Source organism: Henckelia pumila, chromosome 2, assembly GCF_033568475.1.
Source record: "Henckelia pumila isolate YLH828 chromosome 2, ASM3356847v2, whole genome shotgun sequence".
NCBI classification, from domain to species: domain Eukaryota; kingdom Viridiplantae; phylum Streptophyta; class Magnoliopsida; order Lamiales; family Gesneriaceae; genus Henckelia; species Henckelia pumila.
Genome location: NC_133121.1, coordinates 109,295,935 through 109,362,342, shown reverse-complemented (window position 1 = coordinate 109,362,342; position 66,408 = coordinate 109,295,935). Strand labels below are relative to the sequence as shown.

The following is a 66,408-nucleotide window of genomic DNA, read 5'->3' as shown; positions in this document are numbered from 1 at the left end:
ACTTGGAGTATAGAGCAGATACCCCAGGAAGAAAATAGGGAAGTAGACGCCTTGGCTAAAAGAGCGGTCACTGGGGAAAATGATGGTAAAGAATCCCTGGTACAGAGGGAAATGGTGGCTGCCATAGAAGCCCGGGAGCCGGTCCTCCGAGAAGATACATGGATGGCCCCGATGGTCAAGTACCTTACCCATGGGGATCTCCCGGAAGACAGAGGACAAGCCCGGTTCATACGAAGACAGGTAGCCAGATTTGCTATTTTAGGAGGAAGGCTTTATAGGCGTTCCTATCAGGGCCCTTTGCTCAAATGCTTGGGGGAAGGGGAAACAGAATATGTCTTGTGGGAAGTGCACGAGGGATGTTGTGGAAACCATGGAGGGTCTATGAGTCTGGTCTGAAGGGTATTGTTGTCCGGATACTGGTGGCCCACTTTGCAGGTTGATGCATCTAAAATTGCCCGGTCTTGTGAAGGATTTCAGAGGTTCGACAATATACAGCATAGCCCGGCAAGTAGCTTGAATCCCGTATGGGCATCGTGCCCCTTTGACCAATGGGGTCTGGACATAGTAGGACCTTTTTCACAAGCCCGGGCACAGAAGAAGTTCTTGCTGGTAGCCGTTGACTATTTTTTCAAGTGGGTGGAGGCAGAGCCTTTGGCAAAAATAACAGAAGCCGAAGTGATGAAGTTTTTGTGGAAGAACATAGTGTGCCGGTTTGGGATCCCAAGAAAGTTGGTTTCGGATAATGGTAGGCAGTTTTAGGGGCAGAAATTGGCAGATTGGTGTGCCGAGATGAGCATTAAGCAGGCCTTCACCTCGGTCGCCTATCCTCAAAGTAATGGTCAAACAGAAGTGACCAACCGTACTATTGTTCGATCTTTACAGGCTCGGTTGCATAGAATGGGGAAAGACTGGGTTGAGGAGATCCCAAGTGTGTTGTGGGCCTATCGAACCACTCCTCATACGGCTACACAGGAATCACCTTTTAGCCTGGTATATGGTTCGGAGGCTATTCTGCCAGTAGAGATTGGACAACCTTCAGCTCGGATTAGGGCATATAAGGATACGGAAGAAGGAGCCCGGGCACAAGAATTGGATCTCATTGAAGAGCGAAGGGAGAAAGCAGCTCGCAGAATGGAAGCCTATAGAGCTCAGGTGATGAGAGCCTATAATCGAAAAGTCAAACCTCGAGAATTACAGGAAGGAGAGTTGGTATTGAAGAGAGTTAATCCAGTGGGGGAAGTGGGGAAGCTAGATGCCCGATGGGAGGGGCCATACAAGCTTATCAGAAAGGTCGGTGCTAATACTTGGTACCTACAGGATAGTCAGGGACGCCCCCTCAAACGACCATGGAATGCTTTATATTTGAAGAAATATTTTATGTAGTGTTTTGTATTTGATGTTTATTAATGAAGAAGTTTATTCATTAAAGAAGGTTTTCTATTATCTAAATCCGGGAGGTTCCAGGCCCCGGCATCCATCTTAAGCCCAAAGCATATATAAGGCCTTGGCATTATATAAGCCCGGGAGGTTCCAGGCCCCGTCACCCATCTTAAGCCCAAGTCATATATAAGCCCTTGGCATTATATAAGCCCGAGAGTTTCCAGGCCCCGGCACCCATCTTAAGCCCAAGGCGTATATAAGCCCTTGGCATTATATAAGCCCGGGAGGTTCCAGACCCCGGCACCCATCTTAAAGTCCAAGGCATAAATAATACCTTGGCATTATCTAAGCCCGGGAGGTTCCAGACCCCGACACCCATCTTAAGCCCAAGGCATATATAAGCCCTTGGCATTATATAAGCCCGGCAGGTTCCAGGCCCCGGCACCCATCTTAATCCCAAGGCATATATAAGCCCTTGGCATTATATAAGCCCGGAAGGTTCCAGGCCCCGGCACCCATCTTAAGCCCAAGGCATATATAAGCCCTTGGCATTATATAAGCCTGGGAGGTTCCAGGCCCCGGCACCCATCTTAAGCCCAAGGCATATATAAGCCCTTGGTATTATATAAGCCCGGGAGGTTCCAGGCCCCGGCACCCATCTTAAGCCCAAGACATATATAAGCCCTTGCCATTATATAAGCCCGGGAGGTTCCAGGCCCCGGCACCCATCTTAAGCCCAAGGCATATATAAGCCCTTGACATTATATAAGCCCGGGAAGTTCCAGGCCCCGGCACCCATCCTAAGCCTAAGGCATATATAAGCCCTTGGAATTATATAAGCCCGGGACGTTCCAGGCCCCGGCACCCATCTTAAGCCCAAGGCATATATAAGCCCTTGGCATTATATAAGCCCGAGAGGTTCCAGGCCCCGGCACCCATTTTTAGCCCAAGGAATATATAAGCCTGGGAGGTTCCAGGTCCTGGCACCCAGTGGAACCCAAAGAAAGACAAGCTTTGTTTTGTTATGGTGGGAAAGGATTCAAATATTCAATACATCACACAATGAAGAAGTTGTGAATAACATTAATAATAAAGGATTACAAGAGGTGGGGCTCTTACGGCCTAATTACAAAAAATATTTCAAACTGCGGGGTTATCAAAAGGGCTCCCGTCTTCCGTTGTCAGAGCTCCTTTAGCCGGGGCCGTCTCTGCATCTTCAGCTCCTTTGGCACTAGGAAGAGATTCAATGGCCTTGTCCAAATCTGGGAAATCCCTTTTATCAGAAGGCCACAGGCCGACCTCTTCAAATTGATCTCGGCACTTGTAAAAGCCGGTCTGGAAAAAAGAGTATGACTTGTCCACTATCGCTTCTTGGAATTCGGCAGATGAAAGGAAAGAGGCCTTCAGCTCTTCTTCTGATTTCAGGCGGCTATCCAGCGCGGACACAACCTTCTCAGCCTTGTCCTTCACAAGAGCCGCCTTAGTTTGAGCTTCTGTAGCTTGGCTCTCCGCCAAGATCAGAGCATCTCGGGTTTGCCCCAGATCGGTCTTAGCACGTTCAAGATTCACTTGACAGAGTGAAGAGCTTGTTCAGCCATCCCTAGAGCAGACTGGAGGCTGGACACCACTTGATCATGAGTCTGCCTCATCATCAACAGCTCTTGCTCCAATATTTTATTTTTCTCCGCAGCAGCACGGGACCTCTCAGCCTCCATATGTGCCCGATCTGTTTCGATCCGACCAAATCGGGTTGCATCTTCGTAGCTTTCCATCAGCATATGCAGTCCCTGAAAGCATATGTGTCAGAAAGGAAAAGCGGAATACCATAGAAAACTTACGGATAGAATACGGTTGGTGCCTTCAAAATATTTAGCATTGGGGCCCCGGTGGTAGAGATGGTTTTGCTCCGCAGGAGTCAGGAGGTCTTTTAGTAACCTCACTCCTCGACCAGAGGCGCCGGCCTGGAATATACTTTCCTTGGCACCTGGAGGGCTTGAGCCCGGCGCGGCCTGGTAAAATGGGGCCAAGGGCTGGAAGGAGGGGGAAATGGGAGCCACCTCTTCCGGATCAATGAGAATGATCATTTTTGGCTCCTCTATAGCCTTCCTCTTCCGCGTCAATGGAGAGGAAGGACCCGCAGTAAAAAGGGCCTGATCATTCGCCACCCCGGTCTCCACAGGTGGGACCAGAAAGGGATCAACAAAGGGTGAAGGAGCGGAGGCTACGGGGATGGTAGAAGCAGTAGCAATCTCCTGACCCTGACCTTGCTGGGCCCTGTGTTCCTTCGCCAATTGAAGGACTCTGGCTTTCCTAGCCGCATCCGTAGCTCGGGCCCCTTCTTTCTCTTGGGCAGCTGCCTTCTCGGCTGCCCGTTTTTGAGCGAAAGCCTGCTTCATTAGTCGGGATTTTTTCTTCTTCGGGGCTGGTTCGGCTGTACAAAACATCAAGGGAGAAAGTTGGAATATTAGAAACAGCATGTAAGAAAAGCAAGTACATGATAACGGTAAAGCATACCAGAGACCGGGGCCGAGTCATCATACTCATCAATAATCCGGTCTACCGGATCACCTACCCGGGGACCCAACCCGTAATCATTCAAACTTTTCTCCTCCAGGAGAGGGGCTGAAGGAAACTTTTGGTTTCCAACTAGCTCTTGAGATCGGAGATAGGGTTCTTCCAGTTTATAATTCTTAGGGAGTTCGGGCTGAAGAGGAAGGGCTGTCAAGAATTGGGTAGGTCTGGTTCGGGCGCCAGGAAGCTGAACATAAAAGAACCTTTCTTTCCATCCCTTCCAAGAGGAAGGGGTGTCATCTAGAAAGCGGGCATTTTGCCGGGCATTCAAAGAGAAGGCCATTTCAGTAAAATGACAGACATAATAATAGTGAAAGACGAGAGAGGTGATGGCCAAATTGTTTGCTTTGAAAAGGACGTAAGTGGCAGCCATCATGAGAAAAGCATTTGGATGAAATTGGTTCAGAGGAACCTTGTAAAAAGCAGCAATTTTATAGTAGAAAGGATGAACAGGGAAACGAAGCCCGTTCTTGAGTTGTTCCCTGAAGAAGGTATAAAACCCCTCGGGCGGCTGGTCAGCCCGGCCCAGGGGCCCGGGAATAAGAATAAAATACGCAGGAGGGATGTTACCCATAACTCGAAGCTCCTCTATGGATTCTGGGCGTAGGGTACTGGTAAATTGGGAGAACCAGGGACCTTCAGGGTGTGGTTCGGGTAAAGGAAGAAGAGGGTTAGAAGCAGAAGCTTTAGCTTTGCCTTTATCCTTAGAAGTCCCAGTTTGGGCCTTCTTTGGATGAGAGGAGGAAGGGGTTAATCTCGGTTGGACACCGGAAGTGACAGGGGGTGGAGAATCATGGCGTAGGGCCGCGGACTCTACACTAGCAGAGCCACGAGCATTGGCACCAGATGTAGAAGAGGCAGATTCCGACATTTTTTGGAAAAACGACAAGGTAAAATAAGGGGACACTGAGTATAAGGTAGAGTAAAAACTTACAGAAGAAGGACGGAGCACGAACAAGGGCTGTAAGAAATAAGCTTGAAATACAGAATCGCCGGACCCGAAGTAACTTAGAAGCAGGGAAGGAATGCGTGAACAGAGAAAGTAAAAAATGAAGGAAGGGGTTTAGTATTTATAGGTGAAGAACTTACATCCAGGCCGTAGATTTAAAGATGATCAGAGGGTAAGAATGAGCTTGGGAAGTTGAACCGGGCAGCGTAATGATCATGCGGGCAGTTGAAAGGACAAGTAACGTCCACTGACACCTGCCCGTCATTTCAAATTCTAGGGCTGACGTCAGCCCTACAGCATTTAAAAAAAATTCACAATTTGTTTAAAGCCCCACGGAATGGTGATACCCCGGGAAGTCAGGGGTATCAGGGTTAAGAAGAAGCAGAAGCATCAAGGATGCTAGTCAGGACAGCGAACAGGGTTCTAGCCCGACTATTTTTAGGGAGGAGTGGTGATATCCCGGGAAGTCAGGGGTATCAGGGCTAAGGAGAAGCAGAAGCATCAGGGATGCTCTTCAGGGCAGCGAACATGGTTCTAGCCCGACTATTTTTAGGGAGGAGTGGTGATATCCCGGGAAGTCAGGGGTGTCAGGGCTGTATTAAAGCAATGGTAGCAGGGCTGTTAGTCAGGACAGCGAGTAAGACTCTAGCCCGACTATTTTTGGGAGGAGTAGTGATACCCTGGTAAGCCAGGGGTGGCAGGGCCAGGAAAGGCCAGGGGTGTCAGGGCTGTATTAAAGCAGGCTATGATCTTCAGGATCCCGGAAGACCAGATCTGCATGACTTAGACAAAGCCCATGTCTCAAGGGCATGATCCCCACGACTGCCATAATCCCGAGCCTTTCGGCTCCATCGTGCGTCACAGGTAAACGTGGGTAACTCCTGCACCCACGATCCAGATCGTGGCCACTACCCTGGAAATGCGGAGTGACTCTCTCACTCCAAGGCCTATAAATACCTGGCCTCAAGCATTTGTAGAGGTATGTTCATCTAAAATCCCAAAGCACTATACTTATTTTTCCTAAAAGCCCACTCTATTTCTAAGTCTGACTTAAGCATCGGAGTGGCCCCACCGGAAAACCTTCCGGCACCCCATTAACGTGCTTTCATCTTTTCCCTTGTGTGCAGATCATCCCGATCCAGGAGGGACAAACCACATTTTACACCTACTAGCCCGGTCATCACGTCAGGCCCACTTCACTACCCTGACAACCCGGGCCTCGGTTTGATAAACCATCATCACGAAGCAAAACGAAAAATGTTATGAACAACCAAATTTGATGTTCTTTTAGCATGGTGTGGTTCTTTGACCTGCGCTTCATCCATAAATTTGTGAATTAGTTTTACCCGACTTTTTGGGCTCATTTTATGCTGCATCGGGTGAATTTCACCTGGTGCAGCATCCACCGTTCATGAGCCCGGGCCCCACATAATTTTATGTGTGGGGCCCGAGCCATGGACGGGTCAGATCCACCGGGTGACTCGGTGGAGCCAAGCATCACCCGACTTCTTGAATAATGAATATGCTCGTCAATTCTAGTGACTTCTTGCACGGAGATTAATGAGGGAATTAATAATTATATAGTGATATTGCCTAGGGGTGATCAAGTTTTTTAAAAAACCGCCCGAACCGCCCGCTCCGAACCACCCCAAACCGTCGTATCTCAATTTTCAAAATAACCGCGGTTTAAAAAAAACAAAGAAATTGCACCGCCATGTCGGTTCGGTTATAATATTTTGGTAAAACCGAACCGCACCGAACCGTGGTATATAATTTTATTTATTTAGGGTTCTAATTAGAGTGAGGATTGAGAAATAACTAGCAAATATTTTATATTTACTATAATTAAAAATATAGCAATCAGTATTTGCACACGAAAATCAATAGGTAAAATTTCTTAAATTTATTGTTAATTGGCAATAGAAATTATTGTTTTACTTTAATTATGCTTATATTTTTAGTACTTATACAGTTGGAGGTTTTGATCTTTTCTCCAGCAGATGAAGGAGTTTTAGATCAAGATCACATATCTAGTAATTAAAGTTTGAAAGTAACAAATGGTTGAGATGTTTCGAACTAAATTTATAATTTTTTTTGAAGGAAATGCTATGTTCAATGTTCATTTGTTATGGTTGCATGGTTAAATAAAAAGGCTGGGTCCGAGGCTTAATAAAAAAATCGCAAACCGACCGCAACCGCCAAAAATCGCCAAAACAATTTTACATGTAAAACCGCAAGAAAAAAAGAAAATATAACCGAACCGCAATTGGAAATTCGGTTTTAATTTCTTCTAAAAAACCGCCAAACCGCACCGTGATCACCCCTTATTATTGCCACCTTTTCAATTTTTATCCTACCTCTGATATGAATCTTGATGAGTAAGATTAGCAAACACGATTACAATTTGAATCTCACACTCTAACCAATAAACAAAAGATCCAAAGTTTTGCCCAATCTTTGAAACAAGTAAAATTGATAGAATTTTGGATTTTCATCTTTAATCGACGATACGATTAACAACAGAAACCACAACAATTGAAACCAAAGAAAACCTTCAGATAAACTTGTATCTGACAATCTTCAGTGAGAAACAATCGACAAACGCTTCCAAATAATTAACTGAGAAAGTTTTATTTGAAGAACAAAGCAAAGCTTTGAATAAAATTCTTGAAAGAATTTCAATAATTTTTGTATAAACTGAATCTGAATTATTATTAATGAAATAAACAAAATTATTTATAGTTTACAGTAAAATATAAAAGATAACGCAAAATATAACCCAAAGATATCAAAGATATCATTTAGAAAGTTTTCTAGTATAATTAAAACTCTCAAAAAATAGGAAAAATAACATCAAAATATCAAAAATCCTCAAAAATCCGAAAACACACACTACACGCCATACTGTGTGTAAGTGCGGTCAGCGCGGGTGCGCCCGAATAGTGATTCCCAGGGCGCGGGGGCGCCGCGATGCTTGGCGATGGGCGCGGGTGCACCCTGCTGAACATCAAATTCTTCAATGATTTGATCTTGTAGGACTTCATTAACACCATAACACCCTTCAAAATGATCTTCAAGCATTCTAAATTTATTGCCATGAATTCCAAACCCTTCAAGTCTTGATGGCAAGTTACGGGACAATTCTTGGAAAAATATGAATCTTCGAATGCCTTCTAGATTCATATCAGACTCCCCTTCTTCAAAAAGATTTGTCCTCAAATCTTGCCTCTTACCTTGACATGGATACAACATGTTAAGTCTTTTAGTGTTGTATCTCCTTTGCTTCTTAATCAATACATCTCCAACATCCTGCAAAGAAGAACAAACAATGCTCGGGATTGAACCGGCTAAATCATGACAATGAGATAAAACCTCTTTGTACAAAAGTACTTTAGGGATTTTATTCAATTGAACAAAAATTTCAACTTCACAGTTGTGGACCATATTTATTTCTTTTTTGGTCTCTTTCCACTCATTTTTTTTCCTCACCTTTTTTTTACCTCAAAGGACATCTCACTCTTTTGCGCGCTCTTTCTTTCGGCATGTAAATTTTCTTTTTCTTTTTTCATGGCTATCTCACTTTTTGCATCACTATTTTTTTCAGCCATATCACTCAAATTTTCAATTTCCAATTGATCATCAAAAATTTCTTTTGGACTCAATTGAATATTACAAGACTCATCCAACAAAAAATTACTAGTCCCACTATGAACATCAATATGACTCTTTTCTACCACAAAAATATTAGATGACTGTTCAATACCTACAATGCTATCAACCACACCATGTATAATAGAAGATTTTGCATCAAGCCATTCACCTTCCACCGCACACATTTCAATACTCTCATCATCAATCAAGGAAGTTTCATCCTTAATTTTCTCAACTACTTCTACTTCACATTTAGATTCAACCTTTACATGAGAATCCAAAACTTTCATCATATCCTCCTTAAAACATTGGCTCATATCATGTTTATCTTTTCTATGACACCATAAGCATGAAATATCAAAGGTACTAGAATTTGAAAGTTTAGATGCACCTTGATGTTCACGCTTGAAAACTCTATTTTTCTTCTCATTAGGAGCAAAACGTGTCCGTATAGCTCTCTTCATCTCATCCCATGTAGAAATAGGACTCATTCCATGCCTTTTTCTATTCACCACCACTTTATCCCACCAAGTGTAAGCATAGTCGGCAAACTTTTGTAAGACAAGTTTAACCTTCTTAGCTTCAGAAAAATCACGACCATCTAATATATTCTCTACTCTTTTCTCCCACTTCAAATATGATTCCGAATCCATATTTCCATGGAACGACGAAATTTTATTTTTCTTAATCCTATCCAAATAATATTCAAAATATTTTTCTCCACGACAACCATCATCATCTTTATACACATCAATTTTTCTCTCTCTCCTACTCCCATAATCAAATCTCCTTTCACTCTCCCTATATCATCAAATTTTATTTCAAACATTGTACCTGCAAGAAAAAAAATTAGTAATAAACTTCCTCACACAAATTCTCACAGTTCACTCCAAACGAATCACTCAGTCACTCCTTTTTTTTCACTCAAATTTATGGAGATTCTTTGCTTTGTAGAATAAAATTCAAACCTTCAAGTTTAAAACTTTTAGATGCTTGAAAATTGACCCACAAAGATTGCACAAACACAAGTAGGAAATTTTATGGACAAATTGACTCTGACTCGCTTCAAGGATGAATAAAGACAAAGGAATTGGCCACAAGCTACTTTCTTCACTTTTTTTTTTTTTTTTTTCAGATTTTCGGCCCCACTAATTTATTTATTTTTTTTACCGATTTTTTTTTGAATTTATAACTTGTAGCACAAGACACGAGACTTGGGTAACAAGTTTGAAAGAAACAACACAAAAATTTGATAAAGAATAGACTCAGATGAAGAACAAAGGATGAAGAACGAAGAACACGAAGAACAGAGATAAATAAAGATAGATACTTACTTGATTCAAAACCTTGGATTTGATACCAAATAATATGAATCTTGATGTGTAACATTAGCAAACACGATTACAATGAATCGCATCCTCTAACCAATAAACAAAAGATCCAAAGTTTTGCCCAATCTTTGAAACAAGTAAAATTGATAGAATTTTGGATTTCCACCTTTAATCAACGGTACGATTAACAATAGAAACCACAACAATTGAAACCAAAGAAAACCTTCAGATAAACTTGTATCTGACAATCTTCAGTGAGAAACAATCGACAAACGCTTCCAAGTAATTAACTGAGAAAGTTTGATTTGAAGAACAAAGCAAAACTTTGAATAAAATTCTTGAGAGAATTTCAATAATTTTTGTGTAAGCTGAATCTGAATTATTATTAATGAAATAAACAAAAGTATTTATAGTTTACAGTCAAAAATAAAAGATAACGCAAAATATAACCTAAATATATCAAAGATATCATCTAGAAAGTTTCCTAGTATAATTAAAACTCTCAAAAAATAGGAAAAATAACATCAAAATATCAAAAATCCTCAAAAATCCGAAAACACACACTACACGCCGTACTATGTGTAAGTGCGGTTAGCGCGGGTGCACCATAGAACAACGCGGGTGCGCCCGAATAGTGATTCCCAGGGCGCGGGTGCGCCCTGCTGAACATCAAATTCTTCAATGTTTTGATCTTGTAGGACTTCATTAACACCATAACACCCTTCAAAATGATCTTCAAGCATTCTAACTTTATTGTCATGAATTCCAAACCCTTCAAGTCTTGATGACAAGTTACGGGACAATTCTTGGAAAAATATGAATCTTCGAACTAAAAGTAGTTATTCTAAGGGGTGGAACCATTATAATATAATAAGATAGTAAGATAATAGAATGTTCAAATATATAACACGTGCAATCGGATATAAAAATCTTAGAATAGCGACCTACCAGCACCAAATATTGCGATGGTATGCTATGAGGATTGGCCATGTTGCTCATTTTCTCAGGTTCCTGCCGCTCGTGCACATCCCTCGTTTTAACCCGCATGAGCCAATGAGGCTCTGACTCATATGAGATGGGTCTCTTTCGAGGTCAACCTTTTTTTAAAAATTAAAAACAAAGAGATGTAAAAATAAACACACCATACCTTGCTAGTTTCTTGATTCTTTATGAAATTTGGAATTTTCTAAAATAATCACATTCACCTACTTTGTATATTTCAATTCTCTTATTTATTTCAAAATTTTATTTTTAACGGTTTACTCAAATAAAAGGTCAAATTATTAATTGTAATAATTAATTGTATGAGTATCACAAAGACACAAACTAACAGACCAAATAATTATTCAAGAATAGTTATGGAGGTGACTCAATTAAAGTGGTGGAATTAAAACAATTAATTGCTCAATTTATTTGATCAATATAATAGAAAGTATTTAAGTGGTAGCAAAACAAAAATTTATGAAAACGTGATTTGATTTTCCACGTAAATCATTCTCACTTTAACAAACTACATTTTTAAATAACTTATAATATTATATTATATATATGGATGAAGAGTTTATTTCATCTTTTCATTGTTGGAAAACATTTTTCTTTTGTCTATTATTTTATTAGGTATCACTATTTTATTATCTAACTTCGGTCAACTATTTTTTTTAAATGACATTTTTCAGTGTATTTCAAATACATTTGAAGAGGTTAATTTTTTTAAAAAATATTTGATCGATGCTATTTTCCCAAATATCCCGTGTATTTATCTATTATCGTTTTTCATTCTTCTTAATTTTATTTCTACATTACATTTTGACTCTCTGATTGTTAAACAACTATCGAAACAATACAAACTATTTAGTAATTAATATACTTACACATATTTCTAACTTCATGTTATTTTTCATTAAATTAAATTAATTACATGTGATAAAAAATTATAAAAAACAATCATATATACACTCACTCCGTCCTACTTATTTAAGCTACATTTTTTTTTCATTATTTCTAATTATATATTCCAGTTTTCGAATATAATGTTTTTTTTCTAACTCTTTTACCTGTTTATCTTTATTAAATTAATATAACTAATACATATACATTTTAACCTAATTAAAATCTTCATTAAAAGGGCAAAATAGGAAATTGCTTTATAAAATTTTTATTTCTAAACATTTTTTTAATTTGTGTGAAAACACACACGAGTCTATGAGCTCGTTTAATTTGAGAAGCTAAGAGGATAAAAACATTTTTTTAAAAGCATTTTTCTTAAAATCATTGTATTTGGTTATAAAAGTCATTTTAAAAAAGCACTTAAAATTTTACTTTTTTTAGAAGCTAGAATTTCTAACTTTTTTGTGTTTCTGTTTCTAAACATTTAAAAATTTAAATATAAGCATTTTTTTAACATTTATCCAAACGTCAAAATCACTTATGTTTTTTTTAAATAAAAGCAATTAAAAAGCCGAACTTATTTTAGCGTTTTTTTTTAAACATCCAGCTTCTGTATCCAAACTTACACAAAACTTACACAATATATATATATATATATATATATATATATATATAATTAAACATGAGTATATATATTATTATTCACACAAAGCATATATATATGTTGACGGCTAGTCTATACTGCATTATGTAAGAGAATTCGTTTGCTAAACTTTATAAATTATAAACAAACCGATAATTTGAAAAAAAAAAAACTCAAAAATCTACTCCCTCCGTCCCATATATAATGTCTTCTTTGGATTTTCACACAGATTAAGAAAAATGTATTGGGAAAGAAAATTTTATATAAATTTCCTATTTTATCCCTATTTAATGTATTAAAAAATGATTGCACAATTTTCAAAGTGTAGTTAATAGGAGTATATTAGTAAAAAAGTTTAAAAAAAAATTACTAAATATGGTATATGACTATATATTTGAGACAAATAAAAAAGGAAACATGGACAATATAATTGGGACGAAGAGAGTATTTTTCAATGAAATTAGATTCACTAAAAAATCTAAAAAATTTATTAAAAAGGAAAACATTTTAAATTTCATTTAATTTTTTAACAAGAGTATCTGGTTAACTTAAAAAAATCGATTTGACATACACTCATGATTTGTCATAAAAATCCTCGAATCCCTTTTCTCAGTCAGTCAAAGGTAAATTCTTTCCTTTATCGACTGTTTCCAACAAAACACCATTCGGTGAGAGATTTTATATCAAAAGATTTTCATTTTCCGATGAGTTCCTCAAAAGATTTTGGAGCCAGTATTTAATAATTAATACCTCCACTCTAAAACCAGAAACTGTTCGCCGAGCATTGAATACGTTCCTGAATTTTCTACCACAAACGCGCTGTTCGAAGAATATTCAACTTGTAGAAAGCGTTTCCACGAAGTTTTCAAGAATTTGATGCCGCACCATTCTGCTTCCGCATCATTCTCTTCAGCCCCATGTCTGCAAATTCGTTGTGTTCAAGCGACACCCATTTTAGGCTTGTATAGATAATATCAGCTGGTTTGACTTTACCCCTCTTGCGATCATCTCTGTTTGCGATTTGCAATCTTCTTCAATCCCAAGTCCAGACTATTCGGAGTTCAGAACTTTAGCAAAATCGAGTTGGGTTTTTTTATTGAATACAGCTGCAAGTGAGTTTACCTGCTTTTATGGCAATTTGTTGAATCTTATTGGTTTTGCTTGTTGAGATATGTACAGATATTCGATGTGATGTTTGAAGGTTAGTCAAACGATAAGTAGATTGAGTATGATTTCGGTTTGCGTTCTATATTAATGGGTGCTTTGAAAGATTGGATCTTGGGCGAGAATTTATCGAATAATTCATTTCTTGTACTGCTACGGTTGGTTTTATTAGATTTTATGGTCCGTTTCTTTATCATGGGTACGTCTTAGATGAGTCATAATGTAAATAGCTAAAAGGCACCGATTGCTTCTTTTTATCTTATGTCATAGTATATGATGTGATGATTTGAGAAATTCTCAGACTTTTGGTTTCAAATTTGTGTTTTGTAGTCAAATAGGTTATTTTCTGGTTCATAGATTATGCCCTTTTAGTTTGGACTTGAAAAACTATATTTCGTTTTGTTGTAGTGCACTTGTATGTCCATAATCAATAAAATGAATTTGTTTGTTTTGATCATTAGATATTCCGTGGGACTTTCCCCCTTTTGTTTTGATAGCGAATATGGAGAGGAAAAGTGATATATCTGATTATAGAAGCAATCTGGATAAGACCTTGGCATCTCCTGATTTGACAAATGATGAGACAATTAAGACCCTCGTGAAGAATCAAATTTTAGAGTCATCCACTTTTCAGTTCGAAGGTTTGTTTTTTGATAACTGAATTTTCTGATGCATATATAGCTCTACTATTAATGTGCAAAGTTTATGTTTTATGGAATATTATGGTTTTTGTCACGTTACTTTCAGAATATCTGGATACTGTGGTGGAAAGGAAAAGCAAGGAAGTTTCTGAATTCCTAGAGATGTTGAGGAGTGCGACAAAACCAAGCAGCAAGGATATACATCGTGGTTGGAAAGTATGCTGCCCGTCTTCGCTTTACCAAATCCCTTTTTATCTGCAATCTTTCTAATATGAACTAGATCAATGACGCCTCTCTCTTGTCTTTCTCCTTTTGTTTTTTTCACGTGGAAATTGCTGTTGGTGCGGTTTTTATTGAGGCTTTTGTGACAAATTTCTCACCTTAGGATTCCACATTTGGCGTGTGCAAGCTCTAAAAGATTAAACTTTGACATTTTGGCCTTCCTTTATTTTTGCTTTAGTCCTATCTGGACCGGGAAATTTTATCTAGCTTTTGAAAGCTCCTTTTAACTACTCTGTTAGTTGATTATCCATGATGGCTATACATCTTATCGGGGTTTAGGGTGGCAAATATTTTTAACACTCCTTTTTTTTAGGTAAAAGAAGACACAGAAGAATTTCGAGTTATGTATCGAGAAGGACCAGAGGGCACTCCATTTCATTCACTGCTTGTTGAAGGCTATGTGGATGGACCTCTCGATGTTTGTAAGATAAATTCAAATACTTAGATATTTACTTTTTCTCAAAATGTTATATTAAATGCATTACCACTTTATGGATCACGCAAATTTGTGAAGACATTTCTTTGGCTCTCACAGGTCTATGTATTTCATGGGAGTCCGGCCTCTATCAAAAATGGTACGAGTTAACTTGTATGGCAATGTTTGTTTTCATTCCTGTCCATTCCGAGTTCATGATATATAATAGTTTTTTGGTATCTTAAAATTTTATTTTTTGGGTTTATTATAATATTTGAGTGCTTTTGGGAAATGGAAATTAAATGTAGTGGTCATGTTAGGATATCTGAAAAATGAGATGAAAATAAATGTTTGGAAGATTGTAATGTATATCTGATTTATTGACAGAAGCAAAATGTTGTTCCCCAAAATCCTTTATTTTTTCCGTGTTTGAATATATAATATATAATAATGCTGCCAGCTTTATCCTTCCAGGTGGCCTCAAATTGCAATTCCAACATTCAAAGTCGTCTCATCCCAATGTTTACGAAGAGTTAGAACCGGTGAAAACATATCATTGGTGAGGTATGTGTTGCTACCCATAATTTTGCTGTAGTGATGGATGTGGACCATGGCTATAAAATGCTGATATCTGCCCAATTATTTGGAAGAAAGGATGAAGGTTTCATGGCCACTTTCCAGTAGAGAGGTTCTAATACATGGTTTTGCATTTGAGTATTTCCAGGATGGTCTAATCGTGGTGCTTCTCAACTCGGTAAATTATTATGATTTATCTGTCAGACAAATGGCTCTCTACTTTATTCGAAATATAAATATTGATAAATTTTCAGATCTCTGACTCAGAGGTGATTGATATTCGTACTCATGGGTTCACTCGAGATGGGATACCTAATGCACAGGATGTAGTAAGAGTAGACTTGGTGGGAGGCTTTGCTATACAGAAAGTTACCACAGATAGAAGCTTCTTCAGGTACGACATAAAACTATATTTCATCATCTTAAATTGTGTATATCCAAAAATTTCCATCACTTTTGCCTTAGACCTGGAAGTTTATGTGCATAAAAATATGTATGAAGAAATTTTTCTATACTACTTTCAGAAAATGTGCGAATCAGTTTTGCCTTCAATTCCAACGACAAATTTATAGCTGATGTAAAACAGTTCAGAAATTAGTGTCATTATTTCATTTTCGAATTGATCTTTTCTCAATCACCCCAACTCCGGTCACAGTGTTCCCAATTTTGCAGGACAATTGCGAACATGGATCTGAAGTTGGACTTCGTTCCTCCAGCATTAATCAATTTTATCGCGAGGCAACTTGTAGGTAGTGGTTTTAAGCTCTATAAAAAGGTAAATTTGAAAATTGCTTTGTTAAAGGTGTCTATTGATAGATATGATCATATGATTAATAATGAATGGGAAAATTTTCTTGGTTGGATACACTGTACGTCCCTCTAATAAAATGGACACCAGCATACTATTTTACTAGCAGCCCTCTTATCTTTATTAGTCTTGGGACAACTACAGGAAGTTGCCTCTGTTTCTGAAGGCGATGAAAAATTTGTAGAGGCCTTGAAAGACCCGTTGTACTCTCGTATTCGCGAGGCTCTCTTTATGGGAAATACATTGGTTGAATCCCCTGAACAAGAAAATCTGAAACAAAGCACGTCCATTGAGCTTGAACAACAAGGGACAAAAGAATTTGAACATAATCATTCCGAGTCAAATAATGGTCGCAATGACTCTGTTATTGCCTCAAAGTATGTGGTGAGTGTAGATCGAAATACAAGTGATGAAATTGAGGAGTTTGAGGAAAATGATACTAAAGGAAGCAAATCGTTACTCGAGAATATGCAGAAATCTTGTGATGATTCAAGTAGTGAAATTACAGAAATGGCTGACGAGGAAATTGTTATAGGCCCAGATGTAGAACAAATTTCAGTAACAACCCATGAAGTTGCAGAAACTTTAAAGGCAAAGAATGTGATCGTCAGTTCAGAGGTTGAACAAGCTCTCGGAACATTGGAAAAGATCATTTATATGTATCGGGAGACTAATGGTAACCAGGGAATATTTCATCCCAAAATCCATACAAGAGTGAATTTAGAAAGACGTGATGTGGAAGAATCTCTGTGCTCCGAAGCTGATCGGATGTGCAGAAAAAGCAAGAATTTTGAATCCTCAAGAACAGGATCAACAGAAACGACCTCACAAGAACTCAGAAACAGCTCTGAACATCATGCTTCCAGGTAATAAATAAGGAACATTAATTTGATCGTTAGACAACAAATGTCGGTAAAAATTAATGCTTGCATGCATTTTTGTTCTTGCTGGCTTCTGCCCTTAACCCACATTTCACATTACTTTTTTGGCCTTGGTTCTTTATTGCTTCCATCAAGTACCATAATCGAAGCACCATCTGTTCAGACAAAGAAATGATACTATGATTTAGTTTTCACTTTCTTGAAACAAAATAAATTCCTGTACTCCCAAATATGCAATATCAAGTTGAGCCAAACGTACTCTGCTCTAATTTTTCTCGTGAAAATCTTGCTTCAGGCTTGCAGAGTCCACACCTTACTCTAAGGGAACAAACCAAATCCACAATGCACCGGCTTCACAGGATGAATCCCCCTCTCACACCAAGCATGTTGCTTCAGGCTCCTTTATGGACCAGAGAACTGGATCGCCACTCAGCGAGAAGATGACAGAGAATCACACCATGAATGCTAGTATAAACAAGACGAACGGACATATCGAGACTAAGAGACACAAGAAGAAATATCGGTATTGTTGCTTCCATTACATTTCTGGGAACTAAAGCGCGAAGCAACTCCTGAAATTCATTGGATTCGGAGGGGAGGAGTTTTTTACACGGTTATGCGCTTCAACACATTTTTATGCAGCTCATGTAGCATGGAAGAATGCTCAAGAACTGCTGTTGGTGACTGTCACAAGATCGACTTTTGCTCAAAGCTTGTACTGCTTTGCAGTCATACTAATTATGTGTTGTTTTTTTTCCAAAGTTGTCAAAAATTTAAATTATATACGACTCTAAGAGGACTGTCTGAGAATTTTCACTCAGTATAAACTATAAGGAACTCTAAACATAGAGTGAGTTCCTGATACCGTCGAAATATATTATTTCTGGGGTACAATCTATGCATGATGAAGTGATAATGGCTTGATTAATTAATTATCTCAAAATGAAGCCTTTCATCGGATAGTTTATGTAATCAACACATTATTTGACTCGTTGGATGAGATGATGAAATATGTTGTTACATTGAGATCAATACTCAGTAAAATTTCTAAAATATGACTCAAACATTAGAATAAACAAATATTTATAATCAACTAATGTTTCATCATTCGCAACAAATGGTACTTGAACACTAATATGTAGGGTGCACCACTAATATGTTATTCAATTTGTGAACAAATAATTGTTCAATAAAGTTAGTCAAGTGGCTCACCACTTGTCCCAGATCATTAATACTTTGGAGTTATCAATTTTTCATGAAAGTTTTAAATAATTTAATATAGTTATTCCAAAAAATAAACTATTTCAACACACAGATTAACCCCCATAGGTAATTAATCACGGTTATGGCTATTTTTTAAATATATAGCTATTGGATGTTACATTTCATTAGCCAGCCTAATAAATATGATTAACTATAAATGTGAAAAGAATAATTTATTTTTTCCCCGTTTCCTTTGTGATTATATATTTCTTTTTGTAGAAAAATATACCTAAATATAATAAACAATAAAATTTATGAAGGTGATAATTTCTTTTCCAATCCTAACTCCGCCCCGCCGTTGATATTTAATGACATTTCATTTTGGTCCCATAAACAGTCAAGACTTTGATGATAAAGACGGGCCCGTTTTCATTAATTTTAGGTTAGTCAAGAGTGGCCACCGCACTAAGAATAATTCATGATTTAATACACTAAATTAATTTAATTTGTGTATAATGTTTCCCAATAACATAGTATTAAATTAATATATATATATATATCTTGAAATAGATTGATTTTGATTTTTCATTATATTTTTGGTGGGTGTTGACAATAATAGACATAACATAATACGAAGATAATGAATTCAATTATTGATGATTAGTTGTCGAATGTGGCAAAAGATAACTTTCACTTTTTTCATGTTGTAATGAGTAATATATATGTTTAAATATTTTGGAACTATACAATTCGAATACGATAGTTTTTTTTTTTCTTCTATTATAACAAATTTGATTACAATTCCTTGAAAGAAAAGGAAAATAAAATTTGAATAATGCCATAGATTCGGAAATAAATCATGACCTAGATGTAACAATCGGCCATTATTTCTAAACCTTCGCGTTATTAGAGAATAATATGAGATTATAAAACCTTTATATTTTCGAAGCGAAGAAAGACGTAAGTTCAAATCCACGTAAAAATATCTCCATCTTTTAACTAAACTAGACCAATGAACGAGGATACAAACATAAGATCAATTGTCGTACTCTAGCATTACACGTGTTTTTGTTGATCCAATAAATGCTTTGGAGCGACAATAATTTAGTTATTGGTAATTAAATATATATCTCACAAGCATTTTTACCACATATGTATTTAGGGGTGCCTTACTTGTTCATATAAATACTTTAGAAAATAGAGAAACAGAAACAGCAACCTTCGGCCGTTTACCTAGTATGCATGATTGCATGTTATTGCACATATATATTGAGTTGAGTACTTTGTGTCACGTTCTTCGTTAATATACGAGATTTATTCATATCATTTTATTCCGAGATTCGAATAATATAATATTGGAGCAAGTTAGATGATCATTTCATGGACTCGTTTAAATTAAATTAAAAAGAAATTCCAGCCTTGAGTACAACGTACAAACCCATAAAATCCTGTAATCTCCACAAATAATAATATTGGATGTGGAAAATGAATTGACTTCCAAACAACGGCTGAGATGCGTCGCTTGAGACATCGGGACCGTTCATCTGGCATGTTTGTGCCAACTCAGGATCAACGGTTGGTGGGAACAGGTCAAGCGTGGGGCCAATCACGTTGCTCCATTGGGACACGTCAGCTTATTGCACGACAACTCCCACGACCACAGCCTCTCTATATCGTAGGCCCCCCACGTTCTTCTATTATTATGTTTTATGACTATATTACCCTTCAGCTGTGTTGCGGGAGACCTGACTTTTATGCCCTTGTGTTGAACAAAAATTTAATTGTCATTACTATTTATTACATTTACAATTACAATAATCACATTCAATATTTTAACTATTAATTCGTCTCAATTATATAAATCACATTTTTTGTCTTAAATATATAGATTTGTATTATATTTATTAATATTTTTTTTACTATTTTACTAATATATCTCTGTCAATTACGTTTTGAAAACATATAATTATGTTTGAATTAAATAAGAAATTTATATATAATTTTTTATTCAATGATTTTTTTCTTAATTTGTGTGAAAAGAACATAAATATAAAATTAGAACGATCAAATAAACAATAATTTTTTATTTGAGTTTCGATCGTCAGTTAATTTGATTCAAATTTTTGTATCGAAAATAATAAAAGTTTTTGTTCAAAATGATTAACAACCATATAATCTATTTACGATGTTTTATTTTATAATGAATTTTTCTGTATCATACTTTTGGAAAATCTAAAAAATAAATAACGTAAATTATCTTCCCAATGCATAGGAATTTTTAATTAAAATTCAGATTACTGCAAAATTTTCACATTTGTTTTCTCTTTTTCCTTGGAAGTTGGATGGCAGCCGTTGGGGGTAGTTAGGACAGGGGCAATTTAGTAATTTACAGTGGCCAAGAACCAGCCAATCCATTTATTATTATTGAAATTCTCCATGAATGAAAGAAAGAAAGGAACCAGTCACCTTGTGGAAGGGAACCACATACGATTTCAGCCTTTTATAGAAAGCAACATTCAACTTCGCAACAAATCATTTTCTTGTGTTTCGTTTGCGTGGCGGCGGCGTTGATCCTCCCTCAATCCACAGCCTTAGGTAATGCTACAAGCTAATCGTATAAATGCCCTGTTTCTTGATTTCTGTACTGGTGGATTCTTTTCTGTTATGATCCAATCGTGAGTTTGATCATTTATAGTTGCACTTGCACCCAATGTTCTGAGGATCTCTTGCGGTGGTCTGTTTGATCTTTTGTAAGCTTTTTTTCTGGTTTGAATTCATGGTTTTCGGCTTCGTGTTTCTTGATCATTTTAATCTGTTTGTTTGATGGGCTTCTGTGGAAGTGTACGATGTAAACTGAAAAAAAAGAGTGTTAAATTTACAGATTTTGAATAGTTTCTGCATTTGGATCTCTAAAACATGCAGTTGATTTCTGGGTTTTTGTTTAATCTACCATATTTGCATATTTCATGACTAATTTTTGAGTTGGGAAAATGAAGAAGTATTTAGTCTGCAGTTTCTTGAAGTCTTTGCCTACTTGGGTGTAGGGCTATAATTTACTGGAAATGGAGAACGAATCTGGGGTTCCTTTTGAGGATGAAAAAAAAGTTATCCTTCATGGGGAAGGCTCAAGTTTTGATCTAAACAACGAGATTGCTTGTAGCAGTGAACCAAATGATCAGGTGACTAAAGAGAAACAAAATGGTTGCGTAGCAGAAGTCGAAACGTTGGGTACCAAATCACCAAATAAGATCATAGATTCTAACAAGAATGTCCTCAAAACCAATACATTGGCCAAGAATCTACCGAACCCAAAAGAAACAGCTGTGTTCGGACGAAACACGAAACCAGGTTTGAGTCAAAGCCTGTCATTCCCAGCTAGAGGCCGCCATTCTGATGTTATGAAACGAAGCATTGAGTTGCACCCGGTTAAGACAGATGCAAGGCAGAATCATAAAACTGGTCCAAAAGTCGAGTCCAAATATTCGAAAGTGGGCTCAAGTTCTGGTTCAAGTTTGAACTCATCCGAGAAGGTGTCGTCTCCTAAGGCAGCTGGCAGAAGAACAACTTTACCATCTAGTTCAAGCCTTCGTCAATCTATAGTAAAAAAACCATTTCTACTTCAAATTTCCCATCTTATTAATTCTTGTTTCTTTGCATAGCATATCTTAATGGTTTTTTGAAACTGTTGTATTACATTCAGTCTGTGAAACATGCATCCGCTAATGGTACTGCACCCAACTTAGCACCTGAAGTGTAAGTGTATTATGCTATGCTCAATTCGATTTTGCCAAAGTGCGTGTATTGGCTCATTTTGAGTATTGAAATCAGTAATGGTTGCAGATTGATTGAGAAAAATGCAGAGAGTGGCAACATTGTGTCCTTGCCCGTGAAGGAGGAGGATGCTCAGTCCACCACGTCTTCGTAATGCTCATCGATCATGCCATTTATCTTCATATTTTTCCATGTTTTTTTCTAGTTTTGTGGATTGTATGTTGATGAATTTCATACTTTAAATAGAAGTGCTACTCCTCGGTCACAGCGGAACAACGTCCCCATCTTTAGGTTGGAGGAACGCGCTGAAAAACGAAAAGAGGTAGTTAGTTTAAACATAATAAATTGCTTAGAAATTGAGTTTTTCGTTCATCCAAGCATGATGTAAATATTGGTATTTTGATCTTGCTAACCAGTTTTTATCAAAGATAGAAGAGAAGATACATGCCAGGGAAGTGGAAAGAAGTAACTTGCAAGCACGCTCAAAGGTCTCGATAAAGATTCACTAGAACAGAATAATTTTTTGGTGTACTTTGTAGATTTTGTTTCTTGTCTTAGATGCTTTTAATTGAACTGCTGGTCTTTTTTATCTTCTGGGATTCGAAAATAGGAAAATCAAGAGGCGGAAATAAAGCAACTGAGAAAGAGTTTGACGTTTAAAGCTACGCCGATGCCAAGTTTCTACAAAGAACCCCCTGGAAAAGTCGAGCTCAAGAAGGTAATTAATACTAAAATCAGAGGTGTTTTTTTGACTTTTTTCACATTTGCTATATGGCTATCCAAGTAAATGAAAAACTGATGTTGGATTTCGAACAAGTAGCTTAAACTTCAGTACTATGATGAATCATCACGCAGCGTGTATGTCATACCAAGAACATCAAATGTTCTTTTGGTAATAACTGCAATACAAATTAAGAAGTTATATATGATTAGTTTTGCCATGTGATGATCAGCTGCCGACTACTCGTCCGATATCGCCCAAGCTAGGGAGGAACAAGGGCATTGCCTCCCTGTCTAGCAACACCCAAGACAATGGTGGTTTGCATAGAGTCGATGCCAAGTCACCAAAAGTTCCCCTAAGAAACAGTGAAAAGGGCAACCCTATTTTGAAGAAATCCATCAAGAACTCTATAGCCAAGGCTCAATCTCGTGAATCCTCCTCCACTTCAAGAAAGGTGAAACTTGCTGAGACAGAAGACTTGGAAGAAACTCAAGATCGGCCTCATTGCACTGTAGAATCAATACAAGAAGGGGGTGAAAAAACTTCTACCGACGATCTTGGCTCAAATCTTGCTCTGAAAAATTCAGAAGGGATCCCTACTGAGGTCATTATTGATTGAAGGGTATATATATATATAAGATTAAGATTCTTCAAACGTTAATGTTTTTCATCGCATGGAATCATAAAGCTACATTTTTTGCATGTAACGTTCAAGTTTGATATATATATATATATATATATACACACACACACTGTGTTTCACACCCATACCCATACCCATACCCATACCCATACCATACCATACCATACCATCATTTATTATATTTTATTATATTTATGCATAAGTTACTATAAAGCCTTATTTTCGTAACATTTATGCATAATGAAAAAACATAACATTAAATATAAATGAGTTTTATTATGCTGCCCACCAACCATGCCCAACACTGTGCCCATCATGTACAAGTCAACTCACCTATTATACTGGTCAACTCACCTATTGTACATTGTGGGCACAAAATTGGACATGGTTGATGGACAACATAACAAAACTCAATATAAATTATTCAAATCTTATTATATTTTATATAAATGTATTTTATCCACAAATATAAAACTATATCTTAGATAAAAAAAAAATTTAACTTATATGCACACATCGTAGGCATATATTTACTAGTATATATAATATATATGTGTGTTTCATACCCATACCATATCATATCATACCATACCATCATTTATTATATTTATGCATAAGTTATTATAAAGCTTTATTTTCATAACATTTATGCATATGAAACGCCAAACCCCCGGCCATGAGAATGACCCACAAGACAAGATCTCGCGTTGATGATCCAAATAATTCATTGTTCATGGAAAATACATAGCAACGGACATCAAACAAAAAGGGGTTGAAGTATCGGGAATACTACGTTATTTTTCAAATTGTGGCCCCATAAGCACGGAATCTATGCACATAATGAAAAAGTTTCCAAGAAAACCAACGGAACTAGATATCCATGCAAATATTTCTCGGATTATAGTTTCGATCGAGTAACCACTCGCTGGAAAAGTACGCGCCTAACAGCCAAATCCAACATTCATTGCCAGGAAACAAATATAATTATCCTACATTTGCAATCTCATAAAAATTTACAAAAAAAAAAAAAAAAAAACACACGCACAACGAAAGGACCCCTCTATTTCCACTAATTCAAAATAAAAGACCATTAATTAAATATTAACTTTCAAAGAATCACACATACTGACATACATACCGATTGCAGTTCACGAGACGATACTATTAAGTTAATTATCCAATATTAATTTTGATAGTTCTAATGTGATAAAACATAAAACATCATGTCTACCAGTATGGTAATGCCTTTACGGTTGCTTCAATTCAACCACCGATGATTTGTATACAACAATTATATAAACCGAGAACCAAACAATAAACGGATTCATCGAATGGATGAAATAACCCATAAATGCAACGAGCACAAAGAACAAGCCAAAGACCCAAACGTCAATTCACAATTAAAAACATTGGTTCTTTCAAATATATATATATATAAAGACACACACACACACCCTGCTTGTATAACATATAGCAAACAAAGACACACACACTAAAACGACCATAACTCTCTAAATATAAATAAATATGCGGAATTTTTTTTTTTTTTTACACTTACTAAGTAAAAATATGTACATACATGCCCATACATATATGCACAGAATAAATAGATTTAAAAATAAATAACTTAAATAAAAATGCAACCTTTAATAAATTAAATATATGAGTCAAACATTTAATAAAATACTGAAATAAGCAAAATAAATAAAATTTGCATGCACTGAAAATATTTAAATAAAATGAGTAATAATATCCACCACTGAAAATAAATAAAATGTATGACATGATAAAAATATTCAAAACATGACGTAGACTCAGACAACGGTCACGGGGTTACTGCATATCCGCTCATAGGTCCTCGCCGCCGGTGGGTACTACATCTTTCTCTACGTACTCACCTGCACCATATCAGTGTAGTGAGCCTAGAGGCCCAACATGCTAACATAACAAGGGTTTAAAATAATTTAAATCACTTTAATACTAATACATAATATATACATGAATGAGCATGCTTAAAAATATCATGAACATAACATAAACTTAAATTAAACTTGAATATCATAATAATACATAAACATTGTTGAGCAAAGTATTTTCTAACATCGAAAGGTCGTATCCATAGTGTAACCATACATACATTAAATACTGATCAGCGTGGTAAACCAACGTACGTGGCGGTGACGAATCACCTCTTAAATTGGCAGTAAACTGCCCTTCAATAGTTCACATATGGGGACGAATCCCCCTTAAATTGTCACACTACTTCAACTTCCAACATAAAAATTATTTTTTTTTGCTTAACCTTAAACATTAAATCATGCATAAAAAATTATTTTATGAATGCATGTACTTAAATAAAATGTGTGTCCTTCATATATATTTAATTTAATTTCATACTAACATATAAATATTAAAAATAACTTCCATGCATAAAAATAATTAAATATATATTCAAAACACATGCAATTTCTCATGGGTTGTACTGAACTGCTGACCCTAAACGCTCAAGCCCACTTTCTTAAATCTGGTCCACTAACACTGAGACTGACCCATTAACATACTTAAGCCCATTAACACATTTCTAAGCCCAATAAAAATTTCCTGGCCCAATAACACTCTATTCTGGCCCAATGGGCCCAAAAGCCCAAAGACTGGCCCAATAATTTCCATGGGCTCTAAAGCCCATAAAAATTAGTGGACTAACTTAAATTAATTATTTAAGCCCACTAAGAAAATTAAATATAACCCATTAATTTAATTAAACTAATTAGCCCAATTAAACACTTAAACTTATTAATTAACTTAAAAAAATAAAATACCCGAGCCCAACTAACTTAACCCGGACCCGGACCCAACTAAATTAACCCACTTACTTCCAGACCCGACCCGGACCCATAACTCAACCCGGACCCGCCATGAAAACCCTAAACCCGAAACCCATTCCCCTTACCTCCTTCTCGTTCGGCGGTGGGCAGCAGCTCTTCTAGAGCTGCGGTGGCGGCCGGAGCAGCACTGCCCAGACGTGGCCAACGTCTGGGCGGTCCGAACCACAGTCCAGACCCAACCTCATGCAACCCACAGAACCGAACCCGAGCCCCCTTCCACGAAGCCCTAATCTGCGCACTACAAGAGCCGAACACCCATGGCTGATTTTTGGGCTCGTTTGGCTCGAGCCACTCGAGCCTAGACCCACCTTAGACCTCTTACCAACCATAACCAGCAGCTAGAACAAGCCATGTCAAGGAAAAATCGTGAGATGAATGAACAACCGCATACACAAGCTTCAAACAACAAAAACCGATCCTTAATCTGAAAATTTGAAGAAAAATCGATGCTACACCCAAAATACATGATATAAACTGATTTGCGTGAAAAAGTAGAAGAAAAACATTCCTTTCACCGATGTTTGAAGAGAAAAAAAAAAACGAAGGTGACGATTCCAGGACGACGGGACGATGAACAACTCGAAGTTTCGAAGAAATCTCGGCTATGAAACCCTTGGAGATTGCTATATGATGAAGAAGGCTGAAAAACAAGGAGGTGGCGGCTGAATGCTTTGGGTTGTGGGGTTTGGGGATAGAATTAGGGTGTTTTTAATTAAAATAAAGTTTTGGAATAATTAAAAATATTAATAAGGATTTTAATTATAAAATATATAACTTAAAATCTCTAAATAATAATTAAAATCTGATAACTTTAATAAAATCCCGAAATATATAATTAAGGGAATTTTAAAGATAATAAAAAAATCATTATTTTGGCTTATTTTGAATAAAAACGGACTCCTAAAAATATATAAAATTAAATACTGATAATTTTGAGAAAATAAAACTCAAAATAATATTTTTGGGCTCTAAAAATGCTCATGAAATAAATTGGATAGAAAATTGTCATCTCGTCCGTCCACGATCCCGTCTACGCGATAAAATAATTTAAATACCAAAAATCATAAAAATCTCAAATTATGGATTAAATGCTTGAAAATAAATATTAAAACTTGCACAATTAATCCACATAATAATTTAACCCCTAAATCTAAAATTTTAAATAAATAAATTTCCTAATTATGCATGCGAATTTACGTATTAAAAATACCGGGTGTTACACACACCCTGCTTGTATAACATATAGCAAACAACAGAGATCAACAGAACAATAGCTAACAAGACTTGATGTATTTTTGTCGGGTCTATTCATCGTTATGCTTTGGTTCCTGTGGAGCCAATAATAGTTTGCCTGGAAAGCGAAAGTCCTCCAAGGCTCTATGTGCCTCCGCAACTTGAGAGAAGCTTAAAACACGCCCAATTATTGGCCTCACATATCCAGCTTCTATGATTGGCCAAAGCTTTACCACAGCAGCAGACAGATTGCATTTCAATCTTTCCTCATTACCTAGCAAAAGACCCTCTACATATACCATTAAAAAAGTCATAATAAAATGGAGTAACATAAAAAGATAATATCAACAGAAAACGAAAATAATTAAGCAAAAACTTCATCTAAAAGGCCAAGTAACTACCTACAACACTAATATCTTTCGCCCCGAGGACCGAAATTTCAATATCGAAATCAAACACACCCTTGAATCCTAAATTGACAAGAGACCCGCCTGTGGCCAGACAGTCCACGTTCTGTTGAAAATAATCACCCCCACTTAAATCAACTATAATGTCCACCCCTACAAAGAGACGGCTAAGTTAGATATAAAACTAAACCAATGCTCTCACGAGAGAACAGCAGCATCGGTGATAACCGCCCCCGAGGGGGTAAGCAATAGCCCAGCATGATAAAACCGAAATAAAAACATGCACAGTAAAGAATGATATATGGATGTGTTAGGACTTCAAATAATGGGCTGGATGAATAATGATGTGGTTATTATCATGGGCCTAGAGGAATTCGGCCTATCCACTTATCAAGAGAAATCTAGAACCCGTGACTTGGAGAAGAGGAAATCGATTAGAAATATAGAATAAAATGAGGCAAGATAGAGGGAAATAGGATTCATTCACGTTTATTGTGTTTTGTTCTTAGTAGCTTGTGCGAGGGTTCTTACTAGCTTGTGCCAGGGGCAAGGAGAATGAATGAATTTTTCTTGTAAAAGGATTTGATCCTTGGCTGGAAATTTCTGAGATAATATTTCATATTTCTTATTAGTAAATATGTTTTCCCTTGCTATTAGTTATTATTTGCATAATTGATTGCGTTGGGAGATTTACATCCTAACAATTGGTTATTATTTGCAGAATTGATTGTGTTGGGATATTTAGATCCTAACAATTGGTTTGACCTGCAGGATTCTAATCGAAGAGGCGAGTTCTAGCTGCCAACTGAGTGATAGTCAACAATGTTGCTGTCTGTAGTGAAAAACCTTGAAGAACAGCTTACTGCTTTGGGTTTGGTGTTGTACCATCCTCCATTTTCTGTTGATAAATGCATCTGCCTTCTCGATCGAGTTGAGGATCTTCTGTCAATGGTGGAGCAGTTGCCTACTGAAGCCATGCAAATTGCACTTTCACCACTGATGGATGCCTTTACCTCCGAGGCAGTTTCTGAAGCATTATGTAAGTGAGATCATCAGGATTTTTGCACCCAATGTTCCTTATGCTGATGATAAAATGATAGAAGTTTTTCATTTAATCGTATCCTGTTTTGAAGAATTGGCAGACACATCCAGTAGATATCATTCACAAGGTAACTTTTATTTTGAAAATCATGGCTGAAGTCAGGTCATGTAAAATCATGCTGGACCAAGAATGCAGAGAGTTGATCATTAAGATGTTTCAGCACTTCCTTAGAGCTTTATGCGCACAACACCCAGAATGTGTCCTTAATTCAATTGAGGCAGTCATGTCACTCATTTTAGAGGAGAATGAAGATATGCCACAAGAGTTACTCAAGTCTATATTGATTCAGTTAAAAGGGAATGGTGTGATGCTTCAGAAAATAATCCAAAATGGTAAAGAGGGGCTGAAATTCTTCCTAACACAGGCACTGAAGGCGCTGGAGGCTGCAGATGATGATGCTTGTAAGAGCACCAATATCACAGTTGGTTAATGCAAAACTAAGGCTGTGGAACAAAAGGCAGAGAACATCGTCAAAAACCAGAAGCTGGTCACAGAAGGAATAGTACGGACATCGTTATTTCCGGATGCCCAGAAACAAAGCCAAAAATACATGGGATGAAGTTCGAGGAGCGAGTTCCACGGATTGGATTGTTAGGATTGAGAAATATACCAGGATAACCATGCCCAAGAGCTAATTGCTCGATATAGTGGTCGCAAGGTGGTGAATCCAGGTGACGCCATGTAATGGGTAAGAATTAAGAACAAACTACTGATACCAAGAATGATATTGCGGAAGATTCAAAAATAAGGAATTGATATCAAGGATGATATTGCGGAAGATTCAAAAAGGATTTTATTTAGTTTCCTTATTTAATATTGCATGCATTGTAGCCATGAATAGGGGGATTGCGTCAGATTTTTTGCTAGGGAAATTAATTGTCTTCCTTGTATTTAAACGACTATTGTTGCAAGAAATAAAGGCATCCAGAATTCAAAATCAAATAGTGAATGTGAGATCGCAAGGTTATCTCAAAACGAGCCTCGAAACCCTATCCAAAAATACTTTGATCATCCCATAACATGATCGAAACCCTGGGACCATGACAAGTTGGTACCGAGCCAGTCATCATGGGGGGATTTCAAGCACTACAGCCACAATTTGAAGCTTTCGTGAAGCTGTATCAAGAGGACATGACAGCCAATAAAATAAGGCAGCAAGCTATAATTGATCGATTGGAGGTGATATCCAGATGCTTGCCAACCATGCGATCGGAAGATCGGGGCAAAGACATCATCATTCAGCAGGTTCCTACCGACCAACATTTTGAAGGACGTCAAGACAGTGAGGATGTATCATCAAAAGTACCTCAGAATTTGAAGCTAGATTTTCCCTGGTGCAATAGCCAATCAGACCTGATGAGAGATCTTAGTCATTGTGAAAACTTTTTTCGACACCAACACGGACCGAAGAAATACAAGAAAGAATTGACCTCTTTCCACTTTGAGTGTGATCGTGAGCCATGGTTCCTCAAATGGAGTTGAAGTGGGAAAAATTTAAGAATTACCATCATTTGTGCTTAATCCTTGAAACACTCCTATGACAACAGTTGTTCTTAAAGTGGTGGAGAATTTTTCAAAATAACAAGAGGGCATCAACAATTTGGAAAAAATTGGAATATCCCATTTTCGTGCTTGAGGACAAGCACGATTTCCAAGGGGAGGCGGATGTAATGGGCAAGAATTAAGGACAAACTACTGATATCAAAGATGATATTGCGGAAGATTCAAAAATAAGGAATTGATATCAAGGATGATATTGCGAAAGATTCAAAAATAAAGAATTGATAGAAGGATTTTATTTAGTTTCCTTACTTAATATTTCATGCATTCTAGCCATGAATGGGGGGATTACGTAAGATTTCTTGCTAGGGAAATTAATTGTCTTCCTTGTATTTAAATGACTATTGTTGCAAGGAATAAAGGCATCCAGAATTCTAAATCAAATAGTTAATGTGAGATCGCAAGGTTCTCTCAAAACGAGCCTCGAAGCCCTATCCAAAAATACTTTGATCATCCTATAACATGATCGAAACACTAGGACCATGACAAATTGCCCGGGGTGGTTTTGATAACATTATGGGGCGATCTAAGAGCTGATCATAGTTCATGATGCTTTGAGGCTCGTTGGAGAGAACCTCACGAGCCTCCATTGCAAGGGAGAGTAGTGTCATGAGCCTCCATTGCACCAACATGGAAAAGTTAAAAGTCCAAAGGATTATTCTGTTATAATATTTTGTAGGATTTATTGTTATCTTATCTTTTATTTAAGTTTTAAATAATAGGATTATTTCATAGTTAGAGTGATCTTTTATTTATGTTAGAATATTATTTTATCTAATTGAATCATTGTACTCTATTATAAATAGAGTGTAATTTTATTAATAAAATTTATCAGGAAAATTAATCGCAATATTGAGTTACGAGATTTAAGGTTCTTTCCCAACGAGCCTTTAAACCAAGAGATCATGAGTAGGGGTGGGCAATCGGTTCGGGTAGTTCGGATCCCGACCCGACCCGAACCCGATCGGGTACAAAATTCGGGTAGATCGGGTTTTTAATCGGGTTCGGGTAGTAACCGAACCCGATTAAAATTTATTCGGGTCGGGTTCGGGTAGTGAACGACTACCCGAAACACCCGATCGGGTACCCGACAACCCGAATATTATTAATTTATTTAAAAAATATAAAATTTATTTGGGCTATTGATTTGGACTTTATCGTAAACCCATTTTTTTTTATATAGAAATATGCATGATTTGGTTGCAACAAGGCAGAGCCGTAGCCTCCATTAATTCTTTAGAATTTGAGGCATTAAAACAAATAATTAAAACTGGAGCAGTTTCATGAAACTTTCTAGTTTCTTTCTCCAGTGCCTTTTGATTCTTTGAATGTATCACTTATCCTAAATAAGCTACAGGCCCACAAGGAATTAGTGAGCAAAACTTTCGTTGTGATAATTATTTTTTTTATAAAAAATTTGGATTTGGTTTGAGATGGTAGAATATTATTTTGTAGTTTGCATCAATTTTTTTAAAAAGCGGGTAACCCGAACCCGAACCCGAACCGAACCGACTTAATCGGGTATCCGACAAGTCGGGTACCCGAGGTTATCGGTTCGGTTTCGGGTAGTATAAAACATTACCCGGCTAATCGGGTACCCGACCCGAACTACCCGAAACCCGAAATACCCGACCCATGCCCACCCCTAATCATGAGGTTCTCTCCAATGAGCCTCAAAGCATCATGAACTGAACTATAATCAGCCCTTAGATCGCCCCATAATGTTATCAAAACCCTGGGACCATGACACGTCACCGCCGTGCAAGCTAAGGAGGAATCAAGAGAGGGGCAGAGTTACGATAAGAGGAGGATCTGGAAAGTACTAGGAATGGGTCACGTCATTCATGACCCATTCACAATTATTTGGGGTGGAGTTTGGGCTCAAAGATTGGATAAAGAAGAGATAAGAAATCTAGAGGGTTGCGCAGGGAATTCTAAATCAAATTGGGCCCAAAGACCTATTATGAGCCAACCCTACCAAGATACATCACACGTGAGAAGTCTCCAAAATATGAGGGAAACAGTGATCCCAATTGTTGTGGAAACAATTACCCGATGGAAAGATGGAAAAGTACCACCAACAATCGACGCAGAAGCAAGCGGTGTTGGGTCACCGAAAGAAATTAGTTGTGGGAATGACCGCAGCAAGCCGGGGTTGTGCATGATGGCGGTCGAGTGGTTGCAAGAGTAGGCGTTTGATGAGCTTGAGGTGGGATGGCGTTGGAATTGGGATTATGAATATAAACAATACATGGGATTTTTATTTAGTGGATCTAACAACGAGGAGTCGAGGACAGGAAGATGGCAATAATAGAAGTTGGGGTAGTGATGTCGAGGCATAACAAGAAGGAGATCGTATAACTACGGGACTACAAAACAATGACAGGAATTAGGGAGATTTCAGGGATCAAAACACCCGAAGTTCACTAAGCCTTCGACAATCGATCACGGTGGGTGCTTACCGAATTGTGGTTGGTAATTCTTGGTCCAAACAAGGGTGGGTTGTGCAGGAAACTTCATCAATCTTGGAGGTAGGGGAGAGTTGCCCTCTCAAATCTATGAATTCATAATAGTCATAGGCGGGTTTAACTTTGAGGGATCTAATCTAGATATCAGGAAGGAGGGTGCCAGTAAATGGTTATCAGAAAATACTGCACATGAGATTCAACATGCCATAAGAAAAACCCGACCCATAATTGTGGCTTTCAAGCAGGTTAAAGGTTTTGAGGCACATAGTGGAGGCAATCACATAATGTTAAGGAGATGCTGGACACACAATAGGGATGGGGCTGTCATTGCTTATGACTCCGGAGTCATTGACAATATCTCATTGGAAGGGTCATCTACAGATTTTGGTTTAATAGAAGGGCACCACAATTCAAATTGGGATTTTGTGCAGGTGTAAGACAGCGGAACAACTGGTATATGAAAAGCAGGGATTCAGTCATCCAATCCAGGGTACAAATCAAACAAGAGTCTTTGACGAAGGAGGGTACAGAGCTAGGAAGAATGGAGGATGGTATAATTTAGCTTTGAAAACCATGACACCTTGCATTCTTAATCCCAGCCTTGAGGACAAGGCTGTTTTTCAAGGGAACGGTATTGTTAGGGACTTCAAAAGAATGGGCTGGATGAATAATGATGTGGTTATTATCATGGGCCTAGAGGAATTGGACCTATCTACTTATCAAGAGAAATCTAGAACCGGTGACATAAGAGGAAAGCGATTAGAAGGCAAGAATAAAAATGAGGCAAGATAGAGGGAAATATGATTTATTCACGTTTATTGTGTTTTGATCTTACTAGCTTACAATAGGGGCAAGGAGAGTGAATGCATTCTTCTTGTAAAAGGATTTGATCCTTGGCTGAGAAATTTCTCAGATTATATTTCATATTTCGTATTAGTAAATCTGTTTTCCCTTAATATTAGTTATTATTTGCAGAATTGAGTGTGTTAGGAGATTTAGATCCTAACAGGATGCAATGCATGTTTTAGGGTACGTCCACATGCAAGAACAATTGGATCAATTAATGATATCAGCAGATCAGCTGATACCTGAAATGTGATGCATGCGTGAACTTTGTTTTGAAAGTATAGGATGCTATGTCCTAGTATTGTGGAAGTAGATCAAGATATAATGGTACCGACAAGGAAAACAACTGCCAAAGATTTTTGTAAAACCCTAGGTGGATTAATCAAAAGGAGGGTTCATTTATCTAGAAGAAGAAATTGATTTATCAAACAACATATTTGAATGAGACTCAATGTGGTGGTTGTGGTGAACTTTTAACACCTGGGTCGCTAATTGCTAAAGAATATAACAATAATTTTTCTATGCGAACTGAGACATTAATAGGCAGAATAAAATAAGTAAAAGGTTAAAAAGTTATTCCCAAAGTAGAAGTGAGCAAAATGCGAGAGGTTTTGACACAATTAATATCATTGAGAAATGTTAAGTGGCTACCCTCTGAAGCTACATAAAGCATCTTATTAGAACTTTTTTAAATTTCTAAAATGGTTTCTTATAACCTCACTGTAAGATGGAAAGACCAAGGAGCTTATAAGGTCTATCGGAAAAGTAATATCCAAATTTTTTAAGCTCCATCATATTTAGATAGTATTTGGGAGAACTTCCAGAAAGCACTTATCAGTTTTTTCTTAACAAAATTTTGAAAATTTCGAAATTTTGTTAAGTAAAAGCTGAGAAATGCTTACTAAAAGCTCTCTCAAACACTAGCTTAACGTGCATGCATAACACGTATGTGTTGATTAACATCTTTAAATAAGCTCCTCGATCTATTAATCCAACAAATTGATACCTTATTTTTTAACACTAGATCAAAAATCCAAAAAGTCAAAAAACATATTGGAATTTATATCACGCCTCACTCGGTTGATAGCAGATACAAATCTTGTTGGGTCCAAATGCAAGTGATCATTAATGTCATGCAAAATACTTCAAAAGTTCCCTGTCTCGATAAAATTTTAATTTCCCACAAGTCATTACAAAATTTTCCCCGAGCGATTTTAGACTGCATGCGACCTAAATTTTCGTGCATTTAGTTTTACTATCCCTAAAATAGAAAAAAAAGTTCCTAATCCATATTTAAATTGTTGTATGTATTTGGGTAAAACAATAGTCTAACCCTCTTTCTTCTGCCTATAAAAAGTGAAAATGTTTTTATAACTAATTTTTACCTAAATAATACTATAATAATAATTTTAAAAAAACACGATAATGCGGCATGTACCTTTTCCTCCGGTTTCAGCCCTTACACGTTCAGGAAAATTCTGTTTCTTGTAGTTGATGCAGACGTCTGCTCCCAGCATTTTGCAAAACAAAAACTTTTCTTCCGTTCCTAGAAAAAAGCGTCCATTTAGTAGCATATTATTTGATTAATAATTTCACAAAATATGGTGGGGGTATGGGCATGATGCTGCCTCAATGGGTTCTCACCTGAATTGCGTGGCTCCACAACCAACTTACTACTCGAACATTCCCTTGGGTAATAAATTTGAATAGTAACATCCAAATGCAAAAGAATTACAGAAAAAGTGATTGAGAATTGGAGAGAGGTGTTTCTATGTGGTTTAGGTGATGAAAGTTTAGGTGGTGAACGTTTGAAGAAAGTGCCTATGTGATGGGGGGATGAAGAAGCAGCTGGGTAAACTCAACACAACAATCGGCCATTTGGAATTACTCAACACAATCAATACTTCATGTTTTCGCACGAAGGATTAACAAAGAAGCCTCTATAGTCGTAAATTTTGAGGTCTTTTAAATGTTTCAGTGGCCATTGACTACATGCTAAACCAAAAACATTAGGACAATGAAGTGTGCCGAAGAAAGTCAATCCAATACATCAAAACATAATGTCAGTCCCATTGCGACTCATCACACGAGCATGTGTAGTAGGTCGGTCATCACAAGTGGTTCCGGAGATAGAATTCAATATTCTCTAACTTTCTCAGAAATCAATTAATGTTCCAAATATCAAAAGGTAAGCTCAACAAAAAAGCAGTGACTGCGAATTGGTTATCATACTTACCCAGTATGGCCTTGAGGGAAAAAGCAATCTTGTGATATTACTTTATAAACAAGCATTAATGAGTTTTTTTTTTTTTAGCAAACAGACAATAATAAGTTAAAGCAGTTATTATGATGCTACACATTATCTTCCGTAACCACGAGTACAACTCGAATACAACAAAATCATCCACTTGCATGCATGTTAAAAATCAAATACAAAAGCCCATGAATAGTTAAAATGTAACTGCACTTGCACATAATACATTAAAACAAACTGAAAAAAATAATCAATACTACCTGCTACAGCAAATACTTCGCAACCAAGATACTTAGCATATTGGAGTCAAACCACAGCTTTCATCTGTAGAGTCAAACATATAAAATATTACACAATATCACAACATGAGGACGTTCCCAGTTCACTCAAATATTCAGGTGAGCAGAATCCCCAATAAGAGATGATTTGAAATAATACAAAAAGATAGGGTCAGCCTGAGGCACAAAATCATAAAACTGACATTGTTGCTTCATACATCTAACTTCAAAACAGTAACATCAAAGAAATCAATCCATACAAAATTATGGCAATAAGTAAAGCTAACTAGTAGATGAAAACAGTTTCACTCGTCAGAACCTCCGACCTCTCTTTGTCTACTAAAGCTACAAATTCGCAGTAGATGATGAAGGCTGAGGCACCAAAATTATATTTTTTATGAGGTCTTTGGTTCAAGAACAGATATAATTGTAAATTAATTTAAATTTGCAGAGGCAGGTTTAGGGAATTAGGCAAGGGAGTTGATCATAAATAAAGGGTTGTATTAAACCCTAAAACATACCAAACGCTGACAACCATGATGCATATATATCTTTCATAAATTAAAGACACCAGACATCAATTTTAATAACCCAAAACAAGAACAAATCGATTTAGTCCTTGGCGATGTTTATTGGAAAATCCACACATGAGATGCAGAAGTTCCCAAAAATTAGCAGAAAATTGCAAGCAATCGATCCCAAAACACTACAAAAAAAGCCTTGATTTAGCCACGGTTTAAATAAATCGTTGTTACATTTAGCCACGCTTTTTTAAAAACCGTAGCAAAAATAACCACGCTTTTTTAAAACGTGGCTATTTTAGCCACGCATTTCTATAAACCGTGGTTAAAGGGCCACGGTTTTTTAAAAAACATGGTTAAATTTAGCCACACTTTATAAAACCGTGGTTATTTAACCACGGTTTGTAAAAAGCGTGGCTAATTTAGCCACGGTTTTGAAAAGCGTGGCCAAAATAGCCACGTTTTTTAAAACCGTGGCTAAAATTAACCACGTTTTATTCTGACCGTGGTTAAAGTTAGCCACGGTTTAAAAAAGCGTGGCTAAGAATAGACACGGTTTTTGGCAAAGCGTGGCTGAAATAGCCACAGTTTTAAAAAGCGTGGTTGAATTAGCCACGGTTTTTAATAAAGCGTGGCTAAAATAGCCACGGTGTTAATAAAACGTGGCTAAAGTAGCCACAGTTTTAAAAAGCGTGGCTAAATAACCATTTATACACCCACTTCATCTCTCCCGATCGCTATTCTTTCTTTTTTTTACCTATTCTGACCGCTAAAAAACAGTTTTGACCGTCAATAAAAAATCCGTCGATGATCGAAGTTTAGATCGGAGAGTTGTTCCGAAATCCTCTTGTTTGGGCCTTTCTTTTAGTACCAATTTCTCTTATTTTAGAATTTATTCCGTAGAACCCAATTCCTACAGCCATCGTTCGTCGCCGTGTTAGCTTTCCTTCACTTACAAAATTATTTTCGGCTTCTTAATTCGCTGAAGTAAGTACAACTTTGCATCTTATTTTTTATATTTCTTTCTTGATGAATATGGCTTGTCTCTTGATCGATAGATTTATTATTTACATTGCTTTATTAATGTTGATTAAGGATATTCAAATACATTTTTAAAATATTGTTCAGATAATTATACAATATACGATCTACGTTTTAGTTATCATTATTAATTTTTTATATTTTATTTTGACGGTTATAATATTTGTAATAAAACTTTATTTCAAATTAATTTATGTTTTAAATGTGACGTAAAATTAATTTATTTTATTTTGTTATGTTAATTAATTTAATTATTCTTATGAACATGACATTTTAGTTGGGCAGATTTTCAATTGGTATTATGGTAACAAAAAATATGATTATATTTATATTTGTAAAACATATATTGTTTGGCATGATATATTATATTTTATCAAAGCTATATCGTATAATTTGTTAAACAAGACTATTTGTGAAAATACAGATATGTAGTAGACTATCATGATAATTATTTCTTTTGTAATAATTATTGTATGAGACAGATGCATTTAATTAATTATAAAAATATAATTGTAAGCTAATTAATATGTTACGTATTTTTGCTTCTGTTTACTGTAGGAAAATATGAATCACACTGATAGAGGATGAATGTATCGTAGATTGCAAAATGGCTATATTTCTGACGAGTATATTAATGGTGTAGAGGATTTCATGATCTTTGCTCTTAGTCATGTTGAATGTTTATCAGCGGGTAAAGTACGTTGTCCTTGTAATCACAAAAAGTGTCAGAACAAAGTATTCTTAGATGAAAACACAGTGAAGGAGCACTTAGGTCGATCTGGTTTTGTACCGAACTATTACAATTGGCATCTTCACGGAGAAGAGTATATTCGTCCAAATTTTCCAAATACCAATCCAGATGTGCCGTCGTCTTCACGGTCTCAGAACAGGCGTTGGGAATCCGAAAACATACATGCAGATCACAGTTTTCATAGTCATGATCAAGAGTATTTCCTTACAAATCAAAATCTTGGTCACGAAATACCTGGAGATTATCAGGAAGAAGGTCCGTCGCAATATGTAGACCCCAATATCGATCACGTAGAAAGCCCCAACAATTACATCAAAGGATTATACGAGCTCATAAAATCTGCAGAGAAAGAAATCTGGGATGGAAATCCACACGGTCACTCTTTGTTGTCTGTCCTTGCGAGGTTATTGAAGATGAAACATGAGCACAACATGTCAGAAAGAAACTTCAACGACATGGTCCAGTTAATGTCAGAGTTATGTCCAGCTGATAACCACATGCCTGACAGTTTTTATTCGACAAAGAAGCTTATCAAAGATCTAGGTCTTCCTCGTTACAAACTGTCTCGTCGGCGTGGAATCCAAAATAATAAGAAACAAACGCCGTATAAGAGGATGTATTATTTTCCCATCACTCCTCGTCTCCAGCGGTTATATGCATCCACCGCGACTGCTTCTCATATGCGATGGCATCACGACCACCATTTTGACATGGAGACAATGACACACCCATCTGATTCTCCGGCATGGCGTCATTTTGATGAAACACACCCGTGGTTCGCTGCAGAAATCCGAAATGTCAGGTTAGGACTTTCAACAGATGGGTTCCAACCATTTGGCCAAACGGGACAACAATACTCATCATGGCCCGTCATTTTAACCCCGTACAATTTGCCACCTTGGATGTGTATGAAAGATGAGGTCATGTTCCTCTCTGTGATCGCACCTGGACCGAGTAACCCGAAGGATAAGCTCGATGTTTTCTTGCAACCATTGATTGCCGAGCTTCAAGAACTTTGGTACGATGGTGCTGCCACATACGACATACACTCGCAGACTAACTTCACGATGAGAGCAGCATTGATGTGGACCATAAGTGATTTCCCAGCGTATGCGATGCTTTCCGGTTGGAGCACAGCTGGAAAACAAGCATGCCCTTATTGCATGTCTGATTCGGAAGCGTTCACACTAGCGCACAGTGGTAAGACATCATGGTTCGACAACCACAGGAAGTTTTTGCCCGATGATCATCGACTACGGCGCAAGAAAAACATGTTTGTACGAGGAAGAATTGTTTTGCATCCTGCTCCCGCCATCAGAACAGGAACCGAGCTGCTAAATGATATAGATGCTTATGGTTTTATACCTTCATACAATGTCGACTCAGAGATTCGAAACAGAGAGATATGTCATTTGGCAAGATGTGGTTGGAGAAGACGCAGTATTTTATGGGAGTTACCGTATTGGCGTACTAATCTGATCAGACATAATTTGGATGTGATGCACATCGAGAAGAATGTTTTTGACAATGTTTTCAACACAATCATGAATGTCCCCGGACGTACGAAAGACAATGCAAAATCAAGGGCAGATCTGGTTGAAATGCGTATCAGAACTGAGTTACATCCAGACGTGTCTACAGGTAGACATCCCAAGGCTAGTTACACTTTGGAGCGTAGTGCGAGGGAGGTTCTTTGCAGATGGCTTAAGGATGTCCGTTTCTCGGACGGTTATGCCTCGAACATGTCTAGGTGCGTTAACATGAACAAATTGCGGATGTTTGGTATGAAGAGTCATGATTGCCACGTATTCATGCAACGACTAATACCCGTTGCATTCAAGGAGTTATTACCCAGAGAGGTTTGGGAGGCATTGACCGAGTTAAGTCTATTTTTCGCAGACCTAACTGCTCGTAATATTAAACAGAGTGACATGATGCGCTTGCATGAGCAGATACCGATAATTCTTTGTAAGTTGGAGAAGATATTTCCACCAAGTTTCTTCGATTGTATGGAACACCTTTGCGTCCATCTGCCCCACGAAGCTCGCATTGCTGGTCCAGTAAAATTTAGGTGGATGTATCCTTTCGAAAGATTTTTACGAAGATTGAAGAGCACGGTTCGTAATAAAGCATGCGTGGAGGGATCCATATGCAATGCTTATTTGGTCAGTGAGGCTTCCATTTTTTGCGAGCATTACTTTGGTGACTCGATACAAACAAGACAGCGAAAGACTAGATGCCAACAACAAAACATAGTGAACGAGATTGGGTCAGAGCTTTTTGCAATATTTATGGTACGTGGTAGACATATCGGTAGTAAAAGACCTAGATTGCTGTCAAACGAGGAATATCATGTTGTGGCAACATATGTTTTGTTGAACTGTGTTGAACTGAAGTCCTACGTGAGGTATGCAATGTTATGTTTGCATTTTCAATATTACCGATATGTATACATATTCATAGTATTTCATTCTAACAACCTTTTCATATCTGCACAGCATTTACGAGAACCAAATACGTGCCGAGATTCCTGAGATAAGTAATCAAGATTTAGACTCCAACATACAGGCTAACTACTTCGGTTGGTTCAAATCTTACATAAGAGTAAGATTAAATTGTAATTAATTTAATATTTAACATTTATTACTCTCAGCACCTTCGAGGTGATATTGACAATATTTTATGCTCATCGTAGGCTATAGAGCAACAAGGAGAGTTCGTCTCAGAACTGATTAAACAAGTAGCGCTTGTTCCAATGCGAAAAGTTAATACTTACATAGGTTATTGTATTAACGGTTTTAAATTCTACACTGTTCACGACACAACGTTTAAAGCTACAGATAATTTAGGTGTTCAAGTTCGTGGTCATTCAAGTGATGGTGTTCAAACCGAATATTACGACTTCATCGAAGAGATAATCGAGTTGGAATACCCTGGTCTCCCGTTGAAGCAAACCGTAATATTTAAATGTTGTTGGTACAATCCACATCCTAGATTAGGTACGCGCGTTCACCGTAAGTACAAAATTTTTGAGGTGAACCGGACCAGACATCTTCCCACAAACGAACCCTTCGTCTTCGCTACACAAGCTTCACAGGTCGTGTTCTTGCAATACCCAACTTCAGGTAAGACCCCTTCTGCTTGGCTTTATGTAAGCGGTTTGAGACAGAGGGCTTATGTTGCAGACATTGTAACTGAAAATAATGTACAGACCGATGCGACAAGTGCGTTTCAGAATAATGAAAGTCAAGTTCATGAAGTCGAAACACAATTTCTTTTGAATTCAGAAAACCTTGTCGATGCCACTGTTAACTTCGACGATGAAATTGACGCGTTAAGCACAGACAGTGGAACCGAAGATGTACAAGAAAGTAGCGAAGAAAACTTCGACGTTGAAAGTGATTAAGTAATGTTGTATTTATAAATCTGTGAATGTTTATGTGGTATTACTATCTATCCATTACTATTATTATTTTTTATTTTCATAAATAAGTCGTTCATAAAAAAAATCATTATCGTATTAATTAACATCTAACCATTAGTATTATTATTATTTATTGTTGTCGAGTACTTAATTTATATAATTATTCTCAAAGTTTATTATTATAATTAAGTTGGACAAAAATGCTCGAAATCACCAAAATTAATTATTAGGGGTGACAAAAGTTATTATTAAATTAATAATTTAATTAATGCATATTCATAATTATGTAACTAGAACAAATATTGTTAATGGATATATATTTTTTAAATCAAATTCATGAATTATCAATTATATTCTAAAAAATATATTTGTTGTTAATGTTTGTTCTTGCACTGAACGACGTGAATAATTTATAAAATGATGAAATGATCATTATTAAAATAAAAGATAATTAAACAAGTTTATTTAATTTTGATTAATCTTAAATAGGTGTACTCAATTTTTTAATTAGACTTATTTGTGTTTGTCCATATAACTGAGGGGTCTTCACCGGTTCCATATATATTTTAAATAAAATTCAAGAATTATCAATTATATTTTAACAAATATAATTGTTGTTATTGTTTGTTTTTGCACTCAACGACGTGAATATTTAAAATAAATATATTATTAAATATGTTTATTGTTGGATATAAAATAAATTAATAATTCATGTGCAAAAAAAAATTATTAATATCTTATAATTATGTCGATTATTAATTTTAAGTACATATATTATTAAATATGTTATTATAGATATTATAAGGATATTATAATAACATATTTTGTTGTTTCAAAAAAATAATACTAATAATAATTTTTTAATACATAAATACAAACAGAGATGCATATACGTGTCTAATGGCCCTAATCTCTATCATTCCCACGACCTTCTCTATCCTTTCCAATCCATTCACGCGTCGTTCCCCTCCTTTAACCTAGCAGCTCCCATGGATTCGCCGTCCTAATCCAGCGGAAAGCAACTTGGCAGCCTCCAAAGATCCGCCTCAGTTAATTCCTCATCGTCATCTTTGATTCTCGGCCAGGTGCATTCCCGATCTTCTTTTTTCTTACTTCTTCAAAAATTTCCCGTTAATTCAAATCGCCGAAATTTTTCGGCTAGTGATCAATCTTCAAATACGAGCATAGTTTTGGAATTTTGGTGGAATATATCTATGTAATGTGATACCCATTTTGCAAGGTTTCCTCTAAACCGGTTCGAACCAGTTTTTGGCAGCCCAGCGTATCGCCGCCCTTTCGCCGGCTCCGACAGCTTTCGATTCTATGGGAAGGTTTTTATGTCGTTTGGAAAATTTTTCCAAGCTTTTGAGGTATAATTTCAAACTTAGGGTTTCGAAAATTAAGACATTTCGTGTAAATTTAATTCCAATGATTCACATTTGATTTACTCATGGTTGTAGGAACTATATTGAAGCAGATTAAAGCTGGTATCGGTTAGTTTTCAAAAATTATTTGAAAATTTGAAATTCCAGATTTTATTAAGTTGGGTTGTTCGACTTTGATGGGTGTTTAAAGCTATTTTCTGAAATTTTATATATGTGCCACTCGATGTGTTTTTGTATTACTTTGATGGGTGTTTAAAGCTATTTTAAAGCTATTTTCTGAAATATTACTTAATAATATTCATATTTGTGCCACTCGATATGTTTTTGTATTACTTTGATGGGTGTTTAAAGCTATTTTAAAGCTATTTTCTGAAATATTACTTATATAATATTCATATTTGTGCCACTCGATGTGTTTTTGTATTTCACTACTATATTTTTAAAGGTACAACGTTTGTTTTCACTACTGTATTTCATAGTTAGTATGTTTTTGTGAACCATCCAATATCTTATTGTTACAAGTAATATTTGGCCTCTTTGTAGATATTATATATTAACACATGGCGAAACCATTTTCCGAGGACGAGAGTGACCAAGATCCACGAGAGTTCATATGGTTGGAATATGATAAGTAAGTTTCAAATGTTTATCATGTAATCATCAGTGCATAATAAATATGATTGATATCAAATGTATGTTTATATTTTATATTTCTCGTTTAAGGTTTGCCCCAGAAAATCATAAAGTCTCTTCGTACATAACTTCTTTATTCTACACACAAACTTGCGAGGAAGGATACTCTTGGAAGTTCGTGACAGAGGACCAACGACAATGTATTGGGATGAGTTCGTGGTAAGAATATATTCATAGTAATTGACAATAACATGCCTTGTTAATATTTTACACATTCAACTACTGAATAATTTTTTAAATTATTGATCAGAAGAGGTACAGATGGGTATTAGCCATTGACTTAGATATCAAGAGGGTTTGGTACATCAACACTAAAGAACTGTACCGTCAGACTATCCACCGATGGCGTTCGCAGGGGAAACATCCTGAAACAATCACTGAAGAGACGTGGTCCAAGTGGACAGCGGTGTGGGCTTCTCAAGATTGGCTGGACACGGCCAAAATATACAAGGCAAACAAGCACTCCGAGCCTGCAGGTCCTGGGACAGGCCAAACGAAGCATACTGGTGGATCCAAGTCTTATGCAATGCATGTTGTCGACATGGTATTTCTCTTTTGCAGTAATAAATATGCTTTGATACTTATACTTTGTATTTTTTTTATTTCATTTCGCTACAGATTATTACTTCAATACATTTGTAAACTAATGTTTTTTAATAATATATATACTTATTAGAAGAAAATCAAAGAGAATCTACTATTACATGTATCACGTATGGAAACTTCAAGAGCAAATCTGGTAATATTTTCAGAAAATAATTAACTTTGTTTTATTATGTAATAGTCAATAGACATTGCAATTTTATTTGATCTGGAATTGTAATGACATACGATATAATGTATTGTTATAGCGTAAGAAGAACAAGCACGAGCCGAATGCGTGGGAGGTATTTTTGCAAATGCATAGGACGTCGGACGGGAAATTTGTGGATGAGCGTTCTAAAAATCTTAATGTATGCGTCATGACTTTATAATTGAATAAATATTTTGTAGGAACTTATATAATTTTAAATAACTAACATATTTTGTTTATTTTGTACAGGAAAAAATGGAAGCGTACATGTTGGAGGCCATGACTCCATTGGAGGATGGGACTATACATCCCGAGCTTACAAACAACGACATTAATGAACATTTTAAGCTCATCTGCGGTGGACGGAAAAATGGTAGGATGTATGGCTTGTCGACCTTGGCAAATACGATGTATCCAGCGGTCATGGCTCCACGTCAGAGAGGCTTTGCTGGCGGAGGAGAAAATTTCGAAGCTTTTCATGACGAGGCACGAGCTGCAACGCAAAGGGCCAATGAGGCAGACCAGAGGGCCCTCGAAGCAACCAGGGAGTGCGAGGCAATACCCCTCAGGGTCGAGGAGCATCACATGGTGGTCGTGGAACCCCAACACATACACGCAGGTCATCGCAAGGGAGCAGAGATGGGAGTCGAGGTTCACCAGCACTTAGGGGCTCACCAGCAAGCAGAGGGACACCAACGGAGAGGGGTTCCATTCATCGATTATCATCACAAAGACGTACTTCATCTTTCCAGTTGGACGCAAACCTTGCTACAAACAATGATGAGTACGATGACGATGAGACTCAACCATGAGTAGGTAAGTCATTTCGTGTCTTATTTTCACATAAATTGTCAAACATTGAATATTTTTCTTGGGTACTTTATCTCTCAGGTTGACTGTTGGGTACCTATCGCTTGGATTGTTGAAGTTCAAACATCGTATTTGTGTCGTAGTATATTCGTGAGCCATCGACGGATTTGTGATATTATCGGTGTACATCGTATTTTGCGTCGTAGTATATTCATGAGTCGTCGACGAATTTGTTATATTATCAGTGTTTGTTTGATATTTGAATGTATTTTCCTCGGAATAGTTGGTTTGTCGACGGATTTGTGATATTATCGGTGTACATTGTATTTTGCGTCGTAGTATATCGTGAGTCGTCGACGAATGTGTTATATTACCAGTGTTTGTTTGATATTTGAATGTATTTGCCTCGGAATAGTTGGTTTGTAAACTAAATCTGTATGACGAAATTGGTTTTTATGTAAATTATCCATCTAGTTAATTTTGCGGTTGTATTGTGTATACGGTTCATCTTATTTTGTTATATTGCAAACTTTAGTTTTTTAATCACGTATTTTTTTAGGAAATGTGGCTAGTTACCATGATTATTTAAAAACCTGTGGCTAAACTAGCCACGTTTTTTTAAAAACCGTGCTATTTTAACCACGTTTATTTAAAAAATCGTGGCTAATTTAACCACGGTTTACTAAAAAACCGTGGCTAATTAACCACGTTTTTTTATAGAAAACGTGGTTAACCTTAACCACGTTTTATAAAAAACGTGGTTAAGCTTAACAACGTTTTTTTAAAAACCGTGGCTAAATTAGCCACGGTTTTTAAAATGCGTGGTAAACTTAACCACGGTTTTTATGAAAAACGTGGGTAAATTTAACCACGGTTTTTTACAAAAACGTGGTTAAAGTTAACCACGATTTGTAATAAACCGTGGTTAACTTAGCCACAGTTTTTAAAAAAACCGTGGTTAAAAGTTAACCACGGTTTTTAACCGTGGATGATCTTAACCACGGCGCATTTAGACACGGTTTGAAAAAGCGTGGCTAAAACCGTGGATAATTTTTTTAGCCACGGTTTTAACCACGGTTTTTCCCGTGGCAAAAACGAAAAATTTTTTGTAGTGAAATATCATAATTGTCTGATCTTTAATTTACCTGGAGATAACTTTTTTTTGCTTCCTGCTCCTGAGTTGGTGGTAGAACGTGGGGATATTTAGTGGAAATATAGTTAGAAGAGAGTTAAATCTATTCTATTTAAAAATAAGGGTCGGATGTTTAATTTACTCATATACCCTTACGCTTGACTAATAAAAAATAAAAAATATTTATTAAATTTTAATTGAAGTCATTCACTTCCATAATGCTTAAGTTTGGGTCGACCAAATCTTGTGCTGCTGAAAGATGTTTCCGCACACGCTGTGGAAAGCTCTTGGGTCGACCCAAGCTTGTGCTGCAGAAAGATGTTTAAAAAATAAGGATTTTGACTTTTTTTTTTAAGAAAAAGAGAGTTGACTCTCTTAACCTAAAACTAAACATATTAACTTAATTAGTTAAGTTAATTAAGAATTTGTCACCTTCTTCCCCAAAATTCCTACACGCTTGTTCCCAAAATCCGAAAATAGATCGATCAAAAAAATTTTTGAGTCGACCAAAAGACCCAAAAATTACCAAGAACAACAACTCTTGGATCATCGAAAAAATTGGTGTTGCTCTTGGGCGAGAAGAGCCGCTGCTCTTGGCTCTTCCCTGGAGCTGCTGTTCTTGGTCGACAAAGAACAGAAAGCTGTTCTTGGGTCGACTGTGTTTTGCTCTCGGTCGACCAAAAGCAGTCGACCCAAGAAGAAATCTTGGGTTGAACCCAAGAGGTCGACCCAAATTGCTCTTGGTCGACCCAAATTGTTCTTGGGTCGACCAAGAGATTCTACTCTTGGTCAACCCAAAAGCAATTCCTTGTACTTGGTCGACCCAAGATTTGGGTCTTTGGGTCGACCAAATAGATTGGCAGAATATGGGTCGACCAAGGAGAACTCTCTTGGTCGACCATGACCATGATCTACCCAGAGAGTTCAGGGTCGACCATGGTAGAACAAGGGAATTTTGGATAGACCATGGTCTACCCAGAACTCTCTTGGTAGACCATAAGTAGACCATGAAGATTTTTCGATTCTTATATTTTAAAATTTGTATAATTATATAACATAATCGTGAAATCAGTCGATTAATATGTTACAATATGTATAATCATATAACATAATCATGAAATCAGTCGAATTATATGTTACAATATGTATAATCATGAAACATAATCGTGAAATCAGTCGATTCATATGTTAAAATATGTATAATCATATAACATAATCGTTAAATCAATCGATTCATATGTTACAATATGAATAATCATATAACATAATCGTTAAATCAGTTGCATATAACATAATCGTTAAATCAGATGATTCTTATATTGAAATATGTATAATCATATAACATTATCGTGAAATCATTCGATTCATATATTACAATATGTATAATCATACAACATAATCGTTAAATCAATTGATTTTTATATTGAAATATGTATAATCATATAAGAAAATGTACTAAGAATAGTTTATTTGTAATGTACTAAGAAAATATTTTAGTTTTTAATGACTATATACAGAGAAATTTTAATTTATCGTGAAATCAGTTGATTCTTATGCCAAAACATGTATATTCATATAACATAATCGACCAAGAAATTTTATGGGTAGACCATAAAATTTTTTTGGTAGATCATAGATAGACCATGGTCTACCCAAAAATCTCTTGGTAGACCATAAGTAAACCATAGAGATTTTTCGATTTTTATATTTTAAAATATGTATAATCATATAAAATAATCGTGAAATCAGTCATGTATAATCATATAACATAATCGTGAAATCATTAGATTTATATGTTACAATATGTATAATTATATAACATAATCGTTAAATCAATCGATTTATATGTTACAATATGTATAATCATATAACATAATCGTTAATCAGTTGCATATAACATAATCGTTAAATCAGTTGATTCTTATGTTAAAATATGTATAATCATATAACATAATCGTGAAATCATTCGATTCATATGTTACAATATGTATAATCATACAACATTGATAAGTGCATTTTATGTTTATTATGTGTGCATTCATATTATTTTGTGTGTTATTTTGTGTTTTATTGCATTTGTGTGCATTTCATTCTCCGGTTATATTTGTAGGAAAAATAAAATTTAAAAGAGCTTTGAAGAGAGGAGAAGAGAAGAAAAGAAAAAAAAAGAAAAGAAAAGAAAAGACTTAAGCGCGTTTGCACAACATTGTTGTGCAAACGAAATTGTTTGCACTACATATTGTGCAAACAAGCATGAAGAGGCGCTAACGCGCTAGGAAGCTCAAGATCAGCGCATGAAGTTGGAACTTGAAAGATGGAAAACGCGCAAAACCTTGCGCAGACTAGACGCGCTATCGCGCATCAAGAATGGTGGTTAGCGCATGAGTTTAGCGCTTTGTGCAGGGCAATCGCGCAAGTCTTTAGCGCTTCAAAAAATAAATAGCGTGCGGATGAGGGTAGCTGTGTGCACGAGCGCGTCACAAATTTCCAGCAACTTTGATGAAGGAACGCGCGCGAGCAAAACTGTTTGGAGCACGCGCGCGCTAGAGGGGAAAATCCACTGTTCTTTATAACTGCGGGCGCAAGTACTCTTTCAGGCGTGCGCGCGTGTCGTGAAGAATAAAAAATTTCGAGAATGTGAGACCCCATTCTCTAATCATCTATTCAGGCACTAAATAAACATTAAGCATCATTGAACAAAATCCAAAAGAAAAGGAAATTTTTTTTTTTTTAAGTGAACAGTGCCGCGCTCGATCGCACGAACTCGTGCGATCGAGCGCACGCCAAAGAGCAAAGGTTCTGCCCGGGAACACAAGGGCTGCGCTCGATCTCGTGCGATCGAGTGCACAAAAAACTCTCAGGTTGCTGCCCAGAAAATCAACAGAACCGGAAAGGGGCTAATTCAATCCATTCAAGCCATTCGATGCTTCAAAATCTAAACATGCACTACGAATTCCACATGCATAATATAAAACCATACAACACGATAGATAGAACATATCATGAGTTCTAAGTCTTGCCCCAAAATACAATATCCAGTCGAGTTCTATAAATGAGTTCCCACGACTCAACAAAACTAATACAAGTTCAATAGACTCAACCCTACGACGCGGAGTCTCACTACTATCAATATCAACCCGAGCTAACCCAGACGACTCGGTCCAGCTCCTGATCCTCCTGTTGCCAAGTACACATACAAACAAAGACAACAACCGGATAAACTGGTTAGAAATATAATTTCTAAGTAAAAGAGACAGGCATACAAAATCAATCAAACATCTCATATCTAAATGTGACAATCATCAATAACTCGAAAGAGAGTGAATGTATGCATGGCTTCAAAAGCTCGGGATTATCAAGTCAGATAATCGAAATATCAATCGGAAATTTGGTTGGGATCCCGGGGCCAAGTCTTCACAACAACTCACCGACACACCCATTCGGGGTGGATGTCGCTCAACTCAACCCCTAGACACTCAGAGAAACTATAAGAAGTATTCTGGCACTTGGAAAATATCGAAATCCAAGACCACTTCAATATAGCTCCCTAAATCTTCTAAATTCAAAACGAATCGAATAATAGGCTCAATATGAATGCAAGTGTAAATAAACTATCAATCAAATTCATACAAGCAAATAAACATGCAGTATGTGATTTCCGAGGCTCGAGAATAAATCGAACTCGAGTATTCAACCCCATTCGAATCAATGTCGTATTTTACCTTTCGAGTCCGTCGAGGATTCAAATTTGAAAATAACAACGAACTCAAATAAATAATCAATCGAATCACAACAATTCAAAACATGGAAATTCAATCAATATACCGTCTTCAATTCTCGATTCGATTCAACTTTCAAGTTCGATCCAAACCCGAAACTCCAATCCAAATCTGAAAATGAAGATCATACGGACTCGGTGTCAATCCAATAACTCAAACAAACCCAAAAATAAATCGAACAAACAAACGATAATCCAAAACACGATTTCGACGGCATAACGGCTATAACCGGTCAAACCAAGAATCTCCAATAACAACCAACAATCCCAAACCATCCAAAACAACTTCTCAATCAACAAAACAATCCAAAATCAAACAAAATCCAACAACTCCATTTTCGAATTTCACCTCTAAAATCATATAAAATCCAAACTTCGTTCTTTTTCCAAACCGACTTCGAATACACGATCTATACTAGCTCAAGAACGACATACTCCAAGATTATCAAATTCTGACAAACCAACAAAATTCAAAGTTCGAGGATCGTAGCAAAACTTACTTCAAAACGTAGCCCTCGTCGCGATGATCGTGAATCTCAACTCGGAATGAAAATATAACGGTCGGATCAAACGAATCGAGCAGAAGAAAAACTTGAAGAATCGATTTCCATGGCTTCTGGGAGAGAGAGAAATCGAGAGAGAGAGTAGGGAGGAAGGAGAGGTATGGGGGTGATGGGCAAGTTGCTTGATAATAATAATAAAATTCAACTTTTGCATTTCAGTCCTTTATTTTTCAAAGTTTGCAAAATGACCCCCTGCGAAATATCAAAACGATCCTCAAATACTGAAAACCCTGATTATCTCGATTAAACTCAATTACTATAAAATCGGGGCATTACAATTCTTCCCCTCTAAGATTTGATTTCGTCCTCGAAATCTGACAGATCAAAACTGAAACAAGCAAGAACTAACTGAAGACGAACTCACCTCAATCGAACAATTATGGAAAACAATGCCTCATATCGGATTCGGTCTCCCAAGTCGCTTCTTCAACTCCGTGACGACTCCACTGAATCTTCACCAATGGAATCGACTTGTTTCTGAGCTGCTTCTCTTTTCTGTCAAGAATTTGAATCGGTCGCTCGAAGTAACTCAGAGTCTCATCCAACTCGGCCTCATCTGGCTGAAGAACGTGAGACGGATCATGGTGATATTTTCGCAACATCGAGACGTGAAACACATCGTGGATGCCTGAAAGAGACGGAGGAAGAGTAATCCTATAGGCAAGATCGCCTATCTTCTCCAGAATTTCATACGGTCCAATGAACCTCGGAGACAATTTCCCTCTTTTCCCAAATCTGACAGTGCCTCGGAAAGGAGAAATCTTCAAAAACACACAGTCTCCCTGATCAAAACACAGTGGTCTGTGTCTGACATTCGCATACTTGGCCTGTAGATCCTAGGCTGTCTTCATTTTGACTCTAATCAACTTCACCTGGTCTGCCATATCACGAATCATATCTGGACCTAACTCAGGTGACTCTGAAATATCATCCCAGAACAACGGAGATCTGCACTTCTTCCCGTACAAAGCTTCGAAATATGCCATTCCAATACTCGCCTGGAAGCTGTTATTGTACGAAAACTCCACTAGAGACAAAGAATCTTGACACCCTGAACCAAAATCAAGCACTACGGCTCGAAGCATATCCTCCAAATTCTGGATCGTACGCTCGGACTGGCCATCGGTCTGAGGGTGATACGCTGTGCTCAAGTGCAAATGAGTACCAAAAGCCTCCTAAAGACTGTGCCAAAAGTGAGAAGTGAACCTTGGATCTCTATCTGATACTATCGACTTCGGCACGCCGTGCAATCTCACAACCTCTCTGACATACAACTCGGCCATCTGATCATGACGGTATGTCATACGTTAAGGAATGAAACAAGCAGATTTCGTCAACCGGTCAATCACTACCCAGATCACATCACAACCTCTGACAGAACGCGGTAGCTTGGTGACAAAATCCATTGAGATATGATCCCATTTCCATTTCGGGACAGGTAAACTGTGCAATAATCCACCGGGTTTCTACTTCTCGGCTTTCATCTGTTGACAATTCAGACAACGGGATACAAACCTCGTGACGTCTCCCTTCAGCTGTTTCCACCAGAACTGAGTCTTCAAGTCATTATACATCTTCCGGCCTCCAGGATGAACACTGAATCGACTGCAATGCGCCTCTCGAAGAATACGCTGTCTCAACTCAGAAACATCGGGCATAAAAATACGGCTATTCACGAACAAAACGTCATTCTTGACCTGAAACTCTGACTGGTGACCTGATCTGACCCTCTCTATCGAACTCTGAATATTCGGATCTGTTCTCTGTGCCTCTCTGATCAACGGAAACAACTCCGGCTGGGCCTGAATTGCAAAAACTCTGATGGATCTCCTATCGGTCTCAAACTCCAAACCAGAAATACAATAGTCTTCAATCAATCGAGAGACACCAATCATAGAAAGAGACACAGAACAAAGCTTCCGACTAAGAGCGTCTGCAGCTGCATTCGATTTTCCAGAATAATACTTGATCTCACAGTCGAAGTCCTTAAGCAAATCCATCCATATCCTCTGTCTCATGTGAAAGAGTGGGTGCCCAGTGAGCCAACTTGTGGCTATGGGCTTTGATGACTCTTTGTACAAACGATCTTTTGTTTAATGTAATTTACACTTTTATTAATGGCAATGACTTTATCTTTCTTCATATTGTTATATTATGATATACTATTGTTGTTTTGATAAAGACCTTGAATATACTATAGTGTATGTAAGATGTGGTAGAACATGGGGATGTCTATCATGAAATACATCTTATAGTCACTGTATATTCTAAACTGTTCCTAGTCGATTGAGCCGTCCGATAATAAGGATAAGGATCGCTCGAGTTTGAGACTAGCATTTGCGATGCGGAGTACCACGTTTCATTGGTAGGGAACATGGAGATGTTCGAAGCATGCAAATGGATATTCATAGGATGAATAATCGAACTACCCTATCCGGACTTTCCAAGTGGTTATCACTTATCGAGTGGATAAAGTCCGCGGTTTTGGTTGTACACCATTAGTCCTTACTACTTGAAACATCATGGAGACTCTATATGCTAGTACTGTGCTTTGACTCGTTTACCGACTCTATGGGGGTCATCGGGTGTCGGGATTGGGTACAGTTACAACACATATAGGAGTCGATGCATTGTTGTCAAGGATTCACCACATACTTGCGAGTGTGGATATCCTATGCGATCTGAGGAGATATTAGTGTGACGAATCTCTGGCCAGAGTACTTGATGTGATTTAAGAAATGGTTTCTTAGTAGCACATGCGATGTCACTAATTTGATCTTCAAGATGTATTGCATAGTTATCGAATCTTGAGCGACTCTCGATATACCAATGATTGTTGATTCGATCGGGATATATGGATGAAGGGACCGTACTGTACGCTAACCAAAATCTACTGGTTCTTGTAGGCACTATCAGTGATACCTAGGGAATCATGGGGCGATGTTGCTAGGCGCTTTATCATGATTCGTTGGGCAAGTCGGAAAGTGTTGTTCCGAGTCACAAAGAGTTGTGAGCCCACGGCTAGCTGTATCCCTGAACCATTGAGGGTCACACAGTGTAATGGAGTTTTAATCCCCGTTGAGATAGTTAAATTTAAAGAGTTAAATTTAATGAATAAAGAAGTTGGACTTCTTAAATAAGAGTAAGGGAGTAGGATTTCCTAAAATGACATAGGGATGGACATTTTTGGAAACCACTGAATTCGGATTCAGGAAAATTTATCTTGACTTTATAATGTGCAGAAATGGTTTCTGTGCACATTGGTGAAATCGGTTCATCAATCGGAGTCACGATGAATTTTATATTAATTTCTGAACGTGCGGGCTTTGCTTGTCGGGCCTCAACTTATGACTAATGGGCCCTAAGCTGTTAGTGGCCTGCATTATAAATAAGTTATTGCAGTACAGAAATTAGACACAACTGGTCATAATTTTGAGAGCAAAATTTCGAAACCCTAGCCTCCTCTCAAGAATATTTCGGCCGACCCCTCCCTCTCTCTGTCAGAGAAATTCCGGTCTGTGATTTTGAATTGCAGTCTGGAATAAGCGAATCAAATTTGTTATTCTCTTCGCAGAAAACTTCTGATAGATTTTCTAGTGCAATCTATCAGAGGTATTAAACCTCCATTCGTGGACCTGATTGAAGGAGTTCATCGGTTCCAGGGAGAGACAACAAGAGCAGAGAAATCTGTTGGAGTCCAATAATCTCGATTCGAGATTGAAGGTAAAATTTAATAATTGTTATTTAAATTTTACACACACTTATAATTTAATCGTTGAACGGTTGATACCCACACTATGGAATTGTTCCATAATAAAATTTTTAAACTTCCGCTGCACCGGGTATCAATCGTGATTGATCTGAACGCCAGTTTTCCAACAGTGGTATCAAAGCCAGGTTGCTCAGATCAAACGATTAAATTAATCGATTGTACAAAAATTTTTGAGTCTTGGTTTTTTAAAACAAAATAAATATTTTAAATAAAAAAAAAAAATTTTTTTTCGGGCAAAACCCGGGCAGCGATTGGATCGCTGCCCGGTGGGGCAGCGACGGTCGCTGCCCCGGGCGGCGCCAAGGGGGCGCACAGCGCCGCCAGGGCAGCGCTCGGCGCTGCCCAGCGCAGGGCAGCGCTCGGCGCTGCCCAGGGGCGACGCTCGGCGCCGCCCAGGGCAGCGCACGGCGCCGCCCAGCGGCGGCGCCAGGCGCCGCCAGGGCAGCGATTGTCGCTGCCCTAAAGGGGCAGCCGGGCTGCCCCGGCCCGCACCCACGGGTGCGGGCCGGCCCGGGAGTGTCCCGGGCGGCCCGCGTGAAAAATTATTTTTATTTAAATTAATTTTAATGTGTTAAAATTTTATTTTTGGTCCGGTCAAAAATTGTTTTTGATTGGTTCACGAGGCATCGGATCGAATTGTTCGAGTCCGAAAATTTTAAAATTGATTTTTGGATAAATTTGAATTTTTGGAAAATTTTAATATTTTATCCTTAAATTGAATTTTGAAATCAATTATTTTTGGTACAATTGATGATAAGATTTGATCTTATGTATATATTAAGTAAAATATGATTTTATCTATAAAATTAGATTCTGTAGATAAAATATGATTTTATTTAATAAAAGGTAAAATATGATTTTATATGTAAAATATGATTTTATATATAAAATATGATTTTATCCTGTTTAAATTTAAATTGCCATATGCATGATATCCAATAAATTAATTTTGAATTAAATGTTATTGGATAAGGATGATCGATTGCCATGACCAAATTTGTAGGTGTATGTTAGGAATTTACATTTGTTTTATTGTTGTTGGTTTTATTAATGGGCCTGGTTTATGACCCAATATGAATGTCATGTGTAATAAAAGTGGGCTTGGTTTATGGCCCGTTCCCACCCCTAAAATGTATCCCCTACTTGTCATTGCTATTTATTGTAAATACATTAGATTTAGTGGGAGATCAAGATTTGAAGATGGTGGGCCCAGCAGACAATAAAGACGAAGAAATGTAAATTGGAAGCTAATGTAATAGGATTGCATTGCATACTGCATATTACCTAGGATTGGACTAAGACTCGTGATTGGCAACCACGAGTCAATTAGAAATGGAATCGATCATCCTATATATAATATATGATATTATGATTGTATGCATGTTTTAGACATAATTGCGTGAATCCGGCAAGCATGCAACAATTTGAAATTGATGAGACAAATTTTTTATAATTAAAAATCCCTCATTTTAAATATGATTTAAAATTGATATCAAGATAAATAAAGGAAATTTAAATTTGTTTAAATGTTCCTACCTTCCATCAACGGTCAATGTATGTGATGCTACCCGCGGATACGGTCCGGCTCATATTATTGGGGGGCCCGTCCGTCGGAAAGCTGTACATTGGATCGACACATGTTGTAAGTTGGGTGGAACTCCCATGGGATCGGCTCATATTATTGGGGGATCCACATGGCGACCGTCCATCACAACTTAATATTGATGGGTCATCTTGACATGTCACTATAAACGGCGTCATATTATTGGGCCCTTATTGGACATGAGGTAAAAACATGGGGGTTGCTTTGGAAGCAATTGGGCTCTACCTTTTGAGAATTATGGTTGGCTGATATTATTCGGGACCATAAGTTTGTCAATTGGACTCCATGTTCTCACTAAGGAAAAGTTTCCCGTTTTCACTAGAGGGTAGTAAAATCGTTAAAATAGTGGGAGTGAGATTCAAAAAATTAAATTCGCCTATTTTATGTCTTAGTAAATTGCTTAAACAATCATTGATATATGTCTGTTTTTTTTTTCAGTATTTCATACAATGAATTCGCGTAATCCATTATTCTCGATCCTCGAACAAAACAAGTTAACTGGCACAAACTATACGGAATGGTTCCGGAAGTTGAAGATTGTCTTGACTTCGGAGAAGATGCTCTACATGTTAGAGAAATCACCTCCGAAGGAAGCACCAGCTGACGTAAGTCCGGAGGAATTGGCCAAACTTGATACATGGTGGGACCATGACATCAAGACCAAATGCTATATGCAAGCCTCGATGTCTGATGAACTCCAGAGGCGATTTGAGGACACCGTGAATGCTGATGAAATTCACGCTCAACTCAAGGAACTTTTTGGGGCTCAATCGAGGGCTGAAAGGTTCGCTACTGTTAAGGAGCTAATGACGTGTCGCATGCGTGAAGGGACTTCGGTCCGTGATCATGGGGTACGAGTGATTTGGCTCATACAGAAGTTAGCAACTCTTGATTTGGTGTTGGAGCATGAACTCAACGTGGATTTACTGCTTCTGTCTCTTCCTTCTTCGTTTGACGGATTTGTGGTAAATTTTAATATGAACAAGATAGAGGCCACCCTTGAAGAGATGGTCAATATGCTTGTGACATATGAATCCACACTAAAGAAGGATAAACCAGCTTTCTTGGTGGGCTCCTCATCTTCTAAGAAGGGGCCAAGTACGAAGGGTAAGAAACGTTCTGCCCCACCCAAGAAAGTCGAACCCGAGAAGAAGCACAAGACAAAGGCTTCAAACAATGGAAAATCCAAGGATGTTTGCCATTACTGCAAGAAGCCCGGTCATTGGAAGCGCAACTGCAAGGAATATCTAGAGCAGTTGGGAACTGCAAAGGGTATGTTCTATATTGAAATAAACATTTCACTTAATACTACTTCTTGGGTATTGGATACCGGATGTGGATCTCACATTTGCAATGATTTGCAGGTGATGACAAGAAGTCGCAGGCTTAGAATGGGTGAGACCCAGCTGAGGCTCGGGAATGGTTCCAGAGTTGAAGCTACAGCCATTGGAGATGTTTGTTTAATTTTGCAGAACGGTTTTAAGTTATTTTTAAGAGATGTTTTATTTGTTCCGGATTTAATTAAAAACATTATTTCTGTTTCTATGCTAGATAGAGATGGTTATTCTTGCAATTTTGTGAATGAGATTTGCAATATTTACAAGAATGAATGTTTGATTGGAAATGGACAACTTGAAAACGATCTATACAACTTAAAACTAAAAGACGTTCCAATAAATTATGTTGATAAACCGGCGACAACAAACAAAAGGAAAATTGATAGTCAAAACCCAGCAAACCTTTGGCACGCTAGACTAGGTCATATTTCCTCAAGGAGGATGAACAAGCTAGTGGGAGAGGGCATGTTTGATATGTCTGATATTAACTCTCTACCTATTTGTGAATCCTGCCTAAAAGGGAAAATGACTAAATCTCCTTTTAAGGGGAAACCTGAGCGTAGTCAAAATCTGTTGGATTTGATCCATACAGATGTTTGTGGTCCATTTAGAGTTGGGACTCAACATGGCCACACCTAGTTCATTACCTTTACTGATGATTATTCAAGGTATGGGTATTTATATTTGATGAAATATAGGTCTGAAGCATTTGAAAAGTTCAAAGAATTCAAGGCTGAAGTAGAAAACAAGCTAGGTAAAAGTATTAAAGCACTTCGATCGGATCGAGGTGGAGAATACTTGAGTACCGAGTTTTTGGACTATCTAAAAGAGAATGGGATTCTCTCTCAGTGGACTCCTCCTATGACACCACAGCTGAATGGTGTATCGGAGCGTCGTAATCGAACTTTGTTGGACATGGTTCGATCCATGATGAGCTTCACTGAGCTTCCACCTTCGTTTTGGGGCTATGCGCTTGAAACGGCGGTATTGTTGTTGAACAACGTCCACACTAAAGCAGTGGACAAAACACCATACGAGTTATGGAATGGCAAAGCTCCTAAGTATTCGTACTTGAGGATTTGGGGATGTCCTGCTTACGTGAAGCGGACAGTGGGAGATAAGTTGGATAGTCGATCCAGCTTATGTTATTTTGTAGGGTATCCGAAGAATTCAATCGGATATTATTTCTATTATCCTACTGAAACAAAGGTGTTTGTTTCTAGAAATGCCACCTTCTTGGAGAAGGAGTTCTTATTGGATAAGAAAGGCAAGATGATGGAACTCGAAGAAGTTCGAGAAGAACCCGAAATACAAAATAACGATCCTACGCCTCAGGAACCATTACTGGACACGCCTGAACCTAGAAGATCCGAGAGGACTTCTAGACCTCCTGTTCGATATGGTCTTCTTCTTGAAAGGGATCAAGATGAACCCGACATTGGATGTGATCCAAGAAACTTCAAGGAAGCAATTTCTGATGCGGATTCAAATTTATGGCTTGAAGTATGCAGTCTGAATTGGATTCAATGCATACAAACCAAGTTTGGTCTTTAGTAGATCCTCCTGATGGAATTGTTCCAATAGGGTGTAAATGGATCTACAAGAGAAAGCTTGGGCCTGATGGTAAGGTATTGACCTACAAGGCGCGATTGGTGGCGAAAGGTTACACTCAAAGACAAGGAGTTGACTATGATGAAACCTTTTCACCAGTTGCAATGTTCAAGTCCATAAGAATCCTTATTGCCATAGCTGCATGGTATGACTATGAGATATGGCAAATGGATGTGAAGACTGCTTTTCTTAATGGAGACATTAAGGAAGAAATCTATATGAAGCAGCCGGAGGGGTTCACATCCATGGGAAGCGAGCATAAGGTATGCAAGCTTCAGAGATCAATTTATGGTCTAAAACAAGCATCAAGAAGTTGGAACCAGAAATTTGATGAAACAATAAAAGATTTTGGTTTCATCAAGAACCCGGAGGAACCGTGCGTGTACAAGAAAGTAGTTAAGGATGCTGTGACATTCTTAGTACTTTATGTTGATGACATCCTACTCATTGGGAATGATTTAGGGATGTTGCAGTCAACAAAGATATGGTTATCAGGTAGATTCTCGATGAAGGATTTGGGTGAGGCATCCTACATTCTTGGGATACAGATCTATAGAGATAGATCTAAGAGAATGATAGGACTCACTCAATCAACCTACATCGACACCATATTGAAACGGTTTTCAATGGATGGGTCCAAGAGAGGACATCTACCCATGTGTCATGGAGTTTCTTTATCCAAGTCTATGTGTCCCAAGACTGATGCAGAGATAGAGAATATGACACATGTACCATATGCGTCAGCTATAGGTAGTATCATGTATGGGATGATATCTACCAGACCGGATGTAGCATTTGCTCTGAGTGTCACGAGCAGATATCAGGCTAATCCTGGTCAAATGCATTGGAAAGCCGTGAAGGACATTCTTAAGTACTTACGAAGGACTAAGAATATGTTCATGGTATATGGAGGACGAGATCTGAAATTGGAAGGCTATACCGACTCTAGCTTCCAAAGTGACGTGGATGACTCGAAGTCAACCTCTGGATTTGTGTTCATGCTCAATGGCGGTGCTGTCTCTTGGAAGAGTTCCAAGCAGGACACCACAGCGGATTCCACCACTGAGGCTGAATACATTGCAGCATCAGCTGCTGCTAAAGAGGCCGTTTGGATGAGGAAGTTCGTCCAAGAGTTGGGCGTCATTCCTGAATTTGTTGGTCCAGTCCCGGTGTACTGTGACAACACGGGTGCCGTTGCTCAAGCAAAGGAACCAAGGTCTCATCAAAGATCCAAACACGTACTGAGGAAATACCACATCATCCGGGAGATTGTGGAAAGAGGAGACATCACTGTTGAACGAGTGGCCTCTGCAGACAATATCGCTGATCCTCTTACTAAGCCCTTGCCAGGACCATTGTTTGACAAACATCGCGAAGCAATGGGTCTACGTAGTATGACTAGTTGGCTATAGGGCAAGTGGGAGATTGAAAGAGTGGGTGCCCAGTGAGCCAACTTGTGGCTATGGGCTTTGATGACTCTTTGTACAAACGATCTTTTGTTTAATGTAATTTACACTTTTATTAATGGCAATGACTTTATCTTTCTTCATATTGTTATATTATGATATACTATTGTTGTTTTGATAAAGACCTTGAATATACTATAGTGTATGTAAGATGTGGTAGAACATGGGGATGTCTATCATGAAATACATCTTATAGTCACTGTATATTCTAAACTGTTCCTAGTCGATTGAGCCGTCCGATAATAAGGATAAGGATCGCTCGAGTTTGAGACTAGCATTTGCGATGCGGAGTACCACGTTTCATTGGTAGGGAACATGGAGATGTTCGAAGCATGCAAATGGATATTCATAGGATGAATAATCGAACTACCCTATCCGAACTTTCCAAGTGGTTATCACTTATCGAGTGGATAAAGTCCGCGGTTTTGGTTGTACACCATTAGTCCTTACTACTTGAAACATCATGGAGACTCTATATGCTAGTACTGTGCTTTGACTCGTTTACCGACTCTATGGGGGTCATCGGGTGTCGGGATTGGGTACAGTTACAACACATATAGGAGTCGATGCATTGTTGTCAAGGATTCACCACATACTTGCGAGTGTGGATATCCTATGCGATCTGAGGAGATATTAGTGTGACGAATCTCTGGCCAGAGTACTTGATGTGATTTAAGAAATGGTTTCTTAGTAGCACATGCGATGTCACTAATTTGATCTTCAAGATGTATTGCATAGTTATCGAATCTTGAGCGACTCTCGATATACCAATGGTTGTTGATTCGATCGGGATATATGGATGAAGGGACCGTACTGTACGCTAACCAAAATCTACTGGTTCTTGTAGGCACTATCAGTGATACCTAGGGAATCATGGGGCGATGTTGCTAGGCGCTTTACCATGATTCGTTGGGCAAGTCGGAAAGTGTTGTTCCGAGTCACAAAGAGTTGTGAGCCCACGGCTAGCTGTATCCCTGAACCATTGAGGGTCACACAGTGTAATGGAGTTTTAATCCCCGTTGAGATAGTTAAATTTAAAGAGTTAAATTTAATGAATAAAGAAGTTGGACTTCTTAAATAAGAGTAAGGGAGTAGGATTTCCTAAAATGACATAGGGATGGACATTTTTGGAAACCACTGAATTCGGATTCAGGAAAATTTATCTTGACTTTATAATGTGCAGAAATGGTTTCTGTGCACATTGGTGAAATCGGTTCATCAATCGGAGTCACGATGAATTTTATATTAATTTCTGAACGTGCGGGCTTTGCTTGTCGGGCCTCAACTTATGACTAATGGGCCCTAAGCTGTTAGTGGCCTGCATTATAAATAAGTTATTGCAGTACAGAAATTAGACACAACTGGTCATAATTTTGAGAGCAAAATTTCGAAACCCTAGCCTCCTCTCAAGAATATTTCGGCCGACCCCTCCCTCTCTCTGTCAGAGAAATTCCGGTCTGTGATTTTGAATTGCAGTCTGGAATAAGCGAATCAAATTTGTTATTCTCTTCGCAGAAAACTTCTGATAGATTTTCTAGTGCAATCTATCAGAGGTATTAAACCTCCATTCGTGGACCTGATTGAAGGAGTTCATCGGTTCCAGGGAGAGACAACAAGAGCAGAGAAATCTGTTGGAGTCCAATAATCTCGATTCGAGATTGAAGGTAAAATTTAATAATTGTTATTTAAATTTTACACACACTTATAATTTAATCGTTGAACGGTTGATACCCACACTATGGAATTGTTCCATAATAAAATTTTTTAACTTTCGCTGCACCGGGTATCAATCGTGATTGATCTGAACGCCAGTTTTCCAACATCATGTTCAACTCGAACTGAGAAAACAAGTATTTCAGGCTCTTGTGGTCAGAAAATATCTCAAACGACTCACCATACAGGTAATGGCGCCAAGCCTTCAAAGCAAACATGATTGCAGCTAGCTCGAGATCATGGATCGGATAACGTGTCTCGTGAGGCTTCAGCTGTCTCGAAGAATAAGCTATAACATGCTTCCTCTGCATGAGAATGCACCCAAGCCCACGATGAGAAGCATTGCAGTACACGGAGAAACCTCCAGTACCTGATGGAATAGACAAGATCGGAGTGCTAGTCAATCTCTTCTTCAGCTCAATGAAACTAGCCTCACACTGCTCGGACCAAACAAACGGTGCATTCTTCTGGGTCAACTGAGTAATCGGCTTTGCAATGGAAGAGAAGCCCTCGATAAATCGGCGATAATACTCCGCTAAACCCATGAAGCTTCGGATTTATGGCACTGATGTCGGTCTCTTCCAATTCATAACTGCCTCGATCTTACTGGGATCCACAGATATTCCATCTCCTGATACAATGTGGCCTAGAAAAATGACTCGGTCCAACCAAAACTCGCACTTTGATAGCTTAGCATACAACTGTTCGGCTCGCAAGGTCTGCAATACAATCCTCAAATGCTCGGCATGATCAGAACGGTTCTTCGAATAGATCAGAATGTCGTCGATGAAGATGATGACGAACTCATCTAGATACCGCTGAAAGATAAGATTCATCAGATCCATAAAAACTGCTGGAGCATTGGTCAAACCGAACGGCATGACTATGAATTCTAAATGCCCATATCTGGTTCTGAAAGCTGTCTTCGGCACATCCTCGTCGCGAACTCTCAGCTGATGATACCCTGATCACAGATCTATCTTCGAATACACTGAAGAACCTTGCAATTGATCAAAAAGGTCATCAATTCTCGGTAGAGGATACTTGTTCTTGACCGTCGCTTGATTCAACTGGCGGTAGTCGATGCAAAGTCGCATAGAACCATCTTTCTTCCTCACAAAAAGCACTGGTGCACCCCAAGGCGATACACTAGGTCGGATGTATCCCTTGGCAATTAAATCTTCTAACTGTTCCTTCAATTCTTTCAACTCTAACGGAGCCATACGGTAAGATGCTTTCGAAATAGGTTGAGTACCTGGTGCAAGTTCAATGCTAAATTCGATGTCTCGAATAGGCGGCAAACCAGGAATCTCGTCTAGAAAAACATCAGGAAACTTGCTAACCACCGGTATCTCAGAAAACTCAGGGCTAGACTTCTGAATATCCATTGCATAAATCAAGAATCCCTCTGCTCCTTTCTGTAGCAAACGAGACATGAATAACACAGAAATCAACGGAATTTTGGATCGAGAACCCTTACCGAAAAACTTCCAATCGTCTGCCATCTCAGGTCTGAATCGAACCACTTTCTAAAAGCAATCTACTGTCGCCCTATACTTGGTCAAAGCATCAATCCCGATAATACAGTCAAAATCAGATAATCCAAGTACGATGCAGTCAATCTCAATCGAATTCACTTCGGATTCTATCACACAATTTTGGACCATTCTCACCGAAACAATTCCTCCACCCAAAGGTGAAGTAAGAGAAACAACATCAGATAATGGCTCAGCAAATAAATCATGCATCACGACAAATCTTTCAGAAATAAAACAGTGAGAAGCACCTGTATCAATCAACACAAACGCAGGATAACCAAAAATCGAACAGTTACCTGCTATCACGTCATTCGGGGCTGCATTGGCTTGATCCTCTGTCAAGGCAAACACCCTCGCCTGGTGTCGAGGAGGTTGGTTCTGATTCTGATTACCCCTCTAAAGAGTCTGCTGTTGAGGCTGAAAGGAATGAACTGCAGAAGCTGATCTCTTGGGCTGAGCTGGCGGTCGAGAAGAACTGCCGCTCTGAGCTCTATCGGATCCTCGCTGAGGACAGACTCTAGCAAAGTGACCCGGCTGCTGGCAGATGTTGCAACTACCAAACACGCCTCGACACTAGTCACTTGGATGAAGGCCTCCACACTTGCTGCACGAAGCTCCAGAAAATCCTTAACTCTGCCCAGAACTGAACTGCCTAGAACCACTGGAACTCGATGAACTGTTACCAGACTTCTTAAACTGTTTCCCCTTAGGTCTATACTGATCTTGCCTGTTTCTTTCACTGTTGCCTCCCTCAACCCTCTGAGACTGATTCGGATGCTGAGAAGGTTGGTACTGATACTGAGACTGTTGAGGCTGAAACTGAATAGGCTGGTTCTAAAAAGATCTCTGCTGCTGCTGAGGAGCTACCTGATTACCTTGTTGCATCAAGAATTCGGCTTCGGCTCCCTTTGCCTGATCCATAGCATCTGCGAAGTTGTTGGGTCTTCCGGTATTGACCAAGGTAAAGATCTTATGGTTCAAGCCATTGATGAAATGGTCGGCCTTGGCTTCCTCGTTGTCTGCGACGTGAGGTGCAAACCTCAGAAGACTGTCAAACTTGCTCACATAGTCCTCGATACACAAGTTCCCTTGCTTCAGATTCGCAAATTCGGCACCCTTTTCCTTACGATGCGAGACAGGAAAGAATCGCTTGAAGAACTCAGTCTTGAACAAGCTCCAAGTGATGGTGGTGCCTCGGTTCTCATTCGCTCTATTGGTTGTGGTCCACCAATTCTTAGCAACACCTTGCAACTGATGACTGACTAACCTGATTCTGCGGTCATCGGTATAGTCGAGGGAATCAAAGAGCTCATCCATTTCATCTAGCCAACTTTCACAAGCAACGGAGTTCTCGATACCCGTCAAAGTAGGCGATCGGAAAGATCGGAACCTCTTCATTAGAGTCTCCATCGGGGTTGCAGTCGCATCAAACTGATCCATTCCAGTACTGTAGCGACCCGACCCGGATCCACTACCTAATCAGAGTTAAGAGCATAATTAAGCATGCATTAAATAAAATCACTGCGGAAGACATAAATACAAGCAGACCGGCAGAATACAACCGACTAACAAACTCGATTTATACAACCCAATCGAATTTACTTAGATAAAAACCTACAGCTAAATACTGCTGTCTTCAAGGTCATTGACTCCTCCAGGCTCCTGGTGCTCAATCCTGCACCTACACCTGCCCCGTCGAATAGGGTATCTATATACACAGAAAATACTGGATGTGAGCTCTAAGCTCAATACAAAAGCACGGATAAACATACAAATATGATGCATGCAAATGACAGGGTATCCATATCTGGGATAACTGTATACGAACTGCTCAGACTGACGCCTGGGATATAAGCTCGTCACATCGGGGTAGCTAACCACTGTGTGCGACCACTTATTCCCGAATCACGGACGTGGACCACGGAGT

General features: G+C 37.9%; 5 protein-coding genes across 15 annotated transcripts; 4 read left to right on the top strand and 1 right to left on the bottom strand.

Moving 5' to 3' along the window:
* Positions 1–13,059: 13,059 nt before the first annotated feature.
* Positions 13,060–18,073, top strand: LOC140879841 (uncharacterized). The gene is made up of 11 exons (XM_073283765.1): positions 13,060–13,524; positions 14,038–14,217; positions 14,324–14,433; positions 14,813–14,921; positions 15,035–15,074; positions 15,389–15,478; positions 15,569–15,668; positions 15,745–15,884; positions 16,163–16,265; positions 16,443–17,164; positions 17,475–18,073. The coding sequence occupies exons 2-11, from the start codon at positions 14,079–14,081 to the stop codon at positions 17,734–17,736; spliced, it is 1,815 nt and encodes a 604-aa protein (XP_073139866.1). The 5' UTR covers positions 13,060–13,524; positions 14,038–14,078; the 3' UTR covers positions 17,737–18,073.
* A 2,770-nt stretch (positions 18,074–20,843) lies between these two features.
* Positions 20,844–23,590, top strand: LOC140883970 (protein WVD2-like 4). 4 transcript variants are annotated; one of them, XM_073290604.1, is made up of 8 exons: positions 20,844–20,977; positions 21,427–21,981; positions 22,083–22,135; positions 22,223–22,303; positions 22,403–22,475; positions 22,570–22,641; positions 22,764–22,871; positions 23,107–23,590. In XM_073290604.1, the coding sequence occupies exons 2-8, from the start codon at positions 21,445–21,447 to the stop codon at positions 23,491–23,493; spliced, it is 1,311 nt and encodes a 436-aa protein (XP_073146705.1). In that variant the 5' UTR covers positions 20,844–20,977; positions 21,427–21,444; the 3' UTR covers positions 23,494–23,590. The 4 variants fall into 4 exon arrangements, with proteins under 4 accessions (XP_073146705.1, XP_073146706.1, XP_073146703.1 ...); XM_073290605.1 differs by having other exon boundaries at positions 22,400–22,475; positions 22,582–22,641; XM_073290602.1 differs by having other exon boundaries at positions 22,400–22,475.
* Positions 23,591–27,552: 3,962 nt separating this feature from the next.
* Positions 27,553–37,244, bottom strand: LOC140885328 (uncharacterized). Of its 3 annotated transcripts, XM_073292297.1 has the most exons (5): positions 37,072–37,244; positions 36,533–36,596; positions 35,457–35,564; positions 28,037–28,195; positions 27,553–27,924 (listed from the first exon to the last, which is right to left on the bottom strand). In XM_073292297.1, exons 3-5 carry the CDS (start codon positions 35,533–35,535, stop codon positions 27,707–27,709), a joined length of 456 nt encoding a protein of 151 aa, XP_073148398.1. In that variant the 5' UTR covers positions 35,536–35,564; positions 36,533–36,596; positions 37,072–37,244; the 3' UTR covers positions 27,553–27,706. The 3 variants fall into 3 exon arrangements, with proteins under 3 accessions (XP_073148398.1, XP_073148396.1, XP_073148397.1); XM_073292295.1 differs by lacking the exons at positions 36,533–36,596; positions 37,072–37,244 and having other exon boundaries at positions 35,457–35,853; XM_073292296.1 differs by lacking the exons at positions 36,533–36,596; positions 37,072–37,244 and having other exon boundaries at positions 27,553–27,909; positions 35,457–35,853.
* A 1,456-nt stretch (positions 37,245–38,700) lies between these two features.
* Positions 38,701–42,269, top strand: LOC140878135 (uncharacterized). Its single transcript, XM_073281746.1, has 3 exons — positions 38,701–41,270; positions 41,362–41,467; positions 41,559–42,269. Exons 1-3 carry the CDS (start codon positions 38,701–38,703, stop codon positions 42,267–42,269), a joined length of 3,387 nt encoding a protein of 1,128 aa, XP_073137847.1.
* A 938-nt stretch (positions 42,270–43,207) lies between these two features.
* Positions 43,208–46,466, top strand: LOC140883149 (uncharacterized). 6 transcript variants are annotated; one of them, XM_073289506.1, is made up of 9 exons: positions 43,208–43,372; positions 43,528–43,657; positions 43,748–43,774; positions 44,216–44,303; positions 44,396–44,524; positions 44,616–44,909; positions 45,217–45,318; positions 45,408–45,974; positions 46,050–46,466. In XM_073289506.1, the coding sequence occupies exons 5-8, from the start codon at positions 44,504–44,506 to the stop codon at positions 45,972–45,974; spliced, it is 984 nt and encodes a 327-aa protein (XP_073145607.1). In that variant the 5' UTR covers positions 43,208–43,372; positions 43,528–43,657; positions 43,748–43,774; positions 44,216–44,303; positions 44,396–44,503; the 3' UTR covers positions 46,050–46,466. The 6 variants fall into 6 exon arrangements, with proteins under 6 accessions (XP_073145607.1, XP_073145609.1, XP_073145605.1 ...); XM_073289508.1 differs by having other exon boundaries at positions 43,748–43,780; positions 44,619–44,909; XM_073289504.1 differs by having other exon boundaries at positions 43,748–43,780.
* Positions 46,467–66,408: the final 19,942 nt, after the last annotated feature.

Bases quoted from the DNA above. Each gene is read 5' to 3' on its own strand.
- LOC140883149 (XM_073289507.1), top strand. From the start codon at position 44,504: ATGTATTGGGATGAGTTCGTG. The intron at 44,525-44,615 runs GTAAGAATATAT...ATTATTGATCAG, and splicing joins TGTATTGGGATGAGTTCGTG to AAGAGGTACAGATGGGTATT. The intron at 44,910-45,216 runs GTATTTCTCTTT...GTATTGTTATAG, and splicing joins CAATGCATGTTGTCGACATG to CGTAAGAAGAACAAGCACGA.
- LOC140878135 (XM_073281746.1), top strand. From the start codon at position 38,701: ATGTATCGTAGATTGCAAAATGGCTATATTTCTGACGAGTATATTAAT. The intron at 41,271-41,361 runs GTATGCAATGTT...ATATCTGCACAG, and splicing joins GAACTGAAGTCCTACGTGAG to CATTTACGAGAACCAAATAC. The intron at 41,468-41,558 runs GTAAGATTAAAT...TGCTCATCGTAG, and splicing joins GGTTCAAATCTTACATAAGA to GCTATAGAGCAACAAGGAGA.
- LOC140885328 (XM_073292295.1), bottom strand. From the start codon at position 35,592: ATGCTACTAAATGGACGCTTTTTTCTAGGAACGGAAGAAAAGTTTTTG. The intron at 28,196-35,456 runs GTACATGCCGCA...GTCTCTTTGTAG, and splicing joins GGCTGAAACCGGAGGAAAAG to GGGTGGACATTATAGTTGAT. The intron at 27,925-28,036 runs GTAGTTACTTGG...TGGTATATGTAG, and splicing joins GAAAGATATTAGTGTTGTAG to AGGGTCTTTTGCTAGGTAAT.
- LOC140883970 (XM_073290602.1), top strand. From the start codon at position 21,445: ATGGAGAACGAATCTGGGGTTCCTTTTGAGGATGAAAAAAAAGTTATC. The intron at 22,642-22,763 runs GTCTCGATAAAG...ATTCGAAAATAG, and splicing joins ACTTGCAAGCACGCTCAAAG to GAAAATCAAGAGGCGGAAAT. The intron at 22,872-23,106 runs GTAATTAATACT...TGTGATGATCAG, and splicing joins GAAAAGTCGAGCTCAAGAAG to CTGCCGACTACTCGTCCGAT.
- LOC140879841 (XM_073283765.1), top strand. From the start codon at position 14,079: ATGGAGAGGAAAAGTGATATATCTGATTATAGAAGCAATCTGGATAAG. The intron at 14,434-14,812 runs GTATGCTGCCCG...CCTTTTTTTTAG, and splicing joins ATATACATCGTGGTTGGAAA to GTAAAAGAAGACACAGAAGA. The intron at 15,669-15,744 runs GTAAATTATTAT...ATAAATTTTCAG, and splicing joins TCGTGGTGCTTCTCAACTCG to ATCTCTGACTCAGAGGTGAT.